This window comes from Lepisosteus oculatus, chromosome 10 (assembly GCF_040954835.1).
Source record: "Lepisosteus oculatus isolate fLepOcu1 chromosome 10, fLepOcu1.hap2, whole genome shotgun sequence".
NCBI classification, from domain to species: domain Eukaryota; kingdom Metazoa; phylum Chordata; class Actinopteri; order Semionotiformes; family Lepisosteidae; genus Lepisosteus; species Lepisosteus oculatus.
In genome coordinates, this window is record NC_090705.1 from 22,111,087 (window position 1) to 22,172,034 (window position 60,948).

Consider the following 60,948-nt stretch of genomic DNA (forward strand, 5'->3'; position numbering starts at 1 on the left):
AGGAAGTAACAGAATACTGGAGTTGTAACAGAGAGTTCTTTAATGAAAAAGAAATAGTGACACTCTTCTCTAACCCCCCAGCTAGTCCAGTGTAGAGCCTCAGGGTGGTAATGTAATTCAGCTCACAACACTGTCTGGCCAGCTGATCAATCAGTCAGATTCCTGACCAATCAGTCCTTGAAAGATCGGCCCATCAAAATCTAGGTTGTTGTCGTCTCATGATATAGAGTTGGGGGTGCTGCAAAGCAGCTGACTAAATGTTTTGTTCATCTTGAATTATGGAATTGCAGACAATCCAAAAGTTCCTGCCCTTGTGCAGAATCCAGGAGACAATGGAAGCATTTAGAGCAGTACATTCCATTGTTGTCCTGGTTTCAATGGCTTAGCAGGAACTCTTGTTTTATTCACTTTGATCCTGTCTCAAGACATCTTTCTGGTACGCCTATGAAGACGTAAGTTTTGCATGAGTCGACACCCGATGTGTCTGTCCAAGGGAGATTAGGGGGCTGAGTCAGGGCTGGAGGCTTCTCAAAATGCCAAACAGCACGTGTCAACAAAGACATAATTACTTCCTCAGTGGAGAATATAATACACTGTAAGGGCTAGACAGCGTCTTACACAAGGAAGAGCTACACGCAGGTTATACATGCTTTGGGTGAGTCTAAGAAATGTGTTAGGAAATGTGTTTTTTGTAAATCTTCCACAAATAAATAGTACTGAGTTCCATATCATTGTCTCTTATCTCATTAATGTTTTTATTATGAAGCTGTGGTTTTAGAATTTGTATGTTTTATTTTCCTTCTCCTTATTTTTGTCTGCCTGAGTTGCAATGCTCACATTTCTAAAAGTGATGTCCCAACTCTTTAAAAGTAAACATTTAGGGGTGAAACAAAGTATCTGTTTTTTTAAATTTACTTATGTCTTTCCACCCACAGTTTATTGTTGGAGCCGTGATTGTCATAATGGCCATTTCAAAGGGTATAGCAAGGGTGAGTGATTAAACTATCTTTCTTACTATGTCCTTCAGGGCTGTGTTTATGTATTAGTAGGATTTTTTTTTTCTCTCTCTCAATAACTTATTTCTTCTGCCATTGTGTGTACAGAGCTTTATCTTGTAGGGAATTATGAATAAACAGGGGGATAGAATATTTTAAAAAGTGAAATTACTGTCAGAAAGAGAAGGGGAGCAATATATTCTGGAAATACACTGCAAAATACATCTTAACCTAATCATCATTCACGTGTACTAGTATTTATTGAGGATTTTAATGCATAGTGTTTGATGTTTGGCATGATTGAATACTACTTTTGTCTTGGACATCTTTTTTTCATTAGGGTTCAGAAAGTTGTAAATTGCAAATACATTTTACTCTACCATGTCTTATTTTTCTTCAGTAAAACAAGCACATGATCTTACAAAACACAATTAAAGGATCTCACAGCACTGGGATCCTGGGTTACATTTGTGGGGTGCCATTTGTGAGGAATGTGTATGTTCTCCCCATTTTCATCTGGTGCTGGAGTGTGTGCATGATTTGTGTCTGTGTGTGTCCTGCGATGGGCTGGTGTCTCATCCAAGCTGTACCCTGCCTTGTGCCTGTTGCTTGCCAGGATAGGCTCCAACTCCTTTGTGAACGAGTTGGATAGAGTGGTGAGAAAATGGATGGAAGTTGTGGAGAAAAGCTGTATTAGTACATTTAGAGGCTTTAGAGGTTAATTGTTTTTTGGGAAAATTGACCCCGGGTTGAGTGTGTGTTTTTCTACAACTGACTATTTAAGTTTTCATAACTACAGGATTAGTGTAGACTCCTTAGATAGGTTTCAAAATCTCTACTCTGTTTGAATAGTGAATGGAAACTTGAACTCTTAAAATACTGAGCTTTTTCATATCTTTTTATATCATACATACAATAGATAGCTCTTGTCACATACAGTAAGCAGCCACGAGGCTTACTTCACCACAAGGCGGTTTTCACTAAAGAGACTAATTATTGATTTTGCATTTCCCATTCTTTGTAAAAATCTATAAAATCGTGTTTATTTATAGTACTGTATTTAAGAATGAGACTGAATTAATTTTTGCCATGGCATGAGAATATTTTATTAAAATCAGCAGTATAAATTTAAACTAGTGGAAAATACAGTAGGTAACACTTTTCCAAACTCCAACTTAATGTTTCACAACTCTGTTTGATAGGTACTGTATGTAACAGAGCACATGTGTATATGTATACATGTAGATATGTACAATAAACCTAAAACAAAACCCATGTCTTAGAAATCGCTTTTTGCTTTGTAGATTTCAGTAAAAAATTAACCTATACTTTGTTCCTTTGTAGAAAACATTAACAGTAGATATTTTCTGGTTTTTGCTCCTTTACGCTTTCACCATTTTAGAAAATAGGGACCTCAAAGGAAGTAAGTGCTTGTGTTGTTGTATTACAGAGAAAGAAGGACAAAGTGAAAGGTAGAGCACAGACCCAAAACGAAGACCGTGAGCGTTCACCAAAACACAGGATGAAGAAGGTGCGGCAGTGTTTGTCTTCCATTTTACACTTACTGTAACACTGATCCATAGCCTCTGCAATATCACAATTGAGAAGTGTTTTAGCAGCATGTTCCCTGAGACCTGCATGAGACTGAGACTATTGATCAGGTTTTCTGGTTATTTGACCACCTGCAATGTACAGTAACACAACAAGCATTTTGCACAAACATTTTTCCATTTCTTTTGAAGTATGTCTATGGTAGAGACAGCCACATGAAGATTAGAATTTATCATCCATGTCACAGGCTGGATCAAAATCCCAAACTGACCGAATTGGTGTAGGGGGAGAGATTTGCATTAATTTGATTAATTTGATAATATTGTAGATTTGAATGATAAGTACTGTCGTCAGTATTTTCAAAAATATTCTAACCTGCTGGAGGTCATAGAACATATGGTTTTCAAGAGCCTTTTTTTAATTTATTGTGTTTTAGCCTCCTAAATCAAGAGAATCTCAGAAAGAGTGCTGGGTATCAGTCTTTTAAAATTATGTTGCAGCATAATAATTAGTAACCTTTAATTGTGAATGAAGCTTTTTTATGCAGGAGGACTCTGAAATGCACATCCATTAGTGCAGCTGTTTAGTTTTTCTTTGTCTCCAAGTGTCTCAAAGGTTGTCAATGCTTTTATAGAGGTGAGCAAACGTGTTGGACAACATTCCACCCTGAAGTACTCTTTGCCATGTGACTGTGTTGCTGTGTGTCCTCCTGGATCAAAACATTCCAACACTGTATGTTCGGAAAACCCCACAGAAACATCTTAACACAATCAACGTAGTTGATTTCTTCGGAAATTAAGAAAAGAGAGATTTCCTTTATTTGGTTGTGTCCAACATTTCCTTTACACCTTTTAGTTTTAGTCTTAAAAGTTACAGAATGACTAAAATAAATTGTTTGTCCTTCATGCATGAATTGTTCTTTTCTTTGTCCTCTTCTCAGCCAGTCAGTGATAAACATCGCACCAATCCTCCCTTTATGTTAAACCTAAAAATACCTTTCTGAAAACTGTCACACTTTATAAGTATGAATCAGATTTCAGGTGACTCACAAGGCTGTCTGCATGCAGAGCCAGTATGGTCAGTTTTTTTTATTTATTTTGAAACAATGGTGTAATTTCTGTAAACTGTAAACTTTACGAGCAGCTGTCTGAGGGGCTGTTAGGATTGGAGCACTACAGGAATAAGAGGGTGTTTATACACATTTTTGAAGCGTTAACAGAAAAATAAGACCTTCATGAAAAAAGCTGCTTGATATTTTCAGAAATGAACACCACCATCACCCAGATACAATTTCTACAGTATGTAACAGACAATAGTGTATTTTTAAAAAAAAACAGCGCACACCTGGCTGCTGAGATACATAATGAGCTCAGTGTCTGAGCTCTTTCAAAGAAAGCTATTGGACTACTGAGTGTTGTGTATAGCATCAAGCCCACAAGGTGAAAGATACTTTCTATCTCAATGTAAGCAGCTGTAACCAAGCACTGTGATTGTCAAGGTGATTTTCTGGCCAGGTTACTGTCTGTATTAGAGATCACTGTATGGCCTCCCAAAGCTTCTTGGAATTTGCTGATAAAGACTCAAGTCCAAAAAAACTTAACACTGCTAATGGTTCTAAAACAATTGTCTTTCTGTTGCTTTATTAGTGCAGTGAACCAGAGGACACAAGTGGAAACTACATGAAACTATATTTAAAACCTATAATAGGAGGAGCTTCTGTACACAAAGTGTAGTGAGAGTATGGAACAAGATACAGCCATAAGCTTTAGTTTAAGTAGTTAAAGCCAATACCCTGGCTTCCATCAAGAAAAAGCTGGGTGAGATCCTTGGATCTATTAATTACTATCTACTTAACAAACTGAACTGCTTCTTCTCATTTGTAATCGATTTTACAGTATGTTCAATGGCATTTATTTATAAACTAAGAATCCTTTGCCATAACATCAATGTGCTTTTATAAATGGATGTACAGCTTTAGGGGGGCTGGTGACCTGCCCCGCAACACATCCATCCCTGAATTCTCTTGCTTTTTCCAAAAGCTGTGGTTTTTGAGTCTCCTGACCAGAACAATCCCAGCCCTAACAGTGTTTTAATGTCTCTCTGGTTTTCTTGTCTTGCAGAAGAAAGAGGAAGGAAGTGAAAATGACGTGGGCATCATGACTGTGCTTCTGTCGGCCGGCTTGGTAGATATAGATCCCACGCTGTCCTCCATGACCCTGGGGATCCTCAGGAAGTACCGCGACCTGCGGTCAGGGTCCGCATGAGTTCATCGGCCTTGTTTCTCAGAGCCCTGCCACAATACAATGAGCGCTCTTAATGTTTAGGAATAACACAACCGGCAATAACAAACCACCAAACACTAAATGGATCAGGCACAAACACGTCTCCTAGCTTGATCTTGGCATTACGCAGGTCTGGATGCAGATACTTACAGTATGAAAAAGACCTGGTGTTAATTATACGGCCACAAAAGTGCACAGGGAATTTGACAATTCCACTTTTTTAAATGAGTGCTTTGTCTGTGCTGTGGAAAGGTTCTGATGGAAAGGCTGGATTCCTTGCATCATTGAACCCTGCTGTACCCTACAACAGTATTTTAGCTACACATTGATGCTAATTATTAGCATTTCAATTTAAGCTATTTGTGTTGTACCAACTTTAAATGCTTAGACCTTTTTTGTTATTTTTAAATTGTTTTATTGATTATTTGCACATTTGTTTTTAACAGGTATTATTTTTTTTTATTTTCTTTATCTACTAAAGTATGGTTTTTCATTAATTCAGATTAGTTTCATATGCCATTTCGCCAGGGGAATTAACATTATGCATTTCCTTACATTTTTAGTTGTTTTTTGCTATTATAGTGTTATTTTTTACTATTTTTACCTAAATAAAGTGCACTTCATCTTAACATTATTACCTGCATGGAACAGGTCTAAGCAGAGTATCAGACTGAGATGAACAGTATGGCAGTCATGGTGTGTGAAACAGTGAGACTGTGAAAGAATCTGTGTAGTGAATCTGGCCAGAGATCATAGTATTTCACAGTCACATATGACTGAAAACAATTTAAAATAAAAACAAACTCTTAAGCTTGATTATTCTTAAGGGATCAAATTGAAACAATTGATTGTGATGAGGTGTGAAGTATGTATTTGTGTTCATGCTTGTGTAGGTGGGGTAGCACAAATGTGCACTTAAGAAAGTTAATGTTAAGACCATTTTCCCTAACGCTTTTCTAAATTTAGTGTGTAAACCAAGTCTCCACCAGGGGGAGCCTCCACCTACACTCAAGCCAGTGTGTTCCACCACAGCAATAATCCAGACTAAATTTAGAATGTAGGAAAAGTCAAATTAGCAAAGTTTAATTTTAAACATATCCATAGGATACTCCTGGATGTGCCTTGCATACTACCATGTTGAGCTGATGGTGATGCCATTTAACAAAACAGTGCTGTCACAGTCAGAAAAGGACATATTTCATGCATCTTTAATGTTTCTAGTACCCTGTCATCAATGTATAATTGTAAATAAAAGAAAAAAGAAAAGAAAATTGTTTGGGCTGCTGCAATCATTAGTTACATCATTAATAAAGACAAGGGATTTACTTCTACATGCAATGGACTGGCATCCTGTCCAGGTATCCTGGCTTGTGGCCATTCCTTCCCAGGACAGGCTCCAGTATCCCAGTGACCCTGTATTGAATAAAGTGGTTAAATGGATGTACAGACTAGAGATGGTCGTGTATGTCTGGGCCATGACATTACCTCCACCATGCTTCAGATTTTCCTGAGAAGGTCAAAGGTCACTACAATTGGTGTATAGATCCAAGTAGGAATAAGCACTGAGGCATGTTCTGAGGGATCAAAGTAAAATTATTCACTGCCTCTAGCTTGAAAACTATGATTTAATTGATTGAAGCACTGGAACTTTTCAAAATACAGCTGGATACATGATGAATGCTCTCCTGGGCTCTGTCTGGGAGTTCTGCCCGTGGGCTGTGCAGTCCAGGGCTTCACCAAGCTGCCGAGTGAGGACTGGAGGACACAGTTTCTGACTCGGACCTCAGTAGGTGACTCCCTCTGCCAGGTCTAGGGTGCATCTACCCTGGTTCACCCTGACGATGCTTGCTGGCCTGGTCTCTGAAGAAGACCCTCGATGAGTGTGTGCCCCATTTAGGCCAACAATAGACATACCTTGAGGATGGCATATATACCAGCAGCCATATCACCCTGCAACTCACAACTGAAGCTCAGTAGGTGTGAGCCTGGTCAGTACCTGGATGGGAGACCTCCTGGAAAAACTATGGTTACTGCTGGAAGAGGCATTAGAGGGACCAGTAGGGGGTGCTCTCCCTGCGGTCTGTGTGGGTCCTAATGCCCCAGTATAGTGGCTGCGACACTATGTTGTAAAAAGGCGCCGTCCTTCGGATAGGACATAAAACCGAGGTCCTGACTTTCTGTGGTCATTAAAAATCCCAGGGTGTTTCTTGAAAAGAGTAGGGGTGTTACTCTGGTGTCTTGGCTAAATTACCCATTGCCCTTTACCAATCATGGCCTCCTAATAATGCCCATCTATGAACTGGCTTCATCACTCTGTTCTCCTCCCCACTGGGTGTGTGGTGAGCATTCTGGTGCACTATGGCTGCCATTGCAACATCCAGGTGGTGCTGCACACTGGTAGTGGTATATGGGAGTCCCTATGACCTGTAAAGCTCATTGAGTGACACTGGATTGTGCTTGTTAAACAAATACAGGTTTATTACTACTATTTTTTAAAAAGCATCGATGAATAACAGTCTTGTGAAGAGACCTTCACAAGACAAAATTGAGTTTTCACTTAGAATTGCTTATTAGTGAAGCATTGCTATACAAAAAAAAAATGCATCAGTCCACTACACACTGCATTAGGTTCATAAACAAAATCCTGATGTATAAGGCAAAAAATAATAACACCAACTATTGCCTACACACCTTAAATTACAACACAATTTCATTGCACTGGATAATCGCACACTGTTGAACTCTGTGTGCTCAGACTGCAGACAATATTCTTTTAGTTTTTCACCAAATATCATTGTAACAACATTTTGGTCTAAATAAAAGAACACAAAAACCTTCACACACTGAGGCACTAAACTACCAGTTTTGAAGGGCTGAGATTACCATCACTAATACACAGAGGCAGACCAGAGTTAGTCCTCCACTCTACATCAACAATACATTAAAATGTAAAAGTAACATTTCTTTAAATTTAACATAATATTTTATATTATGAAAGCAAAACCCTATGTTTCTACATACATCTGACACACAACATTTTTAGGTAAAATGGTTTCAAAGACAAACGCAATATATTACTGTACAATTTTATTTTTGGTAAGATGACAATTTTCAATTGATACATTTCAATTATAAAAGGAACAAAACAATACAATCGTTTTTATAGTGATGTACTGTATGAAAGCCTATTAGCGCCACAGAGAAAAAAAACATTGCATTTAAACATGATAATATTGAGTTTAAATATAAGCTAGTTCTCCTAACAATGGTTATCACTGCTCAGAAATTTTGTATGAAGGGTAGTTTCTACATCATTCCCATCCCTGCTACTGTATGTAGCCTGAAACATCTCTTCCAATTTATACTGTCAAAAAGTCCAGTCTAATGGATTGGGTTTCATTAGATGACAAATCAGTAGCTGTGGCTTGTATTTCTGTCAAACCAAACTTCACATCTACTCTAACGCTGCGATTTCTCCCCAGTTTCACTTTTGGCATTGGAACTGAAAATGAACCAATGTTCTTGATCCCATCCTCATCTACATATGTGGCATCCAGCCTTTCTGTGCTGTAAAAGCAAAAAAACATGGCTTCCTGGTCGTCATCTATTGGCCCAAAGATATATTCTGATACTTCATTGCAGGCTACAGACTGACCTTTCTCCACCAGTTTTTTAAAGAGGTCTTTACAGTACACATAGTCTCCAGTTTTATTTACTCTACGCTTGTCTTGCCTGTGAATTAAGGGGTTAAATTTTGCACAACAAGCAATGGCATAAGTCAGACCACTGACTCGTGATGCTATTATTTTTGGGTCATTTCCAAAGAGAATTGCTCCCTTTACAATGGCCATCTGGGAGTCAATGGGACAGAGAACTCTGCATGAGCTGCTAAACTCCTGATGGATTTTGTCTCGCAGGAACTTGCTTGAAGCATAGCCTCCTACCAATAGTATGTAATCAATGTTGATTTCTGGGGTTGAGAAGATAGCCTTAATTTGTTCAACAATTTTATTAAGACTATCATCAAAAAAGGTCTGAAGTTTCCTATGCCCAATTTTGATAGTTCCATCTGACCAACATGCATCTTCTGCATGTTTAAAAAATATCTCTATTTCGTGCCTTTCTTCTGCAGATCTTGTTAAGTTGTAAGGACATGCAATGTATATGTCTTGCTCCTCTGAGACACATTTTTGAGCACAGAAATCATACATAATCTTTTGTAATTCTCCAGGGAATTCTTTCTCATATTTGCTCCACAGATCAGATTGAAATATATCTCTGAGGAAAGATTTGAATTTCTTGTCTACAGACACTCCTCCCATATCTCCTCCTGAAACTTTATGAAGCTCTTGCAGATATCCACCCTCCAAGACCTTATGTACTGTGATGTCAATGGTCCCCCCTGCAAAAATAACACATAAGCAGAGGTAATGGTGAATGTACATACAAAAGCAAATAAAAATAATATTAATGTTTTTGCCATACACGCAGAGAGCAGTAGATTAACAAAGGTCATGCACATAAATATCGTTCAGAATTTATTTAGTAGTAAATCTAGGTAAGGTATGTAGATACCACTTTCTGCTACTTGAAAAGTCTTGTTAAAGTGTTTATCACAGGCATTTCTGATAAATATTACACAAATCAACAGATAAACTGTCAAGTTAACCTGTGCCTTGTAATGCTGATAAATATATTGTTACCTATCCCATTTGTTCTGTACTTTCTGTACAGATTTTCACTGAAACCAATCAAATACTTATAAAATAAACAGTATATTTGATCTTTACTAATATATTTATAAAACAAATATGTATCACTAAGTGTGAACATGTAAAGTTTAGGCCTGCAGTGAAAATGTGAAAAATGAAAAAAGCAATGTGATTAAATTATTTCTCAATTCACTGGCTCATGTATGCTTTTTTAAATGCACAAAATAATTCAGTGGGAATGTATCAGAACGGTTTATTAATTAACTTTAATTCACACCAAATGATTGTTCAACATTAATATTAAAACCTCCATGTTTCAGCCTGCAGTTCATTGACAATCTTTACCTGACAGTCATCATTGTTAATTTTTAATAGACTAAATATTCTTATTTAAAGGTTGCTATTTTTAATGAATCTTTAAGATTATTTACATTTTAATGCCACCTTTATTTTATTATTGTTAATAATAATAATAGCAGCAATAGTAATACTTTTATTTTAGATAGTGCCTTAAAAGTAGCTTTTCAATGCGCTTTACTCTAAAAAGATGGAAGGTTAACAAAGACACTGTAGGAGATAAGAAAATTAGAGTTAAAGACAAGGGTTTACAATGAAGTACAAGATGCAAGGAGAGAACACTGACAACAATTACAGTACATAGTTCTGAGTGTGGAATTGAATGCTCTCAGGGAAGGTGACTCTCTGGGGATAGAACGCTAGAGCTTAGGGGTGCAGCAAGAGAAGGCCCTGTCACCCAAAGATTATAAGTAACAGGAGACAAATGAACGAAGGTTGCAAGTTAGGTATTGAGGTGCAAACGCACACAGAGCCTTATAAGTGAGCATGAGGAAGCTTTGAAGTCAATACAAAACCTGATAGGAAGCTAATCCAAGGACTCTAGGACAGATGATTACTTGAATAGGACCAGTGTGGATTTAGATACCCCAGAGAGGTGAGAATTGCAGTATTTTTCCTCTTCTAGTACAGAACTCAAATACAATGAATATTACAAAGAAATGTCTGTATTTTATAGATGAAAATTTACTGACCTCCACAGTCCACAACAATGTACTGTGTTCCAGAACACTGTTCCAGTTTTTCTTGACTTCCTTCCTCTGCCAAGAATCCATTACCAGGCAACTGTTTACACCACACTGACGCTGCTTCAGGCTCCAGGGCAATGATTAGATTCTCAGAATTTAACTCTAACACCAGCTCTGCCTTAAATAGAAGCATGAATAAAAATTGTTTTTATTTAAATAAAGGAAAGCATCACACGTTCACACTGCAGATACAGTATATAGCTACATTGACAAAGCATATGCTGACACATTTAGATTTTTTTTATTTTTAAATATGAAAGCAACATAATAAAGTTGTAAAATGTTACAAGTGTTACTTACTGTAAGTGTAAGTAGTCTGTACTTGACGTTTGTACAGTTTTTAAATCTGACATTGTTGAAAACATTTTTTGTGCAACCAACAAATTTAAAGGTTCAAAACAATTGCTTAATACATTAAGAATAGTCTTAGAAAAGGTGCAATATTATTTTTAACAAAAGGAATCAGGATCCACAGAAGGTAATCAAACAATAAAAGGTGAGTAACAAAAATCAGAAGAGAGATTACAAAAAACTAAAAAGGTGAAGAAAGGAACAGTGTTCAAAGGCTCAGCTGTCGAAGTCAATCCATGTCAATCTTGTGCACACAAACACAGGGACAATATTACAGACACCAATTGATCTAACAAGTATATCTTTTGTAGGTGTTCATCAGATCAAGTATAGAGGCTTCTTATCATTTGTTTAGATGTATTCCAGAACAGTTTTTCAAGGAGCAAAAACATGTACAATATAACAGGTATTTACAGGGGGTTGACAAAATAATGGAAAACCTACCAGAAATACTCATAATTTAAAGTAACTGACTAACACCACTCAGATTCCAAGTGTAAGAGACCGGAGAGATACGAAAATGCCTGAAGAGACCCGATTGTGAAGGAAGAGCACTCTGGAACACCAGAGAGATAGTGATGTGGGAACTGGTGGATAATTGAATAAGTGAACACTGGCAGGCAGTGCTTAGCTAGCCCCAGCCGGACAGTATGGAGATCGGGGAGTTTAGCTCTGGAAACAGTGGACCTGGTGCTCAATGATCTAATCGAAGTATGTGCTTAGCTCTAGGGCACAATGGAAGGTAGTGAGGTCCAGCAAGAAGGCTGGGTAGGATACTGGTCTGCCGGAACAGTCTACAGGAAGGCCAATGCCAGTCTGTATGGAACACATGCTTTTTGGGGGGCTCTCCTCCCAAAACCAGGCTTAAGACTGAACCAGGAGGGTCAACTGTCTAAGTCAGATCACATCAGAGAAGGAAAGTTAATGTGGCAGTATGGCCAGCAGATGATTAATGAAGCACTAGAGGCGCATCTGTATTAAATAGAGAGAGAGCTAATTGAATAATTGGAGTCCTGATTAGAAAGAAGGAGGACAGGCCAAAAATAGGAGATACAATCATGGCTGTGAGCTGTGGAAAACCATGAGCCCTTGTGAAAATGCTCCTGGTTTCCAAGGGCAGCTGTGGTGAGTGACACCACAGGATGGTCGATGTAAAACGTACTAGAAACAGTTCAAAACTTGTGTAATAATATTGCAAGAAGGAGTGAAGCTGTTCTGAAGGCATATATTCATATATTGCTTGGTATATAGAATATATTCCTACTGAATATTGTATCATTTTCTCCACCCCTTGTATTTTCCATAAGATTTAATTTAATTAAGGTAACATTCTGACAAATTAAGTCATAGTACACTAGCAATGCTTTTTTCAGTTATGGCTGCATAAATACACAGAACATGGAGTTCATTTTTCAGGGACACAACAACTCTTTTGACCTACCTTGGTAGCAGCCAGTCTCATGAACTGTTTGGCTGCAGAGTTCCAGATGGCAGGCACTGTCAAGACCCAGGTGACATCAGAGGCAATGAACTCTCTCCCACTTGTATGCATTTTGATAGTTCTTAACACATGATCTTTCAAATATCGCAGGCTCTCTGAGAACACTTTCAGTGCAGACAAAGGCTCGCCATTCTTTGCTGGGATCATTAGGTTACTGCTGATTGTCTGAAAAGTACAGAAATTGTACAGTTATAGTTATCATGTAAAAAGCAATATCTTCTTGAGCCTTGCTTTCAATAACAGGGAAATCTATATTATTGAAGAAGTTAAACTCCACAAGTACTTTTACACCAATAAACATATTACAACAACAATACAAGTTATGGATTTGATATTGCCAAAAGCTAAAGTGTACAGCTGCTGTAGGCAGATGATCAAGTTACCTTTCATTTTACCATAATTTAAGATAAAAGTTTTGACTATTGGCTGTTCTTAAAGTACCAAATTAGGTAATAAGACAAAACTTGAGTCCCTATTTTGGAACTGTGTGAAGCAATCTATTGATAAAATTAAATTAAGAATGCACAAACTGATAATAGTGTATGATGTTTGCTGTGGAGTGTCAATGGATGCAGACAATTAAGTTTTAGACAATTTATTGAGCTCACACACAACAACGCGTGTTGAAACTGCCTGTTTTAACAACAACAACCTGTTGAAACAGGTATTGAATTAAGAGGTTTCCTGCCTTTTTTATAAATTTCTTTAATCTTGCATAATACCTAACGTAACAACATGTTGGTTTACAAAGGAACAGATTATTGGTTACTATACAAGCAGATATCTTAACTTAATGTTAAGCAATTGCAAATTCCTGGTTCCCGTTCCTGGTTTTTAATTTTGCTTATGCTAAGCAGCGCTTGCAATCTTGTATTTCCCTTAACAGTTAACCTTGAGAACAGTCAGTTGCTAGTTTAAAAATATTTTGTAATTTGTCATAGTTTAAAAAATTTTTGTCATTTGGAAATATTTTTGTTGCACAACTGTAACAAATCTAAAAACATTTTACAATCTATAGGTATTTGCAACATTTTAATTGATTTTTCAAGACACTTTCATCTGTTTGAAACATATGTTTGGTTCATCACATTTACTTAAAAATTGATACAGGAGAAGTGTATAACTGAAGAAAATCATCAGCTGATAACCATCCACTTAATTTATTTAAATTAAAATATTTTCATTGACGTTTTACAAGGAGAGCAAAACATCAAGATAAACAACTGAACAAAGACTCTAAGTTATAAATCCCCTAAGTTACTGACCCTAAATCCCTATCTCCCACACCCTAAACCATAGGGCCTAAGAAATATGTTGAATAGTAACAAAAGTGCAGTTAATCAATTTATAAAAATAAAAGCAAAACAAAAAAGAAGCACTAAGAAAGATAAAAATCAAAGAAAAGTCACAAATTAAAAATTAAATAAAGTATAATAAATAGAGGTAACAAAACTGAATTAACTGATGTTCAGTTATTTATGACTGTACTTTTATGACAGTACTTACTTGCCAAAGACAGTAAAATTTCTCAGTGAGTTGTGGAGTCTCCTTTAGCTTTAGGTTTAGACATTGTGTTAAATACTCTAAATACTGTCATTGAAATTCTTAGTAAGGTGACAGGTGACCTAATATCAAAAACTGTCATTTTTTTCCACTAGTTGTATTTAAATTCTCTTACCATTGCTTAGAATGTTTTTTTATCAAAAATTCCAAGCCTTAGTCGTGCCACAGAATGCCTTTATATATGTACCGAACATCAAATTAAGAACATCAATCGGAGCCATTGAAGGAAGAGTAAGTATATTTTGTAAGAAAGATCATGCTTTTTTTCCCAAGTATTCTTCTTTCCTTATACGTCAAATTAAGAAACTTACACTGTGCTTTGCAAAACTATTCAGATCCTTCCAATGGTGGTCACATTTGATAAAATTTCAAAATGATATGCATTTTGAAACTCAAAATTTTATTCAAATACGGAATGCTCAAATTGAGGACTACTAAGGGCAAAATGAGGTACAGTTTATGTTAGCAAAACCTAAAGATAAAAAACTGAAATATATTAATTACATAAGTATGTAGAGCCATGAATTCAATATTTGTTGGAAGGACCTCTAGCTGCAGCTATAGTCACGTGGTCTTGGGTAAGTCTCTACCATCGGCTTGATGGAATTTTAGGCCCGTGTTGGAATCTGCATTTTTCTTGGCAGATTTGCTCAGGTTCTCTCAAGTTGCTTGGGGCTCACTTACGGACAGCAATTTTCAAGTCTCTCTAGAGAGTCTCAATAGGATTCAAGTCAGGACTTTGACTGGGCCACATAAGGACATCCATTTGCTTAAGCCAGTGGTTCTCAAACTTTTTGGACCAAGTACCACCCCTAATCCAACCAAAGCATCCAAGTACCACCTACAAGTCATCATCTCATAGGAACCCCTGAAAGTCTCAATGACCAACATGAGCGCATGTGCACACACACTCACACATACATATAATAAATATTATAATAATAAACTTTGTTTGATGTATTAAAAGGTGGCTTCTCGAAGTGTTTTACAGAGAAAAAAAACAATAACAAATAAAAATAAAAAAGCACCATTTCAGTGAGAGGGGTGAGCCTGTTTAGTCGAGCAAAGCAGATGTGAATTAATTTTTCGAGCCTTGATATAATTCACAACAGTCTTAACAGATTTTAAACCGTCAGGCATTTTCTTGACAGCAAAGGTCTCGCGGTGGATGTTGCAATGAAACCATTAATTTCTGGAGCAACCTCTCTAATTCGTGCAACTACACCGCTGTGTCGGCTTGTCATTGCTCTAGCACCGTCTGTACAAACTCCGACACATTTTATCCAGTCGAGGCCATTCTCTTCGATATATAATCGGTATAATTCCATTTTAAAATTTTCGAAGAAGTATGCCTTTTTAGCATCTCGTTTGCTCATTCGGTGGTATGACAGTATAGCATCATACCCAAACTTCTGGAAATCTCCTTCTTGGTTAAAAAGAATGCAAGTGGGTGTTTTGGGAGTTCTCAGACCATGCTCCATTCCCCAAAACACACTCCTGATCTGCTCTGTACATGACTTCAAACAAAAACAGTAGCCACTGTATGTGGTGCCGAAATCGATAGCTACTATAAGAAAAGTGTCTGACATCTTCGTTGTCAAAGAAAAAAAAAAAGCTCCTTGTTTTTTCTCAACGAGATTTGTACCTTTTGACTACGCAAACAACAACAGCAGGAATAATAAACAGTAATAATGTATTAACATATAAATATAAAGAAATTGTTACTCTGGGTATTAGTGATGGTTTGATATCAGCTGTAACTGTATGTGGTACTAAAGCAAATATTCTTAAACCCTAGCCTTTCACAATAATGCATCAAAATCCCCTTTAAGTTGTTTTTCCCCTCAATGGTTTCATTTTCACTTTTCTATTACTGGAAACTGGGTTGTTTTGCAAACGGAACTTAAAATGTGAAAATAAAACTAAGTAGCGTATTTTAGGTACCGTAATTAATATTCGATGACATGATTGTTATAAATAAAAGTCAAACAAGAGCCTGTTCGAAAGGTTTGTGGAATATTTTAGAAAACAGTTACAATGCATAATAGTTCAATTTTTATCAATTTAACGTTTGTGCAATTTAGTAAATAAACCAAAGCTTCCCAATCCCACTCATGGTTCTGGGAACCCACAACACTGCAAGTTATCAGTCAAGATCTTTAAATTAATTATTAACTAAACCAACAAGTTGCTTGGCTGTAAGTTTGTTTCTTTTTTTCTTCTTATGGATATTTTAAATTACCTACGAAAGACAATACTTAAAAAGCAACCTCCTACAAATGTTTGAAAACAATTCAAAACAGTTGAAATTATGCTTATTTTGATATAATTGGGTGTTCACAGGGGATAAAAAACAGTGGTTTCCTTGGAGCAGGATTGGAAACTCCAGAACTAACCAGCGTCTTGTACTGATGTGCTACATATGACTGGAAAGTTACAGCAAGTGAACAGCAGGGCGGGACAGTGGTTGAGCGCCTTATATTAACACATACCCACTACCTAGCCTACAGTTGTGCCGTAGAAATACAATAAAAGTTGTATTACAAACACACAGAGCCATGGCTGATCCTTATAACCAATCATCAGAAATGATGTGGTTTAAACGTCAATCGGAGCCATTGAAGGAAGAGTAAGTATATTTTGTAAGAAAGATCATGCTTTTTTTCCCAAGTATTCTTCTTTCCTTATACGTCAAATTAAGAAACTTACACTGTGCTTTGCAAAACTATTCAGATCCTTCCAATGGTGGTCACATTTGATAAAATTTCAAAATGATATGCATTTTGAAACTCAAAATTTTATTCAAATACGGAATGCTCAAATTGAGGACTACTAAGGGCAAAATGAGGTACAGTTTATGTTAGCAAAACCTAAAGATAAAAAACTGAAATATATTAATTACATAAGTATGTAGAGCCATGAATTCAATATTTGTTGGAAGGACCTCTAGCTGCAGCTATAGTCACGTGGTCTTGGGTAAGTCTCTACCATCGGCTTGATGGAATTTTAGGCCCGTGTTGGAATCTGCATTTTTCTTGGCAGATTTGCTCAGGTTCTCTCAAGTTGCTTGGGGCTCACTTACGGACAGCAATTTTCAAGTCTCTCTAGAGAGTCTCAATAGGATTCAAGTCAGGACTTTGACTGGGCCACATAAGGACATCCATTTGCTTAAGCCAGTGGTTCTCAAACTTTTTGGACCAAGTACCACCCCTAATCCAACCAAAGCATCCAAGTACCACCTACAAGTCATCATCTCATAGGAACCCCTGAAAGTCTCAATGACCAACATGAGCGCATGTGCACACACACTCACACATACATATAATAAATATTATAATAATAAACTTTGTTTGATGTATTAAAAGGTGGCTTCTCAAAGTGTTTTACAGAGAAAAAAAACAATAACAAATAAAAATAAAAAAGCACCATTTCAGTGAGAGGGGTGAGCCTGTTTAGTCGAGCAAAGCAGATGTGAATTAATTTTTCGAGCCTTGATATAATTCACAACAGTCTTAACAGATTTTAAACCGTCAGGCATTTTCTTGACAGCAAAGGTCTCGCGGTGGATGTTGCAATGAAACCATTAATTTCTGGAGCAACCTCTCTAATTCGTGCAACTACACCGCTGTGTCGGCTTGTCATTGCTCTAGCACCGTCTGTACAAACTCCGACACATTTTATCCAGTCGAGGCCATTCTCTTCGATAAATTCATTCAGAAGCTGAAATACGTACTCTCCTGTAGTTCCTGTTGGTAGCGGTTTACAGAACAGAAAGTCTTCATGGGACATGCCCTCAAACTCGTATCTAACGTAAACGAGCAAATTGGCCAAATCGACTACAGACTCATCTAATTGCAGTGAAAAACATCTGCTCATCTTAACGAGCTCTGTCAGCGTACTTTTGATATAATCCTTCATTTCAATAATTCTATGAATGACTGTGTCTTTTAGGAGGGGCAGCAGGTCGGGCTGTTCAGCAGCTTTTTCTCCACACTTAATAGTGTGGGGATTACCTGCTTTAGCAATCCGCAAGCTTGCATTTTTCCACGTTTCCGTTTTTATTTCAGTGTTTATTTTAAGTATTTATTTCATGCGCATGGGAGAGAAACACAGAGACGCTCGGTGTATTTTTCTCAAATTAACTTAGAACAGTTCTTAAATATTTTTCTGTTATTTTTCACGCTTTCCTGTGCTCACAAGATTACCAGCGTTCGTAGCACGTATTTCTATGCATTCCTTGTGTTTACAATGTTGGCATTGTTCCAAAATCACGCACATTCTCCTTTCTCCCTATTTGCTGGAGATACAGTAGCTTTTTTTAAATACAATTAGTCACTTGCGTCCGTAGCACGCATTCCTATAGAGTGTTATAGAATTACAGAGTATCTCTTGTGTCCACTGACGTATTAGCGCGCACTGTATCGTAGTACGTAGGCTGCATATTCGACACATATAAAAATACAAAATATGAAAACCCGTCCCGATTTTTTCAGCGCACACAACACAGTTCCAGGGTCATTTGGCGTACCACCTGGCGGCACGCCACGTACCATTGCAGGTACGCATACCACAGTTTGAGAACCACTGGCTTAAGCCACTCCATTGTAGCTTAGGCCTTATGCTTGGGATCACTGTCCTTCCGAAAGGTGAATTTTCTTCCCAGATTTAAGTCTTTAGCAGAGCAGAGCTGGTTTTCCTCATGTTTTGCCAGTACTTTTGTCATTTTTCCTCTCAATCTTGACCAATGTCACCCATTTTTCTCTCTATATCTTTCGGTTGTTGTTAGCACCTTCCAGTTCTTGATGAAATGTACTGTGTGCTCACAGCGATATTCAAAGACATATTTTTCACAGATATCTTTATACCCTTCTGCTGATCTTTGCTTTTCAATTATGTCATTCCTTTTAAAGATACTTAGTATCTTATTATTGCACACTAACAGAGGTGACTCATCATGTGGTTAATTATGGTATATTTGTTAACCTATATTACAGTAATTTTGGTTTGCAACAGTTGGTTTTCCCCTATGTTTAGCCAGTACTTTGCTCCATCCAGAGCTAATGTGTAGTCTTTAATGCGCAGAGAAAGGTATGTATAAAACAAATATAAATTGCTACTTCAAAATGTCACAATTGCAACTTTTAAAATGTGGAAACTATTTAGACTAAGGGTCTGAATACATTTACAAGGTATTGTAACTGCAACACAACCACAAAGACAATTGGATAAAATTAATGGCATTTCTTCTAGTGGTACACTGGCATTTAGTTGAACAGATTTGCCATACTTAAATTATTTATGATGATAAAGGTGTATGCAAAAGAGGCGGTACTCTGATAGTCATAGCCTAGTAGTATATATGACCACTGCTGGAAACAATACAGGCTGTATGTCTGCAATATATGCTTTTGCCCACTCCGGGGGCAGCATCTCTCATCCAGGACCCAAGGTCTCTCTGCACGTTGCCTTTGCCTTTATTCCACAGAAGAAGCAGCCCCTATCCCTGCTTAAGCCTTGTCCTGAACATTGGTCCCTTTCTCCAACTGTCCTCATTCCTGCCATTTAACTGGTTTTTCTTTGGGGCAGCCCTCATGTTCCAGTATTTCAGAGCTCTTTCCTTCATTTTACACTCTCTTTTCTGGACTGCTTTGGTCACTTTTTCTTTTCCTTTCTTAGCCACCTTCCAGCACCCCAGCAGAGCCTACCCTTTCCTTCTTAGGGAGCGTGGCAGTAGTTCGTGCTCTGAAGCCAAGTCAGCAACACCCCATTAGCCTGAGCACCCAGAGGATTCCTGTGTTCTTGGGCTTTAAACATTCCAGCAGCTGTGCTGACTTGGGGCTCCAGACGATGAGAAGGGAATAGAGGACACGTCACTTTGTCACCCACTTTTTGCAGATGTCTCCCCCTGTTTGGTCCAAAGGGCATCTGAGATTCTGGTGCCAACCGCCCCCAGGTGCTTCCATCAGAGTAATGAACTTGGGAAACTGAGTTGACAGTGCACACCTGGCCTAGTCTTGGATGAGACCCCCCTTTCAAGGGCATTGTCCCTTGAATCATCAGCTCCTGGGCCCTCCGACTGTACCACCAAGTAGGGTTTCCTATCTCACAAGAATTCAGTGAGACCACTCTTCTCAGTGAAGTCTTGGGTCAAAGCACAGCTGTGATCTCTGTTGGCTCTTTTCTGTCCGGTACATCAGTCTGCTAGTCTGCCATTCTGCATCTCTGGCTAGTCATCAGGACTGTCTCCTAGAGGCATGTGGCCCCCCTTTCCTGGGAGCTTGGCATTTGGAAACCTCTCTGAAGCCTGGAGAACGACACCCCAAAAGCCAAACTCCCAGATTCCGGTTGACAGGATGAGGTGGGCACTTTGAATAAAGGCTGGAACTCAACAATGCCTGCTTTTTTTTCCACCAAGGATGTAGAGAGCTTGCCTCTCCTATTCTCTTTCTTTGCTGACCATATGGGACTCTGTGCTCTATGCTCCACTGGCCAGTATTTCTTTCTTTATTTTTTCCCTTAAAATTTCCTCTGTGTCACTCTGCCAGTCCGCCTCCCTGCACTCCAGATTTTTTGAGAGGGGTGGCCACCAGACCCGTGTGGTGCCTCTTTTTCTGGGATGTCGGCAGTAGGCATTCACTCCAAAGCCAACAGAGTGACACCCCAAGACTTGAGGCTCCCTCATTTCAATTGATGGGCTCCCAAATTATTGTCACAAATTTAATAGTTTACTGGTCCCAATATACATGCATTGTGCTAGACTGCCAGGCAGAAAACTCTTGAGAGAATAGTGAAGCAACACATCACAAAGAGGACACAAGCCCTCATCGACCCCCTGCAGTTTGCATACAGGGAAAGGAGAGGAGTAGGCAATGCAATATACACATTGTTAAATCGGGTCTTTCAACATCTTTACCAACCAGGGTCCTTTGTAAGGACTTTATTTGTTGACTTCTCCTCCGCTTTCAATACAACTAACAGGTCTCTACAGGCCAAATTGGGGAGGTGCTTACCTGACATTCGGTACACATCAATTGGAAACCACAGGGCTGTGTCTTGTCCCCTCTAATGTAAATTTTTTACACTAATGGTTGCATAAGCAAACACACAGATAGACATCAAATTTGGTTTGCTGATGACACAGCCCTGGTCACTTTATTAAAGGACACAGAATACCATCATGGGCCCATTCTAAATGATTTTACTAACTGGTGCAATGCATCCTCTCTAAAGCTAAATGTTTCAAAAACAAAGGAACTGGTTATTGATTTCAGGAAAAATACAACACCCCATCAACCCACTATAATTGATGGTCAGCCTATAGAAATTAAGTACTTGGGACTGGTCATTGACAAAAACCTAAAATGGGACAAATGTTGTGACACTATCTTTAAAAAAAGGCCAACAGAGACTCTTCTTTCTTAGGAAACTAAGCTACTTTAAGGTAGATTCTTACACTTTTCTACAAACCATTCATTGAAGGTGTCTTAACATACGGCTTTACTTACTGGTTTGGCAACATACAGTAAGTACCGGTAATTGTAACAGGCTGGGTAAATTAATGAATATAAGTGGCAAAGTAACCAGGAATAATCAAATCAACTTAAGTATCCTTTACAAACAGAGGGTGACTAAGAAAGCCAAAAGCATCATGGAGTGTGTGTCTCACCCCCTCCATTGTGAATTCACACTTCTCCCATCTGGGAGATGCCTCTGTGTCCCCTGGTGTAAAACCAACAGACTCAGGAAATCTTTCATTTCCACTGCAATTACACTCTTAAACAATGCAAAGTAACTACCTTGTCTCTTGTCTCCTTGTTTCTTATATCCTGTAACACTACTGTATTCTCTTCCCTTTTGGTGATGTTTATTTGTCATTGTGTTGTGAATAAATTTCCCCCAGGGGACAATAAAGCTTGATTTGAATTAAATTCAAAAGTTGAAATAAAAATATCATCCCACTATTTAGAAGCCTAAAACAATCAAAATGAATACTGTTTCCCTCTTACCATTTCTATCTTAATTGCTTCTTTTCTGTTTTCTGCTTTGTATTTATTTAGCTTTTAGTGACTTATTTAATTATTTATATTGCCTTTTTTATCTTACTGGATTATGTATTTTCCAATATGTTCTCTACATGTTGCGATGGTCAGTGTATTGTTAATTTTCTTTAATAATATTCTAATACTACTCAAGCCAATTAAGCAACTAACATTTGAGGAAACACTACATTCACTATATACTGCACATGTTAACCAATGCTTTATCAGAATGTATTCTTTGCACAACGTACTGTATGCAATCATCATTTTTTATCTGCACCATTACAATTTATGTTTAATGTTTGGTAGTTAAAATCTCTCTGTATAACAATATATAGGTATTCTGTATCTGTAAATAAACACTGAACAATTAAACACACACGTTTTGTAGAAACCTTACCTTGTTGTATAATTCCATTTTAAAATTTTCGAAGAAGTATGCCTTTTTAGCATCTCGTTTGCTCATTCGGTGGTATGACAGTATAGCATCATACCCAAACTTCTGGAAATCTCCTTCTTGGTTAAAAAGAATGCAAGTGGGTGTTTTGGGAGTTCTCAGACCATGCTCCATTCCCCAAAACACACTCCTGATCTGCTCTGTACATGACTTCAAACAAAAACAGTAGCCACTGTATGTGGTGCCGAAATCGATAGCTACTATAAGAAAAGTGTCTGACATCTTCGTTGTCAAAGAAAAAAAAAAGCTCCTTGTTTTTTCTCAACGAGATTTGTACCTTTTGACTACGCAAACAACAACAGCAGCAATAATAAACAGTAATAATGTATTAACATATAAATATAAAGAAATTGTTACTCTGGGTATTAGTGATGGTTTGATATCAGCTGTAACTGTATGTGGTACTAAAGCAAATATTCGTAAACCCTAGCCTTTCACAATAATGCATCAAAATCCCCTTTAAGTTGTTTTTCCCCTCAATGGTTTCATTTTCACTTTTCTATTACTGGAAACTGGGTTGTTTTGCAAACGGAACTTAAAATGTGAAAATAAAACTAAGTAGCGTATTTTAGGTACCGTAATTAATATTCGATGACATGATTGTTATAAATAAAAGTCAAACAAGAGCCTGTTCGAAAGGTTTGTGGAATATTTTAGAAAACAGTTACAATGCATAATAGTTCAATTTTTATCAATTTAACGTTTGTGCAATTTAGTAAATAAACCAAAGCTTCCCAATCCCAGTCATGGTTCTGGGAACCCACGACACTGCAAGTTATCAGTCAAGATCTTTAAATTAATTATTAACTAAACCAACAAGTTGCTTGGCTGTAAGTTTGTTTCTTTTTTTCTTCTTATGGATATTTTAAATTACCTACGAAAGACAATACTTAAAAAGCAACCTCCTACAAATGTTTGAAAACAATTCAAAACAGTTGAAATTATGCTTATTTTGATATAATTGGGTGTTCACAGGGGATAAAAAACAGTGGTTTCCTTGGAACAGGATTGGAAACTCCAGAACTAACCAGCGTCTTGTACTGATGTGCTACATATGACTGGAAAGTTACAGCAAGTGAACAGCAGGGCGGGATAGTGGTTGAGCGCCTTATATTAACACATACACACTACCTAGCCTACAGTTGTGCCGTAGAAATACAATAAAAGTTGTATTACAAACACACAGAGCCATGGCTGATCCTTATAACCAATCATCAGAAATGATGTGGTTTAAACGTCAATCGGAGCCATTGAAGGAAGAGTAAGTATATTTTGTAAGAAAGATCATGCTTTTTTTCCCATGTATTCTTCTTTCCTTATACGTCTTATTTTTTTGCACAGGTTTTACCGAAAGAATCATTGTGAAATTTGTGAAACGACCCCCAATGGACTTCAAATCATAAAACAGGAAGTGGAAAGGTACAGTAGCTCGGCAAAATCATTATCCAGTGTGCACTCTTTCTTTTATGTACAGTATCATCATTTTTTGTTAAGGTTTTTAGGACTTAAACAAATGAAAACCTCTTTCTTTTATGGGGTCTTCTTTCGCTCCGGTGGTCTTTGTCTTGGTTAGGGTTACCATACATCTGTATTTTCCTGGACATGTTCTCTTTTTTGGCATTTAAATCTCAGTGCTGGAGGAAATTTTTCAGCATCTTAAAACTTGCAGGATTTTTCCCATATTCTTTCCCCCCAAAGGTTTTTGATGTGAAATGGTTCTTGGGATGAAGAGAGTGTTGAAAATTCAAAGAAAAATTGTGTGTTGATTAATTTTAGTCATAGTCTTGTGTTGCTCTCTGTCCTGTTCCATTTTCCTTTTGAACAGGTACTGTTTTTCCAAAGCGTCCACTCCTGGCTCAGGCACAGCGCTAATTATCTGATCCCTTAGTGTCCATACCAGCGTTTCTTCAAGAGATGTTTATTTGAATTTTTTTAACTTGCTATCCCTAAACACATAACCAAAATGATAGTTAAAAATTTGCTGCAGAAATACCTGTGTTTTTGAAGTGGTAGAGAAGAATGGGAAGCTGAATGCTTAAACCCAGTACTTGCAGTACATATCTGTGGCAAATAAGATGTATTGTTTTATATATATGATATAAAAACGTTATTTACAGGTATATATTGTATGCCATCAATACCACACAATTTAATACATACTGGTACAAATACACATTTCTCCCTCTCAACAAAGTGTCTCCTTTATTGAATGTTCAAAGATGTTAACCCTAAAGGGGTACCAAATACATCCATGGCAGTACAATAACAGAGTTTCAGTAGATAATTTGCTGAGTTGATTATAGTGTGATTGCTCAAACCCGTGAGTGAGTACGAATCTGAAATTTATACAGTAATATGTTAAATATTTGTTGCAACAGAGCAGGTCTCACACTTACATAAGTATGATATTTTGATGTTTTAGAGTAGAGCACACCGAACAAATGATCTCTAACTAAAAAAAAACAGAAACATAATTTTGCCCTTTAAATGTGATGTTCAGCCATTTAGATAACTAAGGAATCTGAATCTCCCATCATGTTTTTGGTTTATTAGTTCATTATCCTGCACTAATAATCCTTGCTTATTATATCTGTATTATATCTTTGCCTCACATCCATGATTAATATATCCAATTTTTTTGTTACAAGGAATTGAGAAATTTCTCTACATCTCCAAAATCATTTTTGGATTTCACCAATAATGTCTCTGGAGATGTTAATGAACGTAGAACAGAATCCATACTCAGTGAAGTGGGAGATGTCATAGATTATGAAAATTGGTTTATTACACATTATTGACAGTTTTGATTTTGAATTAATGGAGTTTTTAATGAAAGTTCGGGAGGAATGAAAGCAGCCGAGCTCATTCGACACAGCTGCTGCAATTCTCACTAATCCTGACGTAAGCAACCGGTTTCCATATATATCAAACGTCACCCTCTCCTCTTCCTCATTCGTTTTCTGCATGGTTCGTTTTCGCCTAGCTCGAATCCGTGCTCCCTTCTCATGGATCTGCAAATTCGCTGCTCCGACGAAGACCTTTTCTGCAGCACAGGAGACTCTCCTACCCCTCTCGTCCAGTCTCCCCCCCCCCCCGCTCCCCTCACCTCCGTCTCATCGCCTCCTTCACCCGCCGTGCCACATCAGCGCCACTCATCTCCCAGCCAGTCCTCACAAGATTCAACTCCTCGCCGAAGACTGCATTCCGCCGTCGTAGTCCCTCTCTCATCACAAACCCAGCCTTCCTGGCCCTCCACGGCAAAGTCTCCAAATAACCCCTGCTTCTCTCAAGGATGTCACAGCCGCCGCGCTTCACGCACATCGGCTCCTCCTTCTCCCGGATCATCTCTCGCGATTTCCAACTGGACCATAGCAAGCCTCCAGAGGAAACTTCGAAAACGAGTCAGTTTTAAAAGAAACGCTTCCAAAAAAGCTCTGTTTTCCCTGTACCGCAGTCTACACAAAGGAAACATCAGCTACACAGCTTCCCCCGGCACCCTCCGATGACATCACCCGCGCCGCCGCCACTCATCCCAACGTGAGGACCCCGAGATATAACTACCACAAGCAGTTCTCGGCCAAGGCCGCCGCCCGCCTACTGCAATTGAACCAGTGCACCTACTTTGGAGCCCTCGACATTGAGCTTTACTGCCGCACTTTCGCCGGCATCAGAGCTCTTTCCTGCGACTTCTGTTCCTCTTGGACACATTCATCAAATCTTTGCCCAAATACAGTCCGCAAGCTCAACCCCGACTCTGACCCTTCTCCCCCTCAGCATCAATTCTCCCACCAGGTCTTCTTCAAACCTTCCCGGTCCAGAGACGTTCGCGGTCGCCCCATCGTGATGATCAGAGGTCAATAAATTTGCAACAGCTTCAATTCCTCGACATGCAACTCTTCCCTTTGTCGCTTCCTCCACATTTGCAGCTTCTGCGGCGAAGCTCACGCTCGCTCTGCCTGCCCCCGCCGGCCTTTCCATGCTCGCTCCACCTTCAGCGTTCCCAAATGACTACTGGCTTTTCTGTCTACACCAATCGATATCCCCGCTCTTGCTTCCGAACTGCTCCGTCACCCCGACCCCTCTTCCACCCACATCTTACTCGACGGCCTTTCCTTCGGATTCTCACCAGGCCTGTGCACACTTCCTTCTTCCCCCATTTTTTGCAAAAATTTGCAATCTGCCACCGCCGATCCCCAGTCCATTGATTCCTTGTTAGCATCTGAAGTCGAGAACGGTTTCATGATCGGCCCACTTGACTCTCCCCCATTCCCTGCATACCACATCCATCCCATCGGTATAGCGGTCCGTAAGTATTCCGGTAAAAAACGCCTTATAATCGACTTGTCAGCCCCCCATAACTCCCGCGTGCCAAGTCTCAATAGCCTTATTCCCAGTTCAGACTTCTCCCTCCACTATGCCACAATCGACCATGCCATTTCTCTCATCAAAATCGCAGGTCCGGGCGCCTGGCTCACTAAGGCCAACATCTCCAGTGCCTTTAAAGTTATGCCTCTCGACCCAGACTTCTGGCACCTCTTTGGAGTTCATTGGCGGAACAAGTTCTTCTTCGCAGTCCGCCTTACTTTCGGATGCAGGAGTAGCCCAAGCTCTCTGCTGGATCCTCTTGAATAAATATAGGCTTCCTTTTCTCATCCACCTTCTTGATGATTTCCTTACCATAGATTTTCCTCACGCCCCACCCGCAAGAGCCTCTTCCACACTTACTTCCGTTTTCGGGAAACTAGGGATACCTCTCGCCACAGACAAAACAACCGGTCCCTCTCATATAATCCAATTCCTCGGGATCGCCCTCAATTCCATCAATTTCTCCGCCTCCCTGCCTCGCGACAAGATCGACAGGATCCAGACGTATATCTCTACCTATTCTTCAGCCAAATCTTGCACAAAGAGGGAACTTCTCTCTCTGCTCGGCCACCTCAATTACGTCATGCGTATCATTCCTCAAGGACGGTCATTCATCTCCTACCTTCTCGACCTCGCCTCTTCCGTGTCCTCTTCTTACCACCACGTAAGCCTTTCAGCCGACTGCAAATCCGAGCTCAGGCTTTGGCAGCTTTTCTTGGCCAACTGGAATGGCATATCTCTCTTCTACGATAACCTTCTCTCCGACGCCGAGGATATCCAGCTTTTCACAGACGCAGCCCCCTCAATCGGTTTCGGAGGCTATTACAAAGGCCAGTGGTTTGCGGCCCCTTGGCCTCCTGAATTCTCTTCAATCCCTCTCGCCGACCAGTCATCGGCCTTGTTCGAAATATTTCCAATTGTCGTCGCAGCTTCTCTTTGGGGCCACAATTGGAAACAAAAATCCGTCTTTATCCATTCGGAAAACTATGCAGTAGTCCATATAATAAACAAAAGAAGGTCTTCATCCTGATCTATCATGAAATTTCTCCACCGCCTTAAATGGATTTCTCTCACACATCAATTCGTCCTCGTAGCTGCTCACATTCCAGGTCACCTTAATGAGATAGCTGACTCTCTCTCTCGCTTTCAATTTCAGAAATTCAGGAACTTGGCACCAGATTCAAGACCAAACCCATTGCACAGTACCTCCCTATTTGGAACTCACGTTCCTCTGAATCATCCTTTCCATCACTACATCCAGCTGGCCCAGCAAACTATCCTCTTAGGGATTGCCCCTCGAACTCTCAACTCTTACTGGACTGCCTGTCTTCCACCTCTCCACGAACATAAAATTCCCTTCTTTCGATATTCTCACCGTATCATCCTTCGTTTGCTATTGTAGAAACTCACTCAAGGTACGAGCATCCACCACCAAAGTATACCTGTGCAGCATCCACTTCTTCCATAAACTCCTTTTCGGCACGACCTGTCCCTCCCTTATCCACCCTCAAATTAGTCTATGCTTAAAGGCTTTCAGCGGCTTGAAAAACCACTTCCGAACCAATGCGCACCACTTACCTCGGACATCCTCGAATCCTGCATCTACGTTCTCAGGTCGGGTTACCACTCACCCTGGGTCGACCGCACTCTCGAATCTTTATTCTTGTTAGCCTCTTAGGCTTCCTAAGATGCTCTGAAATTACCGCTGCTTCCACATCCTTCGATCCTTCTTCTCAACCCTGCTTATCCGACATCTCCATCTTATCTTCCGATACACTGACCTTCTATCTCAAGAAAAGCAAAACCGACCAACTCAGGTCTGGCACTCTCATCTATTATTTCAAACTCTGTTCATACATAAGCCCATACGAGCCTCTATCCCATTACGCACATCTTCGCACCTCTGCCGGAGCTTTGCCTACTGACCCTCTGTTGGTAAACGAGAAGGGCCGTATCGTGACTGGTTCCTCTCTCACCTCAATGACGTCTTTCTAACCGCCGGATACTCCCCTGAACAATTCTCCGGGCACTCCTTCAGATCAGGGGCCGTGTCCTCTGCCGCTCGCCAAGGCATACCCGAGTATCTCATCAAGCAACTCGGCTGTTTGTTTTCTTGAAAACGTTGGAAGCACAACGTGTATTGATTTTTCCATTACAGTCATTCTTCTCAGACATATGATAAAAACCGTTTAGTTCATTAGCCAGCAATTTGTTTAAACCATCAATATTCATTGTGGTTTTGGAGAGATTACTTTTGTCCTTCAGTCCCACCATAGTTTTCATTCTGCTTCAAGCAGTTCACAAATTATTAGAACTAAGTTATCCTTAGATTTTTTTTCTTTAGGCTTTAATTTGGCCTTTCTAATTTCTGCTTTAAGTTCAGATCTGATTTCTCTTTTAACAGACTCATCACCCTGTTTGAAGTAATATACGTGCAGTACAGTAGGCTTCAGCAATTTGTTTACCCAATGTTTCTTATTAAAGATACTGTACTTTGTCTAAATTGCTGGACCATTTCTGTCTCTCTGAGAATGCATGGATGTTTGTGGTTGAACTCTGGCTGGCCAGGCATGACAAAGAAGGCAGCTGTGAGGATGTTGTGTGTTGTTTGGCAGCTGTGAAGCGTGAGTTGTTACTTTTCAGGAAGTGATAGTGTATCATTAGCACAAGATCATGTACTGAACATCTTTCCTTCCCAAAGCTTTCATACACAAACATAACTCATATTTCTTCTTCTAATAGAGTTTCCACTTGGAATACAACCTCATCCATTTAGTTCTAAAAAACTTCAGCTAGTGATGATTTTCACCCCATTCAAATCCTACTTCTGTATCGAGCTACTCTTTTGGGTCGCCACAGTGTCTCCTGCTGCCTCCCAAAGAGTTCCCCTCTATATGCCATTGACTTGAGTTTCATCACCTGCATCATTCTCATTCGTAATCACTTCCTTCATCATTATTCTTTCTCCAGAACATTGCATTTCTGAATATACTCAAGCAACAAAGCTTAAACCTGAATCAAATGCACTTTTCATTAATTCTATAATATGGACACGTCCTGCAAAACTGCAGCCAAACCGACTCAGTCTTAGCTTCATGTTGGAAATCTTTGTCGGTGTCTTGGGGATCCTTATAGGGGGTTGTGACAGCAATGGTCTTTGGCTAGCGCTGTTATTTCCTCAGCTACAGTAGGAACAGTGCCTATAGAAAGTCTACAGCCCCCTTGAACTTTTTCACATTTTATTGTGTTACAGCATGGAACCATGATGTTTTTAACTGAGAAGTTCTGCCACTCATCATCACAAAGTACTCCATAATGTCTAAGTGAGAAAAAAAAATCTAGACATTTAAATTAAAAATATAAAACTCAAAATAACAGAAAATAATTGAATGCATAAGTTTTCACCACCCCCCCAGAGTTAATACTTGGTTAGACCACCTTTGGCAGCAATTACAGCTGTGAGTCTCTTTGGGTAAGTCTTCATTAACATTGCACATCTTCAAACTGGAATTTTTGCCATTCTTCTTGGCAAAAGTTTGAAGTAATTCCACAGATGCTCAATTGGATTGAGGTCTGGGCTTTGACTGGACCACTCCAGGACATTTACCTTTTTGGTTTTAAGCCACTCCAGTGTGACTTTTGCTGTATGTTTCGGGTCATTGTCCTATTGAAAGATGAATCATCTTCTAAGTCCCAGTGCTCTTGCAGATTACAGCACGTTTTCTTCCAGGATTTTTCTGTATTTAGCTACATCCATTTTTCCTTCTATCTTTATGAGTTTTCCATCTCTGTCATGAAGGACTGTAACTCCTCTAGAGTTGCTGTAGGCCTCTTGGTGGCCTAGCTTACTATGGCTCATCTTTCCCAGACACTCAGTTATGGTGGACAGACAGTTCTGGACAAGATTCACAGTTGTTCCATATTTTCTAACCTTTGTAATGATGGATTTCACTGTGCATCGAGGTATATTCAATGCCTTGGAAAATTTCTTATATCCTTGCCCTGACTGGTATTTTTCAAGAACCTTATCTCAGATCTACATGGAATGTTCCTTGGTCTTTATGGTGTAGTGTTTCCTTGGAAATGCACAAAGTGGGGAAGCTCCCAGACACCGGTGTGTCTATCATGTGAAATACCTCAACTGCACACAGGTGGACTCCAGTCACGTAAATATGTGACTTGGAGAAGATAGTTAGTTACTTCAGAGGTAATTTAGGTGTGTCAAAGCACAAAGGGGTGAATACTTATGCATTCAATAATTTCCTTTTTTTATTTTTAATTAATTTAGTAAAATGTCTGGATTTTTTTTTACTTTGACATTATAGATTACTTTGTGTTGATGACTGTCAAAAATTCTCAGTTAAATACATCATGGTTGTAACACAATAAAATGTGAAAAAGTCCAAGGGAGATGTAGACTTTCTATAGGCACTGTAAGTCAATGCCAAACTATGAAGCACACTATACATTCAAATACGTAGGCTTGTTTGGGTGTTGTTACTAATTTGATTGAACATAAATATTTTTTATTATTTTAATTTACAAATTTAAAGATCAACAGGTTTATTTCTACTGTTATATTTTCATCTAATAATAAGAAATATCTTTCTGGAGATGAAACTTAATTTTTGTTACAGTATGAAACAAATTATTCAAAGAGAAAAAGCAGAGGTTGATTTTTTTCTGGCAAATCAGAAAGAATCTAAAGAGCAGATACAAAGGTAAGGATCACTTTTGTATTGGTTTTATAGTACATGAGATATTTCAAATTAATATTTAATCATTTTGTAAGCCCATCATCAGTGACATGTTAGGTAAATTACTGAAAATGCCTGACTGTCTTGCCTTAAATGCACCTGCAAAAAAATCCACACTAGAGAGAGTCTCTACAATCAATCCATTTTATGCATTCTGGAGCGGTTCCTTTCTATTCGCAATGACCCTCAAGCATCTGGGTTCCAGTAATGTGGTTCTCCTACACCTAAAATGCTGAAGTACCACTATTCTTACATTTTAAATCATATTTGAAGAATCAATTTGATGGAAATGAAAAATGATGGAATAGACACTTAAGAGAGACCTGACATTGTTCTTTTAGAAAAGAGTTGGTAATAACTGTAAAACAGATAGCTCCTAAATAGATGTCAGGACCACAGGATGTCAGTACCACACAATCTTTATAATATTTGATGTTGGAGTGCATGTCTCTTCTATAGATTCTTCTATAACAATAAAATTGGGCCACTAAGCATTGTTACAAAAAGTGCTACAGTACTTGTATTCAATGATCATAATCAGACACAGAAGTGGCTGGAAAGTAATGAAGATATTCTGTAACGGTGGGGCAAGCCTGGAGAACCACATGGGTCATTTATGGGTCACCTTTTAATCATAATTTCTTTAACAACTTGTACAAGTTTGTTTTGACCACTGAAGCTGATGAGTGGTTCAATCACATAATTTAGAAAATAAATATATGCAAATTCTGTATTTCTTGATGACCACAGGTGGTTATTCCTGACTTAATAATTTGATGTAAATCCATTTTTTCTAAGTGATGGTTTTGTAAGGGAGCCCAGAATTTTTCTGCACTGATTGTTTAACTGTATTTAGGTCCCTTTCTAAAGTCACTTGTTAAACAATAAGCCCACAGTGGTACATAATCTTCTCAACCTGTCATTTAATTACTATAATGTTTTGTATATTCATGTAGATTAATGACAAGTGTGCTTTATTCATCAGCATCAAACAATAAATATATTTTCAGAATATTTTTCTTCAGTAGAATGCAAAGTGCCCTACTTTGCCCTACGCTTCATTTAGCCTTTTTCCTAGTTTACTGCTTGGACAATGTTTCAGATGTGTAAAAACATTTTCACGGTTGCATAGTTGTTCCTTTAGAACATCAGTGACTTGCAATGGCAGTGAGAGGTGTGAAACAACAGAGCAGGAGAGAGCTAAACACAACAGAGAATATGAAGATTTCAAAAAGAAGTATTGTTATATTGCTATGTTTCAAGGAATACAGTACATGTTTGGAGCATAAAGAGGATGACACATTATTGGATTAACCTAAAAATTCTAAATTCACAGATTTGTTTCAACAGATCTATAAAAAGGATAAAAATAAGGTAGTTAAAACCAGTTGTAAAAGTAGCAATGTACATACAGTATGCAGCCATCCAGAATGCACATCAAAACCTGTGTCCTTGTTAAGCAAACTGTGGTATACTGTACCACAGCATGATACAGCTTGCCAGATTTAGCTTCCTTTAGCTGCCCAAAGAAGATCAATAGGTGGCATTTGTGGTGAGTACATAGCTTAATTTAATCTGTTGAACTACTTCTTTAAGTCCACTTAATTTGGAATAATGTAAATAAAGATGTTTTTGTAACTGAAAAATAAAAATAAGGTACACAACAATATTCCACCTTCATAAACATTTTCTGCATCAAACTCAGTCACTTGGTGTAGTTATTTTGGAAATGTTTTTACGTGATAGTTTAAACTTAATTTCTCATGAACACTTGCAAGGATAAAATTAAGAACAATAAACATATACTTGAACAAACTTATGTTTGTTATATAAGCACTTATAAACTTATAAAATGTTTAAGATTTATAATGTGCTGTTTTTTAGTGTGTGTCTCAGTAATTCCGTGTAAGTGTTCATTCAGCGTTTTTATTCATATTAATTTATTTCAAAACACTTCTGGTTAATTTGGTTTCGGTTCCTCTGCAAACATTTATAACATTAGTAATTTTAATTAGTGTCTATATATAATATATAGTGGTATGGTGGCTCTGTGGCTAAGAATCTGTGCCTGTGGCTGGAAGGTTGCTGGTTTGTATCCCACGGCTGGCAGAGGAATCGTACTCCGTTGGGCACCTGAGCAAGGCCCTTAACCCTGACTGCTCCCATATAAATGCCTGACCCTGTGCTTTGACCCCAAGCTTCCCTCCCTGTCTGTGTGTCTCATAGAGAGCAAGTTGGGGGTATGTGAAAAGACAATTTCCTAATACAAGACTTTGTATATGGCCAATAAAATAATCTTATCTTAATACTTATACATAATATAAGGTTTCTTTGAATTGTAATTGAAAATTGATGTTTTTATTAATTTTATATATCACAGTATATGAAATGTGAAATACAAATCAATAATAAAAGTAGCAATACACACTGCATAGTGTAGAGATACTGTAGAAAATGTGACACCCTAGGGCTTTTTCGGAAAGCAAGATTACTCAGCCAGATATACAATATAAAAAACAATTTATTGTATCCATATTAGATTTATTATAAAACAATGCATATTAGATTTATTATAAACCCATGAACATTAATTATTGTTTAATTTCCCAACCCCCACTCAAAATGCTGCCAAAGTTGCCTTTATTGTGTACAATTGTGTACAATTTCGCTGATATTTTGAATTTGCAAAATACCGTTTCAGCAGACAGGGTAAATTTTACATTCACTTTACATTGAAGATCTCTTGAATCACTAGCTGTCACTACCAAAAAACAAATGAGAGGAACTGCAATCAAATAGCAGCTGCCCAGCACACAGAGGTGTGATACTGGGGATGTATCAGATACTAAATGAAACTGAGAAGAATTCTTTCCAGCTTCCAGCTTTAATCCAGGTAGTTTGAAATGCTGGAGACTGTTGGGAGGATTCCTTTACAGTCTCACACTGAGCCCTTTATCATCCTGCTGAAGTAGAAAAGTGAGCAGATGACTTTGAGTGGTGGAGTTGCCACTGATGCTAGAAGGTGTTTATAGCTTTTTTGAGACTTGTATATGTTCAAAAGACTGGCTGATGTAAAGGCATATCACTGATATATGCAACTTTTGTGCCTGAGGTTTTTGGAAGATTCGTGGTGTACATGCTGAAGAGTGTGGGATACTGAATTTGAGTATCCTGATCTGGCTGGTCTGGCCAGCAGATATGTCAGATCAAAGCAACAAAGCAGAACTGCTGAGAGGTGTAGGTTTAGTGAATGTTTTATGTGATTTGATGCCTAAACTTTTCTCAGCACAAATGCAACAACGAAACAAGCACAACATGGCAATGCAACTCGTAGCATGTAAAAGAATAGCAAGAACTAAAAGTAAGCATCACCACACTACCAATTCTATGATCCAAGCAAACTGCTGAAAGCCTCTTTAATGTATCAAAGGGTAGCAATATGTGATTAAATTGAATAATAGTCTCTTGCAGTAGTTGTTTTGGCTGTGATTGGAAACAGCTATCAATAGCCTATTTCTACATCAGGCTTTCCCTCCCTTCCAGATACAAACATAACTCATATATCTTCTTCTATTAGGGTCTTCACTTGGAATACAACCTCATTTGTTCTGTCTTAGAAAGGAATCTTATTGTCACTTGTTCATTGACTTTGACAGTTCCATTACCTGCATCATTCTCATTCTTGTTCATTTCCATCACCATTAGTATTTCTCTGAAACATTTCCTTTCTTAATCTACAGTACACGATCAAACGAAGCTTAAACCTGAATCAAATGCTCTTTTCATCCATTCCATGCTACACACACATTGCTCTAAGTTGTTGCAAAATGTCAGCCTAACCCACTTGGTCTCAGCTTCATGTTGGAAATCTTCATTGGTGTCTTGGGGATCCTTATGGGGAGTGGTGACAGCTCTGATCTTTGGGTAGCACTGTTATTTCCTCAGCTAGGTAAGTCAATGCCAAACTATGAAGCACACTACACCTTTATATAGTAGGCTTGTTTTGGTGTTAAAATGTTTTTTGAATATTCAGATTTTGAATTGTTAAATTATTTATTTCTGGATGTGATACTTATTTTTTATTTTATTACAGTATGCAACAAATTATTCAAAATGAGAAAGAAAAGGTTGAATTTTTGCTGACAAATCAGAAAAAATCTGAAGAGCAGATACAGAGGTAAGGATCACTTTTATATTGGCCTACAGCACCTATTATTCCCGTTTTGTTTTTAATTAATGGTTTTATAGTAAATTAAATATTTTAAATGATCACTATTTTGTAAGCCAATCTTGACTGACATGTTAAATAAATTACCAAAAACACATTTCATATTTATGTTAATTTATTGAAACACTATATAAGAAAGGTTGTTTGACTCTTTTCTGAGTGCCTTACCTTAAGGGTACCTGAAAAAAAATCAAGAGAGAAAGTCTTTACTATCAGTACACTGTACAGTAGACTGGAACTTTTTCTAGATAAAGTTGAATTAGCTGGGTATTTATCAATCTCAGGATTCATAGAATTAAAATCACCTCCTATGAGCATTAATGGAAATGAAAATGAAGCAATATCTGACAATAAAGCAGGGAAGAAAGAGGCCTTGAAGGTATTGGGAGCATAAACACATCCTAGTTATATGAGTTCACCATATAAGTGCCATGAAATAAGACCATGTCGCCCAGTATTTTTTATTATCTTATCCAATCAGAAAGGAAGGCCCTTTTAAGGATAACAACTCCCCAGATCTTATTGTTAAAGGATGAGTAAAATGTCCCACCCATAATCTACATAGCTTAATGTGGTGCAGAACAGACAGGTTGGTTTTCTGTAAAAAAGCTAGCAGGAAGTTCTCTTTTTTCATACAAGATAGGATCTTATGGTGTTTAATAACATTATTAAAACTTTTATTGTAAAGGGAGACGATATTGAGATCACAAGTTACCTTTCCGTCAGAGTAAAACATGGTGGATTGGCAGATGACAGAATACAAATGTAAATACAGTACATTTTGAGAGCAGAAATGCATAATGAAGGATTTTAGACTGCAAAATAAAAGGGGCAAGCAGTAAAGACAGAGTATACTTTAGCTGAGCTACAGTACACTGGCATCGGTATTGATAGAAAGAATACATAGTGTGTGGAAAAAACATAACAAAAAAATCAGTTTTTGAACACCAGAAACCCTATCTGTCATGGATGTCGGAAGGGCAAGCCATGGAATGACAAGGAGAGCAGTAGTGGCCCTACAGTATGCGTAGCAGCAAAAGGGGCAACACAGAGGTTAGCCCAGGCTCAGGGGGTCGGACAATGTCAGTGTAGAAACCTATGCCCTCAGGTCACGGACATGGGACGACCTGGTAATAGCCGGGTCTCACGACATCTGTACCCTCAATGGTGAGCCAGGAGCAGAGCAGACACAGAAAGTAAATAGGTTACACAACAAGACACATCGGACAGACATGAATAATCACAGGGAAATAGAAACAGGACAGAAGTAGAGTGCCCTCTAGGTGTACAGGGTGTGACAGTGCTCCCCCCTTCAAGGGCGGCTCCTGATGTCACATTTGTTTCGTACACCAAAATTGTAGGAAAAGGCAGGTGGAGGTGTTCAGTCCCAGGTCCTGGAGTTTGATGACAAGCTTTGAGGGCACTATGGTATTGAATGCCGAGCTGTATTCATTGACTTGCATTCCGAAACCTGCATTATTCTCATTCTTATTCACTTCCTTCAACATTAGTATTTCTCTGAAACATTTCCTTAATCTACTCAATCAAATAAAGCTTAAGCCTGAATTAAATGAACTTTTTATTATTATACACACACATTGCTCTCAGTTCTTTCAAAACTTTGCATCCTAACCGACTTGATCATAGTTTCATGTTGGAAATTCTTGTGCTTCCTTTTGGGGGATAGTGACAACATTGTTCTTTGGCTAGCACTTTCATTTCCTCAGCCAGGTAAGTCAGTGCCAAACTATGAAGTAAGCTTTACCTTTATATTCATCAGCTTGTTTTGTCTTCATTAGAACTTGGTCATGTTTACATATTTTGAATTTTTAAATTATTTGAAGCTACATATTTAAAGATCATCAGGTTATTTTACTGTTACATTTTTATCCGTTAATAAAAATGTGAAAGATCAATGTCATGATAAATTTGTTTCTGTAAGTGCAACTTAAGTTTCACTTTCTTTTATTATAGTATGCAACAAATTATTCAAAGTGAAAAATCAAAGAATGGATTGTTGCTGGAAAATCAGATACAGAGATAAGAATGACTATTGGCCATTTATCCTAATTTCTATTCCTGTTTTGTTTTTAATGTACGATTTATAGTACTTTAAATATTTCAAATTAGTGTTTTCTATTTTGTAAGCCAATCATAACTGACATGTTAGGTAAATTACTAAAAATATTAATATTTATGTTAAATGTTTTAAAACCATATAGAAGAAAGATTGTTTTACCATCTTTTCTGACTGCCTCACCTTAAGTGTGCTTGAAAAAAAATCCATACCAGAGAGAAAGTCTCTACAGTCAACCCTTTGATTGCATTCTTCATTTGTAATAACCCTCAAATATCTAGAGACCCAGTAATGTGGTTACACCTAAAATGCTGAAGAAACACTTTTCTTACATTTTAAATCATATGTGAATAAATAATTTAATGCTAACAGAATATTTATGGAATAGACAGATACGAGAGTCCTTAACTTGTTCTAGCCAGATGGTAATAACTTTAATTATTCTTTATAGCTGCTAAAATGATGTCAGTATATCTACCTGTAACACCAAACAATCTTTATAATATTTGCTATCAGTGTGCATGTGTCATAATGAATATTTTGGAGACTCAACATCCAAACATTTTACAATACAATTAGATCCTTGACCATTGTCACAGAAATTGCCATTTCAATTCAATGAGCATAATCTAACACAAAAGTGGGTTGAAAGTACTAATAACAGTCTATAAAGGGTGGAAAGAGCCACGGACAAGCAGGAGAGCCACAATCAAGCAGGATTTATGGGTCACTGGTAAATCATAGTTTCTTAAACAGCTTGTACAATTTTGTTTAGATCTCTGAAGCAGTTGCGTGGTTCAATCAAGTAGTTTAGAAATCTGAAATAACAATAAGATACCCTGTAGTTCTTGACTGACAAGAGTAAATGTTTCTTTTGGCTTTGCCTGAACTTGAAACGACTGAAAAATGTTGTTCAGTCTTTTCTGTTAAAATAAGAGAAAATTAAAACATTTTCAAGCTGCATTCCAAAATTCAGAAACACCTTCAAAACACTTAAAACACTTTTCACTTCCATTTTGTTTTACGGAATGTGTCTGTCCCCTTTTGACTTCATCATCAGCATGGTACGATGGAGGTTTGTGGAATTGTGAAGTCTGCTCTCCATTTCCATTCTTTTTTTTGTTGCAACGATTCATTTCTGGGTTAGTTCAGGTTGTTGCTGTTCCATCCACACCTTTAGTGTAATTATGGAAAGTGTGAATTCTTTCAGCAGGTGTGCATAGCTTTCCTATCCCTTTCTTGAGACCTGCATATGATCAAATATGTTGAAGTGCAAGATTTGTGCGTGAGTTTTTTGGGAGATTAGTGGTGTACAGTAAATGTTGATGAGTGCAGGGTCTGCTATTGATTCTTGTGGGATACTTATTTTGCATATCCCGATCCCGGTTGGTCTGTCTATCAATTGTGACATAGGCATGATAATTAGTGATGATTTCTTAGATTGATCTTGTCATTTCAAAATCTTGGTGGAACTGATGTAACTATAAGAGCAACTCATCGTTCTAGAAGATGTCATAGGCTGTGGCAAGGTCCCTGATCACAGCACTACACATGGGACTTAGAAGCTGCTTTGATGTAGTCCCTGGCAACCAGGATCTGGTCCTTTTCATAATATAACATAAAACCAAACTTCTCGTTGGGTAATTGCTCCTTGGGTAATCTAAGTGAAACAACAGGAGGGAATATGGGACTGTATAGTTCTTTAGTGGTGTGGCTTATATTGTTTCAGTATAGTAACAGCATTAGCTCTGTTCTATGGGCAGGGGTATGTTGTTAAGGCTAAGTAGCATGACATTAGATTCCTCTGTCAGTGATTAGAGTAAAAGACCTGCAAAGATGAGCTACTCCGAAACAAGGTAAAGATTTCAACTAAAGAGAAGAAAATTGTTTTGCATGCAGAAACTCTCCTTTCTGGGAGACACATTTCTACAGAGAGATCCCCTAAAAGGCAAGGTAATTGTAGAAATGCTTTATTTAGGTGTAGGTTTAGTGAATGTTTTAAGTTAATTTGTTCCTAACCTGTCAGTGCAAACACAGCAATAATGATAAACCAATTAGAGATGGGCACAGAATGGTAATGAAACTCTGAAAATGCAAAAGAATGGCAACAACTAAAACTCAGCATCACCACAAAACTAAATCTGTGATCCATGCAAACTGCTGAAAGCCTCCTTAATGCATCAAAGAATAGCAATATTGCTACAATAACTTTAGATGTGTGTGTGTGTGTCACATTTGTTTCGTACAGCAAAATTGCAGGAAAAAGCACTATGATTAAATTGAATAATAGTCTCTTGCAGTAGTTGTTTTGGTTGTAAAAAATTTCTTTAATACAACTGTAGACAGCCAGTAGCTTTGTAAACTGATCACAGACATTCAGTGCCTGTGTTCAGGAAGAATTTCGATGATACTGAAAAAAGAAAACCTAAGACAGTTAAGAGCATCACCTGTCTGTGAGAAAGAAAGAAAAAGCAGACAAAATGAGACATCATAAAATCTTTGGCTATATTTAATTTCCCTGTCAGAACAGAATTGGATAGCAAGACTAAATATTGATCAAATTCACTTTTGCATGTTAACTCCATCCTGCTATTCAAACAGTCACAATCTGCTATTTGAAATAGAGACAAACTCCACATTTGTCTATTACTTTGTAATAGACCTTCTCTATGTGAGTCTATCTTCACCAACTAAAATCTGAAAGCTCCCAGCCAGGTTTGTACCCAATATCAAGTTTTAAAAAAAAAGAAAAAATGAGGTTTGAGGCTACCAAAGATTATAGTACAATTCTATTTATAGGGTGAATTGTTCAATTAGCAATTAACTACTTTTTAGTAGTTCAGGTGGGTAGCTGCATCAGCATGCGTAGGCTGCAAAGGAACAAGTAATAGGTTTATCCCATGCTGAAAAAAAGAAGGAAGAAAACACAACTTTTTGGCCGTGGAGCCTCCTTTAGGAGCCGAAAAGTTGTGTTAACTATTTTTTAGTACCCCAGGACTTCACAGTCCTCACTATCCGTGGTGACTACACTCTGAGCCACAGCCCTGACAACTGTTGTGATTGGATCACTTTCAACCTCTGGTTGGCGTCCAACTGGTGCAGTGCCTACCTTTGACTCCTTCACCTCCTGAAGCTTTCACACACATATGTAACTCATATTTCTTATTCTTTTGGGGTTTTCACTTAGAATATGATCTCATCAATTAATTTCTAGCAAATTGGAAACAGCTAGCAATAGCCTCACCTATTCCTTCCTATTTCTACATCAGCCTTTCCCTCCCTTCCATACACAAACATAACTCATATTTCTTCTTCTATTAGGGTCTCCCCTTGGAATACAACCTCATTCATTTTGTCTTCGAATGGACTTTAATTGCGACTTGTTTATTGACTTGTGTTCCATTACCTGCATCATTCTCGTTCTTGTTCATTTCCATCACCATTAGTATTTCTCTGAAACATTTCCTTTCTTAATCTACAGTACACGATCAAACAAAGCTTAAACCTGAATCAAATGCTCTTTTCATCCATTCCATGCTACACACACACTGCTCTAAATTGTTGCAAAACTTCAGCCGAAACCACTTGGTCTCAGCTTCATGTTGGAAATTTTTATTGGTGTCTTGGGGATCCTTATGGGGAGTGGTGACAGCACTGATCTTTGGGTAGCACTGTTATTTCCTCAGCTAGGTAAGGCAACGCCAAACTATGAAGCACACTACACCTTTATATAGCAGGCTTGTTTGGGTGTTGTTAAAATGTTTTTTGAATATTCAGATTTTAATTTAATTTATGAATGTGATACTTAATTTTTACTTTCTTTCATTACAGTATGCAACAAATTATTCAAAGTAACAAAGAAAAGGTTGAATTTTTGCTGACAAATCAGAAACAATCTGAAGAGCAGATACAGAGGTAAGGATCACTTTTATATTGGCCTACAGCACTTACTATTCCTGTTTTATTTTTAATTAATGGTTTTATATTTATTATATTTTGTAAGCCAATCTTGACTGACATGTTAAATAAATTACCAATTATTTGGTAATATTTATGTTAATTTATTAAAACACTATATATGAAAGGTTGTTTGACCCTCTTTTCTCAGTGCCTTACCTTAAGTGTATCTGAAAAACATTACAGAGAGAAAGTCTTTACTATCATTGTACTGCAATGAGTACATTATGGACATCATGAGCAAATCTATATAACCTCAACACAATAGTTTTGCTTTGAAGGATTGATAAATGATCAAAAGTTGAGTGCAATAATACACCTAAGCAGCATTAGTCTATAGAAAAACTGAGTAAAGTGAAAAAATAATAACATCAGTTTGCTGGCACACATAAATGTCACCCTACAGTTCAGTGAAAAAACTGTGTGGTATGTTTTGCTATAAAATGTTACCTTTGTCTGTTGGTTTATCTGTTCTTTTTTAATGGATTATCACTCTGGTATGAAACCTTTCCTAAAACAGTAAAAACTTCTTTTGGCATCCCCTGAATTTGAAAAGACTGAAAAATGTTGTTTAGTCTTTTTGCTTAAATAAGAGATAATTAAATCATTTAAGAGATTCATTACAAAATTCAGAAATACCTTAAACATACTTTAACACTTTTCACTACCATTTTCTTTAATGCAATTTTTCAGTTTATCTTCTTTTGATTTAATCATCAAATGGCCGAATATTTACATCCAGTCTGTACACTTTTGATTACAATACTGACTGTCTTCAGAAATTAATTCGTGAACTGTTTGAAATAAATTTGTTTTTTCTCTTTCGAGTATGCAGTCTGTTTTTTGGAACTTTGCTAATATTTTTAATACAATCCTTGTATATACTATTTGGGGAATGGTTAGATAGTTTGAATGCCAATTGTACATTTTCTGACCCTGTCAAAAGTCAATTTGGATGATAAGGACACGTTAATTCTGGAAAAGGATTGATGGTGTCCTGAAAAAAAAAAAGTTTAATCACTACCTTTTCGCTTAAGCAACCTCCAAACTTCAAAGAGCTCCAAGTACTTGCAAAAATCAAGTAGACTGGAACTTTTTCTAGATAAAGTTGAATTAGCTGGGGATTTATCAATCTCAGGATTCATAACGGAATTAAAATCATCTCCTATGAGCATTAATGGAAATGAAAATGAAGCAATATCTGACAATAAAGCAGGGAAGAAAGAGCCCTTGAAGGTATTGGGAGAATAAACACATCCTAGTCATATGAGTGCCATGAAATAAGTATTTTTTATTATCTTATCCAATCAGAAAGGAATGTCCTTATAAGGATAACAACTCCCCAGTTCTTATTGTTAAAGGATGAGTAAAAATCATGTCCTACCCATCTTCTACATAGCTTAATGTGGTGCAGAACAGACAGGTTGGTTTCCTGTAAAAAAGCTAGCAGGGAGTTCTCTTTTTCATACAAGATAGGATCTTTTGGTGTTTAATAACATTATTAAAACCTTTAATGTGAAGGGAGACGACGTTGAGATCACAAGTTACCTTTCCGTCAGAGTAAAACATGGTGGATTGGCAGATGACAGAATACAAATGTAAATACAGTACATTTTGAGAGCAGAAATGCATAATGAAGGATTTTAGACTGCAAAATAAAAGGGGCAAGCAGTAAAGACAGAGTATACTTTAGCTGAGCTACAGTACACTGGCATCGGTATTGATAGAAAGAATACATAGTGTGTGGAAAAAACATAACAAAAAAATCAGTTTTTGAACACCAGAAACCCTATCTGTCATGGATGTCGGAAGGGCAAGCCATGGAATGACAAGGAGAGCAGTAGTGACCCTATGCGTAGCGCCAAAAGGGGCAACACGGAGGTTAGCCCAGGCTCAGGGGGTCGGACGATGTTGGTATAGAAACCTATGCCCTCAGGTCACGGATGTGGGGCGACATGGTGCTAGACGGGTCTCAAGACATCTGAACTCTCAATGCTGAGCCAGGAGCAGAGCAGACACAGGAAATAAATAGGCTACACAACATGACACTCCGGAAAGACATGAATAATCACAGGAAACTAGGAACAGGACAGAAGTAGAGTGCCCTCTAGGTGTACAGGACATGACACTATCAAGCTCTTAAACAATCCTCCCACTCCTTGAACAAATCGAAATTTACCACCTGACTGGTCTTTGGGGAGAGTGAGGCAAGGCAAGGACATTCCACCGAAAGAGAGAAAAAGCATCAAACATCAGAACAAAAACTGAATCATAATGTAAAATTGTGACTCTCACAAACCCTCTCGTTCCCAACCATATTCCAGTTTTGTTGCAACCCAAACATTTCCATACTAATATCATAACAAATGATATTAACTCATATATACAGTATATACGTACAAATGCTCCACTTGTACCCAATTAAATGACAGCATATAATAAAAACCAATATTAAAACCAAAATACTGTAAGACCCTCCTCACATTACCAACTTTCTATAAATTGATTTTGCACATATTTGCATTATTTTAAACTGTAATGCATAAAGAAACAAGATAGATAAGACTTTATTTATCCCAGGGAAATTAATTAACAAGACAGCATACCTTACCTGAAGAGAAATAAACCATCATTAAGTCCATGGACTATGGTTTGCACAATTTTGCATTGTTACATCCCAGTGTGTGGTCTGTGTGTTTTTATGTTTGCACACTGCTGACCTTTGATTGTTCTCCCTTTCTCATTGGCCCACCATTACACCACTGTTCCGTATGACATCATCATCAATCAGCCTCTCAGCCAATCAGACTGCGTCTTATTCAGTATATAACATGGGGGTTTGCTTGACTTGGCTTTGGTTTTTGCCTTGCTGGTTTGTTTTGCTTTGTGTGTGTATTTTTGTATAGCTTCAGCTTTGTTGTTTTGTTGGTTTCTGTTTGTATCTTTGTACTTTTGTTTATTTGTGATTATCCTTGTTTTGCCATTACGTTGCCCTAACGTGTTATATGTTCAACCTTTGTGTTCTTTTGTACCCTGTTCCTGTTGATTACTCTCGTTTTCCCTATTTGTATTCCTAGTTCACTTTTGTTTTTGTGTGAACATTTGTGTATAAGGTTAGTTTAGGTTGTTGGGTGCATTCTACACACTTAGCTGATTTTGTATTAGTAACACTAGTTTAGTACGGGTGAGTGCCGTTTGTCTTGTATGGTTTTGGTAGTCAGTGGAGGTTAGCTAGGGTGTTGAAGACACCGAAGACCGTGTGTTTCGGGTTTTCTTTTGTAGTCAGGTTAGCTTTCCCTCACTTTCCTAGCCAGCTCTATTTTGTTTTTCTTTTCTTTGGCACCACTCACACACTATAATTCTACGTATATTAATATGATAATGAGACATTTTTACCAAAACATATACACATTCGAACACACTGCCACCTCTGAGAGAAGGAAGATGTCCTGGATCAGAAAAAAAAACATTCCTCTCTGAAGAATGGAAAAACTATCTATGTAGACCAATAACATAAAAATAACCATAAACAGCCTACAGAATGATAAGGCCCCAGGACCTGATGGATATGGCCATGAATTTTATAATAAAAAAGAGCAAAAGTATTGTGATCCCTCTTACCAATATGTATTATGACAAAGGATGTTTACCTCCAACCTTAAATTTAGTTATCACTCTTATTCTAAGGAAAAACAAATCTCCTGATTTATGCAACTCATACAGACCGATTAGTCTCATTGGAGGTGATAGCAAAAAGCCTTGAAGAACTCTTGCCATTTTTTTATTCATCCTGATCAAACTGGTTTTATATAAAATTGCTTCTCGTCTATAAATGTAAGGAGACTTTTAAATGTTATTTAGTTTAATAACCAGTCTATATCCATAGCACTTGCTGTTTCTCTAGATGCTAAAACGGCATTTGATATAGTCCAGTAGAGTTGCAAAGGAACAAGTAATAGGTTTATTCCATGCTGAAAAAAGTAGAAGAACCCACCTGAACTACTACCGCCAGTAGAGTTACCTATTTGATGTCTTAAAGACATTTGCCTCAGAGGAGACTTTCCTTGATCAAAACTATCATTCGCCAGTAGCCCGTGTTCTAACTAATGGCCTATGCTCCAAACCATTTGCTCTGACCTCTGCTGATTATTCTCACTTGCTCTGGAGACATTAGCAGAAACTATTAGACAATGTGGGCATATGATATTTGTAAACCTTGGTGACATAACACCTAAGATCTTCCTACTGTATATTTGGATGTTTTACTATTCTTGTCTTTACCTGAAATATCTGTCTCAGCTGTCCTGGCGGCCATTAATGAATTTACAGTAGCTCCCTTTCAGGCTAGAAAATTAATTTACAGTAAATCTAAGACCATGCATCTACGAGGCTTTAATAACACAGAGTCCCTTCCACATTCCCTTTTAAACGGGTTAAATCAAGCTTTACTTATCTTGGAGTAAATGTCTCACTGAATCTTAGAGAATTATGGAAACTAAACATTATACCAATAATTCTAAATGTCAAAAGGTACTTGGAAAGGTTTATCTGGTGTGGTAAGAGGCCCAGAAAGAAACTGAAATCCTTGCCACTGCCTGTAGAGAGGGATGGTCTTGGCCTACCAATCACTCTTTTACAACTGGGCTTGTCACTCCCGGTCATTGTGGGATTGGTTTCATTCTTATATTAAAGGTAACTTATGTGCAGATGCCTGGGCCTGCTCACCTATATCTTTATGGAGCTTAGTCATAGGGGACAAAGCAATGCTAGGCACAGGGATAAAAAGTATTGTTTACAACAGTCAGGGTATGATGGGAGATTATGTTATGGGAAAAATGTTACATTAATGCTAATTGCCATTATTCTGAGTCAAGTATAAGCTTTAAGACATAAAAATGATACACACGTGACTGGGGATTTATTTAAGGACAGCACCTATATGTCCTTTCAGCAATTACAATTACAGTTTAATCTTCTTCTAGAACATTTTTTTGTTTTCTACAAGTAGTTCATCAGTATGAAGATGCCTACGTCCCTTGATATTTCTTCTTGCTGTGATGTAGAACAGTTCATTAAGGATAGTAAAAGTCTGATGCATTTTGTTTCTTCCTTCTACTCTGTGTTATACTCACTTACCACAAGTAACTTGGCTAAATGTATTCATAAATGGGAAATTTGGTGGCAAAATGGTAATGAATATATTGAGGATGACTGTCTTGAGGTTGTAAATTCTGTAAGATCAATTTTCACATGCAATATAAGATACTACATACTGTAGATTACATAAAACACCTTGTCTTTTAAATAGAATGAAGGGTACCACTTCACCTTTTTGTATTAAATGCCTGCTGTATATGGGGCCTCACATTAATTATTTTTGGGACTGAAAATTGATCTCGTGGTTCTAGTGCTTTGTTTCCCAGGAAATGAGTGGTATTTTTCATGTTATAATAGGAAAGGTCCCTGGGATCTTCATTCTAGTTTTACCTTAAAAAAACACTTCCACATGGATAAATTATGATGTATTGTATTTTAATCAACTGGATTAAGAAAAAAAAACACCTTCTATTACACTTTGTTATAGAATTTCTTTTAGTGTACTACCCCATGAAAGGCTAAGTGTGGTTCTGAAGAGGAACCAAAAATCTTTCCTTAAATCATGGTCACCTCTTATGGAGTGTTTTCCAGTGGAGTTAATAGAATTGTATTAAAGTGAATCCATCTATGTGTTCCACAAACTGATGGAGGAGGGGGGTTATGCTGGATGAGGAGGATAACTGAATGTAGAGAGGAGACAGGACTGATATTGCTTGAAAGCGAGAAGGGAATTGAAGACTGGAGATTTCTTTGCATCTGTATCTTTATGGTGTTGTATATTATTTCCTTTCATAGTAGTTTTTTCTGCTCTCTTACTCTTATTGGTCTTTAATGATTGTACAGAAGTCATTAATTTCTAAATTTCATTGTTGGTTTCAAGGACTCTAACTTTATGAACCTCAAAAAACTGTCTTAGATCAAACAGACTCTTGCACAAGAGTGTCAGACAGAGATGAGTTGTCAAACTTTTACATCTTTCAGCTACTTTAACACTGTATTCAGAGAATTGTCTATTTCCATTTCCACAATGGTTGAGATAAACTAATATATTTGGAAATGTTTTCTTCAGTAGAATACCTAGTTCCCCATCATGTTGCATTTACCCTTTTTCCTATTTTCATGCTTGGACAATGTTGAAAGTGTTGAAAAACTTTTTCATGGCTGCACGTTGTTCTTTCAGATCATCAGTGACTTCCAATAGCTGTATGAGATGTGTAAAAGCAGAGCAGCAGGCAGCAAAATGCATGGAAGAAAATGAATACTTCAGAAAAAGGTACAGTATTGTTTTATTGCTATATTTACTCCGTAGTAATGTCAAGGAATGCATGTTTTAAGCAGAAAAAAGATTATTGCATTAAATTGAAGGATTCTACATTTTTCAACAGATCCATGAAAAGATTAAGATAATTTGACTATTGTGATGTACAGTATGTAAGCACCTATAAAATTGAGAACCCAATTATACAAGCAGCATGAGGACTTGTATTATCTAACTAGAATGTAGTCACATCTGGATGATACTACAGGACGAACAGCAAGTGACGCCACAAGACTAGATAAAGTATTGTGCAGTCTGGTTGCCATTAATCATCACTAGTGGAGCTCTTTAGTGACACAAAATGCCCACATAGTTAGAAGACAGCTAGATAGTCCCCATGATCTTTGAAAGCAGAAATATAACATCATACTGCCATCATCATGCTTTACGGTAGGGATGATCCTGACTGTGATGAGTTTATGTCAGATGTACCACTTTGCATTTAGACCAAAAAATTCAAATTTTCATTTGTCTGACCACAAAACTTTTTGGTACTGATTACAGTGTAAATCAAATATCTTTTTTGCAAATTCCTTGTGAAATCCCATATACAGTAGGTCAGCTTAGTGGAGCAACTGGGATAATGCTGAATCATACCATATACGTTTTATTCCACCTGAGCCATTGCACTCACTGTGGGCCTCAATGTTGCTTCTATTCTCCTTAACAACTTTTCTTCATTCCTGGCAGCTCCATTAGATGGGACAACACAATCTAGTCAATGTCAGGGTGGTTTGATACACATTCCTTTTTTTAGTCATCAGTTTCACAGTGCTCTAAGTGATATACTGTATATAGTGTTTTAGAGTTTCTGTAGCTTTCTCATAATTTGTGCTTTTCTACAGCTTTATCTTTCTGGTTGTTTTGAAAGCTCCTTCATTTTTATGGTTGAATCTTTGCTTGAAATTCACTACCTGACTGAGGAACCTTACAGACACAAGTGTATCTATTGTGAAATCATGTCAATCACTATTACTGCAAACAGTGCACAGGTCACTCAACTGATTGTATGCTTTGTTAATGTAATTTTATGCACCTACATTTATTTAGGTTTGCAAAGGATTTCAATACTTAAACCATTGTGACTTTTCAATTTTGGACATTTCACCTTTGTAAGTATAAGGCACTTTTTAGAAGAAGGGTTATGGGTCTGGAATAAACTAACAAGGTATTTTGTTGAAGCTGGTATCCTAGTTTCATTCAAGAACCATCTGGATGAGACTCTTAAATCAATTTTCTACTTTAAAACCAAGGATGCTAGATAGATTGAATGTCATTCTTTCAATTGCAAACATTTTTATTATATGGTACCATCTAAAATATTCCAATTATTTAGTTATATGCACAGTTAGACCGAACACAAAAAACTGCATGTAAGTAACTGTTCAAAAGTTCAAGGCAATGAATGGGCCACCAGATGAACTACTCACTCCTACCATGCTGGTCATCTGACTGAAGAAAAGCCTGAACCATGCTGATGAAAGCCATGAAGAGGATTACTAGGTTATTAGAATCCTCCTGTACTATCTGCCTGATTGTGGAGTGTCATGTGAAGTAGAAGGTAGGATACCTTGTATAATGGGCAAGTTGTATGTACTGTAGGTTTAAATGTATAGTCATCCACTTATTATGGAGAAGACAGAGTTCAGCTTTGCGTCCATCTTTCTTGTTTCTGCACTTCTGTCAGCAGACACATACTGTAGATGGAGTTTTGTGGAATTCTGAAGTCTGCTCTCCATTTCCAGGGTTTGGCTGGTTGTCACAATTGATTATTAGGTTGGGTCAGGTTGTTGCTTTTCCATGCACACCTTCAATGTAATTACAGAATGTACAAATTCTTTGAGCAGGTGTGTATAGCTTTCATAACCCTTTCTTAAAACTTACTGTACATATACTCAAAGAACCAATGGGTGTGAAGGATTGGCATGTCATAGGTATACAGAGGCTTTTGGGAGATCAGTGTAGATGCAGTGTCTGCTATCGATTTTTGAGGGATACTGATTTTGAGTATCCTGATCTGGTTGGTCTGTCCATTAACTGTAACATAGACATAACAATTGGTGATAATATCTTGGATTGATCTTGTCATTTGACATTCTTGGAGGCACTGATGCAACTTTAAGAGAAGCTCTTTTTTACAGAAGATGTCATAGGCCGTGGCAAGGTCCATGAACACAGCGCCACACATTTAGTTGGACTCAAAAGCTGTTTTGATGTAGTCCCTGGCAACCAGAATCCGGTCTTTTTCATACTTAAACATAAAACCAAACTGCTCGTTGGGTAATTGCTCTTTGAGTAATCTAAGTGAAACAACAGGAGGGAATATGGGACTGTGTAGTTCTTTAGTAGTGTGGTTTATAGGGTTTCAGTACAGTAACAGCATTAGCTCTGTTCTATGGGCAGGGGCATGTTGTTTTGGCTAGGTAGCATGACATTAGTTTCCTCTGTCAGTAAGTAGAGTAAACGACCTGCATAGTTACTCCAAAACAAATTATGGATTTCATGTATTGAAAAGAAATTGTAGTTTTGCATGCAATAACTCTTCTTTCTGGTACACACATTTTCTACAGTTAGATCTCCAAAAAAGTAGGGTAATTGTAGAAATGCCAGCTCCAAAACAGACTTGGATAGAGGTATAGGTTTAATAAATGTTTTAAGTAAATTAATTCCTAACTTGGTAGTGTGAATATAAACAACAATGAGAGCAATTAGAGCACAGAATGGTGATGAAACCCTGAGTATGCAAAAGCATGTCAAGAACTAAAACTAAAAAAAGTATCACCACACAATCAATTCTATGATCCAAGCAAGCTGACAAAAGATGGATTGGTGTCACATTTGTTTGGTGTACCATAATTGTAGGATAAAATACTTTGATTAAATTGAAAAAGTCTTGCAGTAGTTGTTTTTGACTGTGAAAAGTTCCTTGAATACATCTGTAGACAACCAGTAGCTCAGGAAACTGATCACAGACCTCAAATACCTGTGTTCATGAAGAATGTGGATGATACTGCCCAAAGAACACAGGGACTTTTCCTCAGAAAGAAAAAGTGTGATCTGAATTTTGAATACAAACATTGAAAATATGTGATTGTTACTAGTGGTCCCTTTACAATACACTTGCACAATTCTGTATTAAGCTCTAACAAAAACAACATTTCACAAAATTGCAGCAGAAAGCTCTACAAATGACACCCCGAGTAAAATATAGTGATCTGAAGTATTATGTTCATATTATGTCATACTGCTCTGAGCAGCTTATAATCAGTCTAACTATCCATCTTCAACTTTACACATTCATGAGGGAGCAAGAGGCTATCCCAACAAGCAATGGGTGCAAGGCAGGATACACCCTGGATGGGAAGCCAAACTCATCAAAGGGCACACATTCAGGACTAATTTTCCCAGAAACAATTTAACCTGCCAGTATTTGTTTGGATTATGGGAGAAAACCAGAACATGTAGAGGAAACTAATGCAAACACAGAGAGAACATAAAGCCTCCACACAGATACCTGTGGCACCCCAGAAATTGAACCCAAGGCTCAAGAGGGGTGAAGCAGCAATACTATCCAGATCACCACTGTGCCGCCCTGTATAAACACTCCAGGGACTGAAACAAATTAGTGCACATTCTGCGCACAACAGAAAAATTAATGTCACCTGTGGTTGAACTGATTTCTCTCTGTTAAAGAGAACGGATGATTGGAGAAGTTGTAACCAACTGGTTAGAATGGTATTGTCTGGGGTGAGACAAATGCAGAGGTTATGCAATAAGACTGAAAGGTAATATTAGTCATTACTAGGGAATAAAATACTAAACGTTGCTGTGTCAGGCTATTGAAAGATCTCTGGTTTGATATTTAATCTTTGGCACAAGGTTGAAATAAACAAAGGATCTTGAATGGGAAAGTGGAACTGCTAAGGTTAAAGATCAGCCAAGGGCAGGAAGATTTAAAACACTGAGTTGGTCCATCCTCATCTGACTTAACTTCTTTCCTGTAAATTTGGTTTTACTGTATGTCTGTGGATCCTGCTGACCATGCTAACTTTAATTTTTACTTTAACACTGTACTCAGAGAAATGTTTATTCCCATTTCCACAACACTTGGGAAAAACTAATATATTTGGAATTTTTTTCTTCAGTAAAATACCTAGTGCCCAATTATTTTGTATTTTGTATTTTGTAAGCCTATTTCCTAATTTCATGCTTGGACAATGTTTAAAATGCTTAAAAACTTTTTCACATTGCATGTTGTTCCTTTAGCGTATTAGAATATGCTGAGAAGTGTGAAAAAGCAGAGCAGCAGGCAGCAAAATACAAGAAAGAATATGAAGACTTCAGAAAGAGGTATCTATTGTTTAATTGCTATATTTACTTCATAGTAATTTCATGGAATTTATTTTTGAAGCAGAAAGAGGATTACTGGATTAAATTAAAGGATTGTACTGTAAATGTATTTTTCTTCAACAGACCCATGAAAAGATTAAGATAAGGTCATTAAGTTAATTGAAAATACCACAATGAATATCATATCAAGCTTTGTATATTAACAAAATTAAAAAAAAGCTTTGTATAAAACACAAAATAATGGACTTTTGTGATGTATGTAAGCACCTATAATACTGAGAACACATTTATACAAGCATCTTGAGGATTTGCATTATCTAGCTGGAATTTTGACATATCTGGATGATCCTACAAGAAGGACAGCAAGTGAAGTCACAAGACTCAATGTTATGTAATTTTATGTACTGTACCTAAATTAATTTAGGTTTGCAAAGGGTTTCAATATTTAAACAATTATAGCTTTTCAATTTTTTCTACACATTATTTATTTACTCATTTTACATTTTTTACATTTTGCCTTTGCTATTGTAAAATAATCTACACCTTTTTTCCATTCAGTCTTACATTGACATGCCCAGTATGGCAAAATTGCTAAAGAAACTTTGGTTACTGTAACCTTTTTATGGTTGTCCAGAGACATATCAATACCCTTTATCAAAGTCAAAGTCATTTGAAATCATATAGAGGAGAATGGGTCTGATTTGGTTAACAGCATTGTATAATTATTTAAAAATGTAACAATGTAAATACTGTTCCTCCTTTGTCAAAGAACTGACTATGGGTAATCATGTAGTTATCACACAGGGTTAGAATGCAGATGTGTTTTCCTATTGGAATTGCAGACTAAAATCTATCACCGTAAGCAGTTCAGTGAAGGTATCATGATGGATCCAATTTTTCATGTCCAGGTCTGTATTAGAGAACTGGCCCTCCTAATTCTAAGTCAAATATCTACCCAATATTCCCAGGAAGCTGATGCAAAGGAGTTAAGCAGTGCCAGGGTGATTTTCATTCAGGGCAAGAGAAACATTATTACATTTCTGAGATAGTTTGGTTATTTAAGAAAGATAACTACTGGCAGGTTCGAAGGTTTTTCCTATGCAAATCCCTACCCATTTGCCCATGGGTGGAGCGGTGGCCCTGTGGCTAAGGATCTGTGCATGTGGCTGGAAGGTTGCTGGTTCAAATCCTGCAGCCGGCAAAGGAATCCTACTCTGTTGGGCCTCAACTAATAACTAATAAAAAGTGGAAGGATACCAATTATGTTAGGAGTTAATTGGCTAAACAGAAGAAAAAGTGACATAACAGCAGCCCTTTATGAAGTAGGCAGTTCTCAGATAAATAATTATGGTATTTATTTTAAGTAGAAATTGTGCTTTTTGTTTACTGTTCTTCATGCAATTAAAACAGAACATGCCTAATGCAGTTCAGTTAAATACAACATCAGATGCATCAAGGACACAATAGCCATTACAGTTCCATGTGTTAAAAGATATTTTATATTATTATTGAGTACTTAAATAAAATCAATTAATTATAATGACTTGATTGACATTTCAATGTTTTGGACTGAAGTTCATGAAAATGGATTTCAGTCAACTGGGTATTTTGAGAAATGGCTGCTGCAACTATATAAGTGATATTAATTCTACATGGACTCTGATTTCTGGTCTTTCTTGTTTTATTAAATGAAAAGGCCTCAAACATCTATTATTATCATTATTTTAGGATGAGAGGTGATGTTTTGCAAGAAATGAGAAACAGCAGTGATCTTTCTGAAAACATCAATGATCCCTGCCGAGAATCTGAGCTTTTGAAAATGTATGACTTACTGAAAACCCTGCACTGGGGACGAGCAAAAGAAGTGCTGAAAAGTACATGTAAGAATGCTAAACAAATCCACGAGACTGGGGCTTTCATAATAAAGGTAACTGTTTTTAAGTTGTTGGCATTTTAGCCTATGAAAAACGTTTTGAAATTAAAAATCTTAAACAGTGCTTCACAAGGGTCTGAAAATATCTAACATTGTTTATGCTCAACTTACTTCTCCAAACCGTGATGTGAAACAAAAATCTACTATTATTGATACTATTAATTAGACATTTCCCATCACAAGATTACTATACTTATGGGTTGATCTGTTTACTAAATGCTGAGAAAATGAAAGATATAATTATTTTATGTTGTTTAACCTATACTCTTCTTCAACTCAAACATTATCATTGCTGTGGCACAATGGTAGACTACTGAATATTTCAAGTGTGATATTTAGTCATTATTATTAATTTGAAAACTACCATTTCCAACATTACAAAAAGACTCTAAGAAATGAATATTTTCATTTCTGCTGGTGAGCCTTAGTGTATTATTTGTATTTGTGGAGTATGGATATGTTTTAATATATGAAAAGCTATTCATTTTGAAAGGGGAAAGACACCATTATTTCAAAACTCCTTGTACTGTAGCTTACCTTTTAGAGGAAAACAAATTGAAAAATAGTTAAATTTATTATAGTTGTAATGTTTTAACACACATGCAATGTTTTACCTGTAGGAAATATTTAAATTTGCTCAAACTGAAATGAATGACAGAAAAAAGAAAATAAAGGAGCTTTTCAAGATTTCGGATATGGAAATCAACGAAAAGGCACATGTCTCCCAAAAGGTAAGCAAAGATTTGAAAAAGTGGGCTCACAATAAGTTTGGATTTTTTTTAATTTGGGAGCAATATATCTTTAAAGCAAACGTAATTAATTAAGCAGCTGTCCAACACAGATGCTTAATTAATTGAATAAGTCTATTTCACAATTTTGCAAATCAGATACGTTTATTTCACAATTTTACATTTAATCAATGTGTTTGTTTAAAGATTTCAGACCATGTAAAAGCAGCTGTTGACAACCTTCAAAAAGTATTCTTCCATTCAAGTGAAATACAATATCAGGACTTTGCTAAGGTAGGCAGAAATCATTCAACATAAATTAAGTACATTTTTATATTGGGAAATGGAAATCTAATAAGTAAATTGATTCTTAAAATGTAAAAAGTCTTAGGAAAATATATAACAAAAATGTAACTGCTGTGCTATATGCAGATTGTCAGAAGACAGTTTGTTAAGACAGGACGTACTGTCTAGATTACCAAATTAGCCCAATGCAATTGCTGAGCTTTAAAAAAATATGTACTGATGCTTCCTTTTTGTCTCTATGATTGTTCTATGTTGTAATCTTTCTTGTCCTAAGGAAAGGGGAAATATTAGAAAGGGACTAAGTGCTGTATTTTTCAACTGCATTACAACATCTTTATAAAAAGCCTGTGCTGCCTTTAGCAAGTTGAGTCTCTGACGCACTCTGCAGAGTGACAGCAGGGCTCCCAATATTGCAATATTGAAATAAAGACCTTGCTCAGGTGAGAACTCTCTCTTGTGGCTTCCTTGATAGGTATATTTCCATGACAATTGACTGTCTATAAAGAGGTCATAAGCTTTGTTTGTTTAAGCACCTTACAGTGTATGAAGTGATGTATCGTAATGATACAAATCCTCCATAAATATTAAAGAGTTAAATTCTTTAGGTTATGTATCATACATACAGTATACTTTAATATTTGTGTTATAGAAAAAAATGACCAATCTATAGTTCACTAGAAATAACAACAAGATTTAAGTATATGGAGTGTTTTAGTCATGGTAAGACTGGTTTAACCCTCTTGGCTGATCTCCATCCTCCAAGCCATGCGACGAGGAGGCTAAGAACCCCCAAAAGAGCAAAATGGGAATGCACAGCACTGATGGAAAAAATGAAAGGAAAGTATAGAGAAGCTGATAGAAGTGTTCTGTGATGTACAGTATGGCTTGGGTTTGTGGGTTGTTTCAGCAGTCAGCTAGAAAACTGAAGGAGCACTTGTTTAAAGGTTTGATTTTATGTAAGCAAGGTAGGTCTCTGATGACCAGCGGCTGACTTGCTTAATGAAATAGTCAGTAGTGCCTTGACAACCTGCTGAGAAGGCAGATCATATCCAGAAGGAGTGGACAGAAAATTTCTCAAATTCAGTAAATCCAGACTTCATGCAGGTGAAAGAGAAACCAGTCACTATATTAAGAACAAACCTCATGAGGATGCTCTTCCTTTATTGATTATAAGCTGTAGTGTAATTTGAGTTTATAAGGACTAATTTTTGTTTCCAATTGTGGCCCAAAAGTGAAGCAGCTATGACAATTGATAAACCGTTTGAATAAAGTGGGTGAATAATCAGAGGAAAAGATTAAGTAAAACTTAGAAGGTAAAAGTGCTACGAACCACCTTGATAGCAGCCTCTGAAGCCAATGGAAGGGGCAGCATCTTTAAAAAGCTAATGGTTTTTGGAGAGAAGAAAAATAATCATAAGAAAAAAAACAACTCCTTCTAGTCTGTTATAAAGTGCCACTACCAAAGTTCTGCTTTGCAACTTGAATTTGAGTTGGAATTAAGCTAATTGAGTTATGTGGTGGTGTACGGATGAAACAGATGATGCAAGCTCAAAAAGATATTAAATAAAAGACTGACCTTAGGTTATAATTCTCATGTTATAGTTGTGGTAACCTAACAGGGACGGACGTTCCTTTTGTGCAAAACATAGCTGACCGGAAGATGGAAAGATGCAATTGAATGTGACCAAGCTTGTCACAAGGGAGAGAGAATCTCATAACGGAATGATTCTGACGGCATAGAAGATTGAAGGAAACCTGTTGACTGATATTAAATTAACAGATTAAGGTTAGGTAGACCTGGGTCTGAAGCTCAGTGGGTTAGGAATTTGAAGGAAATTGGGTACTTTGATTGGAAAGATGAATATACTATTATGGAGGAAAGAAGGAAGAGGTCATTGAGTCATTTTTGACACCAGGGAGCAGAGAAGATCAAAGGATACCCGCTGGCAAAAAATGAAAAATGACTCACCAAGATGGCAAAAAAGCATACAAAAATATAGGGTATAGGGTAAATATGAGCATAACTCCAGTGAATCAAATTGGTACAGTACCTACCTCTATGGTACGTTTTTGTTTAACTGCTCCTCCTATTTTGTAACAGTTAGTGTTTGATGTGTAAACAGTTGGTGTAGAAGTTAATTCTCTGTTTAAATATTTTTGTGAGAAGAGTAATTTTCCAGTGGCAGATTTTTTTGTCTAACATTTTCTTTAATTTTACATATGGCAGACATCTGTGTAGGTAAGGAGATCACAGAGGTAGATTTTATCATTAAGAACTGACATTCCAAAAATATAGACAATGAAATAGCAATGACTGTCTAACATTCATGTATCTTTTCATTAAAATCAAAGCAGGTAATAAGTAAAATTGTATTCTTTCACTTTACAAAAAAAAAAGGTTACAAAAATAGTGAATATCAGAAATAACTGAGAGGATTAATAAATAATCATAACCCTCAATTTATAAAGATTCCCGTGCAGCTGTAGTAAAAAACGAATAATAAGTCAAGCACACTGGGTTAAACAAATATTTATTAATAAGACATGACAATAGCACACTAAGCAACACAACTTAAATGTTCAACAGACAAATTACACTACATAAAATGTACAAACTAGGCATCCCAGAGACCTACAGTATGTCCTGACTACCCAGATAAACCCTGGACTGCTACCAAGTATTAAACTCTTATATACTGTAACACGTGCACAGGCCCATAAGAAAGATAAAGCTGACCAATAGAATACAACCTACGATTGTTATGGACTTATATTTTTTTATTTCTGCCTATATTGGTAGTTTTTGTTATGCTATCTACAGTAGTTGTGCAGAACTCAGTTCTCCTGTGTTAGTTCACAGGAAGGAATGAAGAATTGTAACAGGAAGGTTTGTTTAACATGAGGTTAGAGTACAAATGTGGCAGTCCTTATACTGTACATCTGTGTTCTGTGGATGTACAGTATTCTGTTCTAAAGACTTCTAAATCTCTCTCCATATATAAATCTGGGTGCAACAAAGTGAATGCAACACCCTATTCCCTGTTCTAAAACTGCATTCACTAACCAGCAGAGGTGGCTTTAACTGAGGGATTCTCTAAACAGGAAATCCACTTAATAAAAACAATAGAATGGAAAGCTCTCTTAAAAAGGTACAAACATTTATTTCTAATCTGGTTTCTATGGATATTCTGAACAAGGAATTTTTCCCCTCCTGTCCTCTCTCTTGTCTCTCCCCTGTCTTCCTCTCTTCCCTTGTCAATTCAATTCAAACAGCTTTATTGGGGTGACCAATGAATTACGATGTTGCCAAAGCATATACATAAATTAACACAACATCTACAGATATTTACAATACAAACACAACATAAGACTCTATTCCTCAGGCTGTGACAGGAGATCACGTACTGGGCTGGCAGTTCAACTGAGTTTGCTACCCCCTCTCTTAGTAGGTTTGGAACCTGTTCTGATTCTGGCAGGTGTGGGGATTCTGGGATAAGATTTGTTAATTTGGGAAAGAATTCTTGTTTAATCCTAGAATATTTGTCACAGTGCAGTAGAAAATGCACCTCTGTCTCCATTTCTGTTTTTATCTGTTAGTTTAATTACCGTTATTATATTATAGTTTTTACAATTTATTTACAATTTATTTGAATCATTTTACAAAAATAATAAAGCAGCTGTCTCACTTATTCTGATTATTCGGTATGTTTAGCAAAATGTTCACTAATATCGAATTTAATTTCAGTATATGATGATTTTGACATCTATTTTATTTTGAGAGTCCAAACTATATATCTATGAATATGAGAATGCAAATGAAAGTATAAAACAGTGACAGTTATTGTTCTTTATTTATATACTTAGCCAAAGCTCTTCTCCAGGGCAAATGTCTTTATCTGGGTGTGTCGTACGTATCTTTATAAGTTGTACTGACCGGAACACAAAATATTTCTTTTTTTAAGATTCTGTGTTCCAGAGATCCACGTCTAAATATGATTGGCATTGACTTTATTGCTCAGTGCTGCAAGGTGAGCTGCTTGATGGCCCTGCATAATCCACCCCTGAAACCTTCCTGGGACACAATGGAGGCTCCAAGGACATGTAGCCTTGGGTTTGGGTCAAGAAACAAAGAACAAGGGAAAATATTATTTCCAGCTATTTTAAATAATTATGTTGTGATACATCCGCCAGAGCTTTTCTAAAATTGTAAAAGAAGAAAGAAGAAATAAATCAAGAACAATAAGATGTTTCCAGACATGAATGATTTAAGATAATATTTTTGTTGCGGGGGGATGATTCTTGTAATACTCGCTCTGTTTGTTTTACTCGTTTAAAATGTTTTAGGGGGTGTGCAGTTTACAGTGTATGCTTACATCAGTAAATAATGGAAGGTAATTAATGATATGTAGAAAACCAGAAATGCAATGTATGTTTTTTAAGTAGAATGTGCTTGATAATATTTACATAGCAACCTTGTGAAATAAATATGGGATTTATTCCTTTCCTGTCTGTTAACAAGGTTTCTTTTTAAAATGTATGTGATGTACAGTAATTGTTTGACTTGGGTCTTTGGTTATGCTTGTGATAGCATTTATGGATGCAACCAAATGGGAAAAGTTATTTTCAATTTATTAGTTATTGATTTGCTTATAGATTGATTTATAATTAATTTTAGTGTACTTCGTTTTATGAATGTTGATTGATACATACAACTCAACAGGCAAGAACAGTTTAATATGAATGGGTGCCTTTTGTCTACCGCTCAAAGACTTAATGTGAAAGTCTTCATGATTAATTCAAATGAATATTGTAGTACCTGCTCAAGTTATAAATTAACAAGGTAAGGCACTGTTTGCTTGAACATTTTTTTTTTCAATTCAATCAATTTGATTATTGTATTTCTTAGGAATGTTAAATTTAAGGTACTTTCTATGGCTTAACATTTTTAAACTATAATACTTATTCTTATGTGTGTATTATGTCAGGTATATAAAAGAGTTTTCACAAAATGATCTATTTGAATAATTCAAGTAACCTTGATTAAATTTACTTGTGTTTTTTTGTTTTTACTTTTAAATTTCTTTAACAACCCTATCGTAGTTACAAAGTATATTATTGTATATAGTAAGTAAAAGAATTAGCTTTTCTCTGGTAAATTAATAAAAAAATGCATGTAGATCCATTGATCCATTCAGTCCTTAGGTGATCCACTTGAACACTGGTTTAGGGAAGAAAGCAATGGACTCTGTAAAAGATTACCAAGGCATAGTGAAATTCT

The 60,948-nt window shown here is 37.1% G+C and overlaps 2 protein-coding genes across 2 annotated transcripts; one reads left to right on the plus strand and one right to left on the minus strand.

Moving 5' to 3' along the window:
* Positions 1-7,902: 7,902 nt before the first annotated feature.
* On the minus strand, positions 7,903-22,979 carry LOC138241473 (heat shock 70 kDa protein 12A-like). The gene is made up of 4 exons (XM_069194988.1): positions 22,498-22,979; positions 12,436-12,660; positions 10,590-10,761; positions 7,903-9,230 (listed from the first exon to the last, which is right to left on the minus strand). Exons 1-4 carry the CDS (start codon positions 22,774-22,776, stop codon positions 8,188-8,190), a joined length of 1,719 nt encoding a protein of 572 aa, XP_069051089.1. The 5' UTR covers positions 22,777-22,979; the 3' UTR covers positions 7,903-8,187.
* A 730-nt stretch (positions 22,980-23,709) lies between these two features.
* Positions 23,710-60,638, plus strand: LOC138241630 (coiled-coil domain-containing protein 170). The gene is made up of 10 exons (XM_069195278.1): positions 23,710-23,815; positions 23,896-23,973; positions 35,770-35,853; positions 41,813-41,896; positions 48,216-48,308; positions 52,620-52,703; positions 54,432-54,630; positions 55,257-55,367; positions 55,572-55,658; positions 59,633-60,638. The coding sequence occupies exons 1-10, from the start codon at positions 23,745-23,747 to the stop codon at positions 59,870-59,872; spliced, it is 1,131 nt and encodes a 376-aa protein (XP_069051379.1). The 5' UTR covers positions 23,710-23,744; the 3' UTR covers positions 59,873-60,638.
* Positions 60,639-60,948: the final 310 nt, after the last annotated feature.

Excerpts from the sequence above, each read along its gene's own strand:
- LOC138241473 (XM_069194988.1), bottom strand. The coding sequence starts at position 22,776 with ATGTCAGACACTTTTCTTATAGTAGCTATCGATTTCGGCACCACATAC. Across the intron at positions 12,661-22,497 it reads AAATGGAATTATACAACAAG|ACAATCAGCAGTAACCTAAT; the intron begins GTAAGGTTTCTA and ends TGTACTTTTCAG. Across the intron at positions 9,231-10,589 it reads CATTGTTGTGGACTGTGGAG|GGGGGACCATTGACATCACA; the intron begins GTCAGTAAATTT and ends TTATTTTTGCAG.
- LOC138241630 (XM_069195278.1), top strand. The coding sequence starts at position 23,745 with ATGGCTGATCCTTATAACCAATCATCAGAAATGATGTGGTTTAAACGT. Across the intron at positions 48,309-52,619 it reads AATGAATACTTCAGAAAAAG|CGTATTAGAATATGCTGAGA; the intron begins GTACAGTATTGT and ends TTGTTCCTTTAG. Across the intron at positions 52,704-54,431 it reads TATGAAGACTTCAGAAAGAG|GATGAGAGGTGATGTTTTGC; the intron begins GTATCTATTGTT and ends TCATTATTTTAG.